This window comes from Brienomyrus brachyistius, chromosome 3 (genome assembly GCF_023856365.1).
Source record: "Brienomyrus brachyistius isolate T26 chromosome 3, BBRACH_0.4, whole genome shotgun sequence".
NCBI lineage: Eukaryota > Metazoa > Chordata > Actinopteri > Osteoglossiformes > Mormyridae > Brienomyrus > Brienomyrus brachyistius.
This window is the reverse complement of record NC_064535.1, coordinates 23396868-23456950: the sequence shown is the minus strand read 5'-3', so window position 1 is coordinate 23456950 and position 60083 is coordinate 23396868. Positions and strand designations below refer to the sequence as shown.

The window sequence follows — 60083 nt, the reverse complement described above, 5'->3', positions numbered from 1 at the left end:
CGGTTGCCTCCTGGCATTCTCTGTTCCCCTCTTTCTCTTTCCCAGTTTCATGCGCCATTTAGTGTAAATTACATAGTAATGGATTTCTACAAATTCTTGTCAAGAACCTCGGGGCAGCTCCGTTGTGAAAGACGCTATATAAAAATAAATTGGATTGAATCTTCCAGCTATGCATTCTGTGCAGAGTCGTAGGGACCTATTCAAGGCAGTGAAGAGCATAGGCTAGTGAAGAGCATAGGCTAGTTCGGAAACTGGGAATGCTCCCTGAAGCCGGGATTCCGACTCATGAACTGGAAGGAATCGGCACAACCCCAAGCTCAGAATTCAAGATGGCTGCGCCCTTTATCAACAGAAGTTAAAGCTGTGGTTTTATACAGTTTATTGGCACTTGTGTCATATTTGTGGCTCGTTAAATCGGTCATATGCACAGTACTGTAAAGTCGCTATCTGTGGACGTGTTGCTATGGTATTTTTATGTATAAAACACAGCACAGTGATATTGCTAACAACAGCTAACAATTATCCGGGCTAGATCTGCAGCTTGTTTCGGAAAGCAGGATTTCTTATTTAGATGAAGAACTTGTCAGATTTAAGTTAGTCTGGGCGAAATCTGACAAGTTATCCAGCTAAGCAAGAAATCTTGCTTTTTGAAACAGCTCCCAGGTATTGCTAAATGGCTTTCAGACTGACACACTGGTGTGTGACATCAATTCCAGCTCTGACTTCTGACCTCCGAGGTAAATGGAACACATTATAAGTAATGTGCAGGAAATCATGAGTTTGGCGCCTTTAACTAATAAAAGCTTTCTGTCAGTGCTGTGCTGTGTAATCTGAAGCACAATGGACTGCTTTTCAGCTTTAAATGGATTTTAAAAAAATGCTAAACAAAATGTATTTCTATCCTGTCAGGCTACTGGGGTTTCGATAATCTGGGCAGCCATACAAAAAGCTATTCCAGGACATCATTATTGATGTTCCCAAGACCCCGGCGGTTTTGAAACACCCCGTCTCTTCAAGCTTTCACCAAAGTAATTCCAACAGATAATTAATCTTTAGAAGGCATGTTTTTGTATTATTTAGACTTGGTAAACGATTCTGTCACTATAATTCATGAAAGTAATTGGGTTTCAAAGTTGGTCACCACACTTGGGACAAGAAAATTAGTCATCACCAGTTTGAAAATACTTACTCGGATCGATCAGCCTACTTTGCCCCGAAGCAAAATTCTCCTAAGAAAATTGTTTATTTTTAGTGATACTTGCAGAAATGCGTTATAACCCATTGTCAGATAAACGGCTTTGAGTAGCAGGAACAGAACAATTGTCACTGTTAAACCACTGTAACTTTGAATAAGGCACTGAGCCTGAAATGAGTGACGCCATTAAGGTGCATGACAACATGACATTTGTTGGATATGAATCACATGATAACCAATTTATTTTATTACTCACTGTCATCAACACATCATACAAGGGGTCTTTAAAATGGTAAAACAAACTACTCGTAGCCCTTGGTAGCCATACATGATATGTGTGCAATGATCAACATATAGATTAAACGTTTCTAGTGTCCAGTTGCTACAATGTAAATACATACATCACATCTCTTACTGATGGTAGAGTTACCCTGTAAATGCATACATCACATCTCTTACTGATGGTAGAGTTACCCTGTAAATACATACATCACATCTCTTACTGATGGTAGAGTTACCCTGTAAATGCATACATCACATCTCTTACTGATGGTAGAGTTACCCTGTAAATACATACATCACATCTCTTACTGATGGTAGAGTTACCCTGTAAATACATGCATCACATCTCTTACTGATGGTAGATGTGCCCTGTAAATACATACATCACATCTCTTACTGATGGTAGACGTGCCCTGTAAATACATTCATCACATCTCTTACTGATGGTAGACGTGCCCTGTAAATACATACATCACATCTCTTACTGATGGTAGACGTGCCCTGTAAATACATACATCACATCTCTTACTGATGGTAGACGTGCCCTGTAAATACATGCATCACATCTCTTACTGATGGTAGACGTGCCCTGTAAATACATGCATCACATCTCTTACTTATGCATCACATCTCTTACTGATGGTAGACGTGCCCTGTAAATACATGCATCACATCTCTTACTGATGGTAGAGTTACCCTGTAAATACATGCATCACATCACTTACTGATGGTAGACGTGCCCTGTAAATACATACATCACATCTCTTACTGATGGTAGACGTGCCCTGTAAATACATACATCACATCTCTTACTGATGGTAGAGTTACCCTGTAAATACATGCATCACATCTCTTACTGATGGTAGACGTGCCCTGTAAATACATACATCACATCTCTTACTGATGGTAGACGTGCCCTGTAAATACATACATCACATCTCTTACTGATGGTAGACGTGTCCTGTGGTTCCAGAGTGCACATCTATTAACAATTTTGGGCTTGCCACAAAAAACAGGATCTTATTTACTCATTTGTTCAGGGTGTATAATCCATTTGCCCGGTCAGGGTTGGCTTCCCTCTGGCTCTGAAGCTGCTCCAAGCGACACTGTGCAACAGGCCCAGCTTGAACGAGACCAGCAGAGGCACATGTGCCTGTCGAGTGAGGTGGGCCTGCACCATTAATCTCACATAATGGGACCAGCGCCCCTGCACCCATGGCGCTGCCTATTAATCTGACACGTGCACACGGGCCCCCGTGAAACACCAGACTGGGTAACAATCTGCCTGTAGTACAAGGTCAGTATTTAAGTTTCCATGTTTTGACTCCGGTCCAATTACACTGCAGCACCCACAGGTGGGGAAGTGCCGTGCATGCTGCCAAAACCATGGTGTGAACCAACGAGGTTTGATCGAACAGAACAATCTGTAGGGCATTGTGAACAAGATCTTAAAGCAAAATAACCTTAGAACGGGAGGGGGCGGGGGGTCAATTCCAAGGGCCTTTGAGTGACTGGGGCCCTATAAAATTAGGAACATAACTGAACTGGTCTGGGTTGAGGGGCCCAATATGATATGCTGTCATGGGGGCCAAAATCTCTAGCGACACTAAATTTTGAAAGGGTTGTTTTAAGTTACTAAATGAATTTTAGGGGGCTAGAAGGGGCCATCGCTGCACAGGGACGTCAGATTTCAAACAAGGCGAGTATATGGGGTGGGGTGGCTGGAGGGGTGAGGCGCCTGCGATCGGAAGGTCACTGGTTCAACATGCCCAAGGGCCCCCCCAAAGTGCCGAATAGATGGCCTGACACTGTGCTCAAACCCCAACTTCACTCTCACGGTGTTGCAAAAAAGAAGCACTGCAATGATGAATCCCTTCAAATGACAAAGAAATGAATAAAACAAATAAACATTAAACAGCAGATAATATGCTAGAGTGCAGTGTCGGATGCATGTTCTCAATGGCCATCTTATTGTCCCTCACTGATGAGGCCCTTCGAATTAAAGCACCCACCATTCTGTACTGACGGTTGAGTGTGGATGGTGGTTGGTGTGAGGCTCTGTGGGTTAGCAGCCTGTGTCCGGAAGGTTACTGGTTTGAACCCCATTCCTGGTAATCATATCACTGTTGGGCCCTTGGGCAAGGTCCTTAATCCCCCAAAAAAACAGAAGTGATATGATCTGTATTGTACTTGCTACTTGTACAATGACAACAAATACATTATATTTGCCCGGGTTTTACCAAAGGCTTTGGTAAGAATTGCAGCACTTTTCACTCAGTACTGTACTGCTGAGAAAAAAAGAAAAATCTCTGTTCTATTGAACAATTAAGTGAATATTAACTGAATGTGAGATACTTTCACCTGGAGATTGGGTGTTAAAGATGCTTTTAAGTAGTGATACTGTTTACAAATGACATATGAATGGTGATAAATAGTTTCTTTAAGAAACATGTGCAGCGCCTAGAAAGATTAACGCATTGAATATTTCAGCATGTGGCGTCAGTGGCGCTATTGGTCCGAAAGTCAGAGCAGGAAATACACCCTGATCATCTGACACGCCGTCACGAAACATCATCTGATCTCCTCCGTGCAGCAACATGGCTTCCTCCTCGAGAATCTGCGGCGGCTTCCTGGTGCTTGCTCTGCTTCTTCTGTCCTCCGTCCCCGGTGCCGAGGCGCTGGACACAGGAGACGCCGTGGCTATCCTACTGGGCATGGCGATCACGGTGGTGGGCTTCTGCGCTTGCTTAGGCTGGTACGCCCGGTCGAGGAGCGGCCGCCTGTGAGGCCTGTGGTATTTTCTGCGGCGATCTTGCGTGCTTCGGGTAGCCCGTGCGATACAGAGACTCTGGATCACATGCAGTGATCAGATGCAATGACTGAACTCTCTTCGCCCGCACATCTACGGAGATCAGAAGGGGACCCGTGGCCTCGCTCCCAAACCACACAAATCTACGATTTTTTTTCCTCCGAATTGAAAACGAAAATGCTTCTCGTCGGGGGAGACAATGGATTTTTCCTCATTTGAGCAGAAATTGACGCGGCGGCTTGGAGGGGCGTTGTGCTTCAGAAGTGAAGATGTTCATGAACTTTGCTTATATTTGTAATGACGAATGTATTGACCTGACTACACTTGATTTCTGTGCTATTTCTCGTTTCTTCTTTAGCAGGCTCCTTCTTCCTTGTTTCTGAAACACGACCATCTATGCATGTGAACTTTATTTTCCATGTAACACTTTTCTGTAAGTTGTTACCCAAGACTGGTGCTCTGCATCTTACCAAATGGTCATTTCTTGCGTGAGATGTCTTTAAGTACGCAGAAGAGCGAGCACTCGATTTTCCTGTTAAGCACATTTTTATTATAACGTGACTGAAACTTTTCAGCCCGGTCTGGACTGTGGTTTTCATTAATTTCATCAATCTGTTATAAGACCACGAGAAGTACTCGTACGAAAATGGTTTGCGTAATGTGCCTTGAATTAATTTAATAATGTGCCGATTGAGGAACCGTACGTATTGCTAGACCCTTTTATATAGTGGAAATATATGTAATAATGGCCATTTGGTGTGTAAGATTATATTCCATTACATTTATATTTAAGCGGGTGAAAACTGTAATTGTGAGTTCATGACCCAGAGATTCTGTCAATATACTCTGAATCGATCTAGGCCTACCTATTAAGTTTCAGATAATGTTATAAAGTTATCCATGTAATTTTTATGAGACTACATAATCATGTTTATGATCTTTTTTTCTTTTATGTTTCAGTGTAATTCTCTTAACCCTGCGTTTGTAGTAGCCTACGCCAGCCCTTATAACCAAGCAATGGCTTGTTTTCTAAGTTACAGACTCTGTTTTTGTTATTGTGCCTCAGCATATTTGATTAAAATCCCTTTCATCGATGGAAATGTAATCAAAAAGCATGTCACAGCTAATGGTATAAGGCAGGCTGGTTAACACTGGGTACTTTAGCTTATGTAGTTCATAATATGACAGTGTATGTGACTATTGGTCGTCATATGGCTGTAACCAAACACACATACACGTTTATGACGTTTGTGACAATCCGGCATTTAAAGATCTCATTGTGCTATATTTTTTGCTCTGTGCCTTGCCGTAAACATTCCTTAAACTGGTCTAAAGCAGGATAGCCTCTACATTTTTTAAATTATAATTTCTTAAAATGGGCCTAATAGCCGTTACTTGTTTGCGAGCCACATTATGTATGTAATATGGTCCTCTTCCAATACAGGTGATCTAAGGGAGACCGGTACTAATTATACGGTGCAAACATATTTTAAGATGGACCATCAGGCGAAAAACTATTGCATTGCATGAATGAATCAAATCGGCCAATTTCATACAGCTGAGCGCCCCCTTCATTTTGTAAGCAGCCCGACCTCATTCCTCCCCAAAAGCGCCGTGGCTTTGCATCCGCACCGTTTCGCAGCGCTCAGGATTGGATTTCAGAATTAATTGACCCCATTTGGCGCGGCGTCCACGGGAAAATGACCGGACAAGTGACACATGGCCGGGGCTGTATAATTGATGGGGAAGATGTTAGGTTGTCGTTGCCCCCGCTGAGCAGATGTTACCGGCAGAGTCCTCACTGCTGCGGCTCGGATCTCGAATAGGAGCAGTGCGCATGCGCACACCTTGCCATTTACTGTATATTCACGGTGGGAAAAAAAGACCAGGCAGCAAAAGCCAGCAATTTTTATACAGCAAAAGTGACTTCTGCATTATAGATAACCGCCAGGGAGACAAAAAGGGGGAAATCAACAGGTATGGATTTAATTAATATCCTCACCGCCGTTTTGATTCCATTGGCCTATAAATGTGGAACAAATTGCCGTCCGCGCATAGCTACCTCGTACTTAGAATGTCTTACTGCTTTGACGGATGAGGCATTTTTTTGCTACCCTGTATATATAACAACGTCTTACAGTTAGAAATCCATAATTATGTTGCATGATAAAGGAAACCAATTTTAGACATCCTGGATATAGTTTAGATTTGTGTCGTTTTTTTTATGAGCGGCAATGAATTTATATAAGGATTCGGACTGGTTTTATTGGTGAAGCTGGACTGCAATTAGAGTTTAGAAACGAAGGTCCATTAATACGTAGTGCAGCGAATTGATCATGTATGTTCATCAATATAAAATGTATTTATATATGGCTTACACAAAGCAAATATCTGAATTCAGCATTAACCGATATTTAATATTTGATATGACTTCCTTTGTCAGTTACGAGCAGCGCCTTTGTTTTCAGATATTAAAATAACAGCCTATATCCCCGATCCCTTGCTGACGCCTTTGGTCGGGGACCCCTTTATTAACGGGAGATAGTTACTCGATTCGAGAGCTAAAATCAGCATTAAAGGCAAATTGTGCGGCTGTGGCTCCAGTCGCTTCAAGGAAACGCGAAGATCGACGGCGTCCGGAAGACGCGTCTCCCAGCTAGAAACGTAAAACCTGCAGGGTCTTGGGTGTGATCAACAGCTTTCTTGCTGCATTTGTTTAAATGTTTCATGCGTCGTAGCATTAAGCTGTTTATGGGCACAGGGCAACGGGAAACAAAAGTCCGTCCCGTTGTAGCGACGTTTTGACACGGGTAAAAATAATTATTGTTCGTTATATAAGGACATACGGCGAATACCGAGCGTGTCTTTGCAAAAGGGTAAAAGAGCGTTCATTATCGTGATCAGGATTAAGCCTGGTGGTTTCTGCCGAGGTGAAGAACCAGGGTTGTCGCCGTGCATTAACTGTCTACCATTTTAAACGCGATATGCGATAGTATAAAGGAAGAAAATAAAGGAGAATGAGAAGGTTTATTCTTACGCAGCCGTGTCGTACCTAATGTACCTTGAGAAATGTACTGAATTCAGCTCAGTGTCTAAGAGAAAAATCCTGATTGGTGGATGATCTTTTTCAGGGATTTAGGTATGATGAAACAAAAGAACAAAGGATGCCTTAGAAGAGAGACTGCTTTCAAGCTTGGATTGTATTTTTAAAAAGACCACTGCTGATGGATCTATATACCCGTGCCCCTTGATCATGAAACTTGATTGAAGCTATTATCTTATAATCCCTCCATCTATGGCGAACTATAGCCATGCAGGTGACCACAACATCTTGCAGAATGTCTCTCCTCTCATCACGTTCCTCAAACTGACCTCTCTGGGTTTCATCATCGGTGTTGGTGTGGTGGGCAACCTCCTGATTGCTATCCTGCTCATCAAAGACAAAAGCTTGCAGAGAGCTCCCTACTATTTCCTGCTGGACCTCTGTGTCTCAGATGTGCTGCGGTCAGCTATCTGTTTCCCGTTTGTGTTCACCTCCGTCAAAAATGGGTCAGCGTGGACGTACGGCACGCTCACCTGCAAAGTGATCGCCTTCCTGGGCGTGCTCTCCTGCTTCCACACGGCCTTCATGCTCTTCTGTGTCAGCGTGACCCGCTACCTGGCCATCGCGCACTACCGCTTCTACACCAAGAGGCTGACCTTCTGGACCTGCTTGGCCGTCATCTGCATGGTGTGGACGCTCTCGGTGGCCATGGCCTTCCCGCCCGTGCTGGACGTGGGCACCTACTCCTTTATCCGTGAGGAAGACCAGTGCACCTTCCAGCACCGATCCTTCCGGGCCAACGACTCTCTGGGCTTCATGCTCCTCCTGGCCCTCATACTCCTGGCCACCCAGCTGGTATACCTCAAGCTCATCTTCTTTGTCCACGACCGGCGGAAGATGAAGCCCGTCCAGTTCGTGCCGGCCGTCAGCCAGAATTGGACCTTCCATGGACCCGGGGCTAGCGGGCAGGCAGCCGCCAACTGGTTGGCGGGCTTCGGGCGGGGCCCAACCCCACCCACCTTGCTGGGGATCCGGCAGAATGCAAATCCGGCAGGTCGGCGCCGCCTGCTAGTCCTGGACGAGTTCAAGACGGAGAAACGCATCAGCAGGATGTTCTACATCATGACGTTTTTCTTCCTGGCGTTGTGGGGACCCTACCTGGTGGCGTGCTACTGGAGGGTGTTCGCCAGGGCCCTGTCTGTGCCGGGGGGCTACCTGACGGCGGCTGTGTGGATGAGTTTCGCCCAGGCTGGGGTCAACCCCTTCATCTGCATTTTCTCCAATCGCGAGCTCAGGCGCTGTTTCAGCACCACGCTCCTGTACTGCAGGAAATCCCGGTTACCGAGGGAACCCTACTGTGTTATATGAGAGTTTTAGCTCCTCATGTTGATCGCTGGTTATTCTCCCTACTCAACTCTTTCTCAACTTTTCAACAGACGGAAGGGTGGACTGTCAATCGGTCACCTTAAATAAAGACATACGAGATTTAAGAACCTTTTTTGGAAAGGGCCACGAGATGTTCGCGTGTATGTACAGACAGTGGAAAGAGCTGCGTTTATGTTCTAGTAAACCGTTACTGTGGAAGGCCGTTGGATCCAACTACAGAAGAACGTCAACCCAAAAGGCTTGACCCCCCCCCCTTATGCATTGGATACTTATTGACTATTTAGTGAGTTAAAAAAAAAAAAAAAAACAAATACCTCTGAGGAATTATTGGATTTGTTTTACAACCAACCAAGTTGCACTAAGAAGACTAACGAGGATTTTTATTGCTCAGTGACGATGTACGTTGAGTTTTAGACGGAATGCGGCGTGCTTTATCACACAAAAGACGTTTCATGTGTGGTGGGAGTAGCAGAGTGTGTCCTCTGACCAACACTGCAGGAATTTACCTTCACAAGAGGAATTAAAAAAAAAAATCAATGTAAGTGTTTTTTTAATTTTTTGGGGGGTGGGGTGGGGTATTAAGGGTTACCTTTGTGTGTTGTTGAAACTGCAACTTAATTAGAATCTATTTATTGTAGTTTTAATATTCATATTTCCATTTTGACCGGCATTATTTTTCTCTACGATTTTTTATATGGAAACGAGCCGACGATGTCAGGTGAAAAATTGCTTTTGAGAACAAACCCAAATAAACAATGGAAAAAAAATTGTTAAATGTATCATAGTCGTCCATTTCCGTGCCCTGCCACAGAAATGTAGTTACAGTTTTGGTGATACAACTCTGGGTATTCTTGCCTTAATGGTCATCATTATGTTTTTTTTCCTTCTCCTTTGGTTTGAGGAAAGCTCTAGGAATAAAGATGCTCTTTTGCGACAGCTTGAAAAGCAAGACTGTTTGAAAACTTGTTGCTCCCTGGTTGGGTCATTACTGAGCTACAATACAGTAACACTGGCCTGACTTTCAAAGCAGTGACATTTCTGTCCCAGTACACCTAAAATGGGGGGGGGGCATGGGTGTTGCTATGAGCTGGACATTTGCCATGTAAAGACCAGAGCCTTAGTTTGATATCTTGCACAAACCTTGTAAAAAAAACTAATAAGGACAGAACGTTAAAAAGGTTCATGTATCAAAGGTACACTGTTCTGTTTATACTTTCCGTAGATTTGCTCTCTACTGATTATTTTAATTAACTTTTTTTTTTCTTGTGGCCATTTTGATATTTATTCTTTTTGTATTTTAAAGGTAGTTAGAGTGTAAGTGTGTTCGTCCTTTAATTTGGAGGATCCCGAATTGGGCTGCCGTTTGAAGATTGCATTTGCCAAAAGATACCTGTGTAATCTGTTGCTTACATTTTTGAAAATAAAATTTGACATTTTGAAAACCGGGTTTTCTGTCACTATGTCAATAGAGATTTCAGTTTGCCCACACGGATCTTCTGTGTTACATCTGTCAGCGGGATAATCATGATTGTCATGAAGCACGATCTGTAGCCTTCACTTTGCTGGAGAAGCTTTCATCCATCATAGTGCTGATGTTTCCCTCACACGTTCAGACAGCAAAACCAAACACGCAAGAATCTCATTTGTGTGAATTTGCGATTTTGATTGATGTTTCCTACATGCCAATTACATTATAGAATTTGACTATAGTCCCAAAGAGCAAAATGGCAACCTTCTCTCCAATGTCATGTCTTCTCATTGGTCCTCATGCCAGGACAATGATTGGTTGTGACCAATTCATTTTCCTCGAAATCAAATCTCACCAACGCTCCATATGTGCAGTAACACCCCGCATAACTCGGTATCGTCCCACCATTTGTGGGATGTGTATAGACATGAGTAATATAAAGTACTGGCCCACTTTTGGGTTTGATGACTGTCTGACTGCATCATAGAAGACATTTCATGATTTGCTGGTGGGGACACGCCGCTGTTGAGCTGCACACAAGCTTTGAAGCACTAGACAACACTACTGCTAAGGGGACCGTCTTGATCTTGTCCTACATCTGCGTTCCAGTTTAACCTAAAGATGTTTTGTTGGGTTGAGGTCAGAGTTTTGTGCTGACTGCTGCAATGTCCTGATGCTATGCTGTAAAAGTCTAAATATTTTAATATTGTCTATTTTTACCCATTCTCCTTACATCCAACGGGTGTCCTGTGACTTTTGGTCAGATGACCTTTGGTGCTTATTCACAGTTAGCTTGAGTGCCTGCCAGTTATGTGAGAAACTGAGCTTTGAGACTCGCAGCAGGAAGCACTATGGGGTTGTCGACCACTTCCTGGAACCAGTAAGGCATCTGATGTGGGATCGATCAGGCGGTGGGCTTCCCAGCATCATCTCCCTCAATACTAAAGTCGCTACCTCAGTTTTCATAATGCAGCGTCATCATTGGTCGATTCAGAATCATACCAGACACACGTGTATTTATCTGTCTCTCTTTTTTCTTCACATAAATATTCAAATAATTGAATGATGTCAGATTAATTAAGCATCCTGCGATGGGCTGGCCCCCCCTCCTGGGTTGCTCCCTGCCTCGTGCCCATAGCTTCCGGGATAGACTCCGAACCCCCTGCGACCCAGAAGGATAAGCAGGTTGGAAAATGGATGGATGGATGGATGGATGGAAGGATGGAGATTAATTAAGCAGAATGTGTAATTTAACCTGAAATAAATCTTAAAATACGAGAATTAGTAAATACACATGAAAATGGCGTCACTGACTAACCCAAGGACCTTAAAGACATAAAGATACCGGGGGCATATACAGGGGCGGGGTTGCGGGGGGGGGTGGACTGGCCCTTGCTAAAAGCTGATTGGCTCCAGGAATGCTCCTTCCCCTGTCAGTCAATAATTCAAAGCATATAACTGGCTAATGATAAGGCTGGCCTCTCTGTATAAATTGTGAATTATGTTCCCTGTAATGCCCCCACCACAAAAAAAACCTTAAAATCACCCCTGTTGGATATGTATGCATCATACCCGCATGGTAATGATGCTGATTGGCTTGTATTGGTCTGGCCACGCCTCTTCCTGGGTCACATGGCACGGAGGGTGATGCTCACAATGCATCCGTCAGAAATGCATCAGTGCCATCAGCTGGGTTTCAGGCGCTACATGCAAAGAGGAGGAGGAAGCAGGAGATGACTGTCAGGAAGAAGCGGATCGTGATGCTGCACACAGCACGACACGTCATGGGCGGCGCCAGCCGCACCACCTGGGTAGCAAGATAACGTCAGGAAAGCTTGGACGGGTGGAGATACAGGCTCCCTAAAGCTGAACTGTTGTAGGTCCTGGAGACGCGAGCCAAGCTGACTTCTCGAAGATACGCTGGGCGTCTCTGCATCCGGCTGCTGTAACACGGCCTCTCTCGTTTGCCATGAAATTTCACAAAGAGCCTTTTCCCCTGATCGGTACTGAAGCATCGGACCATCTCTCCTTGCTTGTCGCATGCCAGAGATGCAGGGCAGATGCTCCAAGCTGGCTCGTTCCCCACACCGCCATCAGAGGCACTTCCAGTGCAGAAGGCTGCCGGGATCCCTGCAGAATCCGCCTATCCGGTTCAGTTGCTCCATGGATAAACTCACACATGTTTACACTCATATATGCATGTACACTGATAATCGTCGAAGACCCAGATTCCAAATGAAACAGCCAATTCCCGGAAAAACCTGTCGACCTTGTGTTCATCCTTAATGCCTGTTGTAATATAGGCAGACAGACAGACAGACACACACACACCTATCTAAATGGAGATCTTCCATTCATTCCTATGGGAAAAACCCAAATCCCAACTATAACAACCTTAACCTACCCAGCCATAACCTTAACCATAAGTAACCAAACAAAATTCAAGACTTTTAGCATTTTTAGTTTTTTGATTGCTGTCACAGATTTTTTATAAAATTCAGTTTCCCCTTGTGAGGACCGAAAAATGGTCCCAGCAACGTCAAAATAAAGAGGTTTTTAATCACATTGTGGGAACATTTATACCTGGATCACACACACACACACACAATGTTTTTATTCCTGGACTATCCTGCCAAAAACAGGTTTATTGTTTGTTTGACAGTATTGGCTCAGCCTACAAGTTCAGCGCTGATAGGCCAGGTGTGTCAGCAGGGGGGGCGGACCTTCCCGCAGAGTTTCCACTCTACACTAGTTTGGACGAGAGATCAGTAGCTCAACATATCGAACCCCAGTCTGGCTGTTTATCGCCTGATGTGCTGACAAGTGCCGGTGCTGGGAAGCCGCTGTTCCCGCTGCTCAGGCTTCTGCAGCCTCTCGCGTCTCTTTCACGTGAACCAAACCGACGTCTTGTAATTGCATTGATTGAATATGACACGGGGGTATTGATGGAACGAAAGGTCAATGATATGCAGATTGTCAGAGTCCTTCTGGTCACTGTGCTCGATGAGGAAACGTGTGTCTAAGCAAGGAAAACCGATAACCTTCACCGACAGAACCTGAACTTCACCACCCAGAGGAAACGCTGTGGCACACATTATTATTGTTATTTACTGCTGTCATTACCGTATCCTGTGTTTATACCTTTTGTTAAGATTTCATGTATGTGGTTGTCCGTAGCAACCGCATGAAGATTGGTTTATGGTCATATTATCGCGGTATATGAAAATTTTATGTTACCCTCACTTACTTAGATATTGTGATGGTTTGGAAATAAATAAATACCATCTGGTGTTTGTAACAGGTCTGGTATTTTTTTCTGTGCTTTACACCTGTCACTCCTTCCTCAGCTGTAAACACAAGAGGGCATGAAACGGCAGACAGATAGCAGGCTATGTAATCTCTGGGGGGGGGGGGGGGGGGGGCGGGGCGGAGCTGTGGACATATCCGGGGGAGGTCATGTGACCAGTCCACTCACTCAGTTCACCTGTTTCTCATCCTCAAACATCATATAAGGGATTTCTCTTCTTTTAGCTCCAGTAAGAGCACCCAGACATTGATGGCTGCAGCTGTAGCCCTTCCGTGACCCAACAGTGGTCTGTTTTTTTGTGTACTTATCCTGTCTTTCTGTCAAAAATAGCTCTGTTTTGTTTTCTTTCCTCTACACTGCCTTTGTTGTACCCGTCTCCTCAGAACACATCCCCGTTGCCATCTCCTGCCTAAGTATCACGTCTCGCCTCCGAAACACATAGAAATGCATCAGGGGTTTTCATTTCGCTCTGGCCATGTGACCCAGGAGGAGGCGTGGCCAGACTGATACAAGCCAATCATCTCTACCGTCTGGCCACAAGGGCAAGCTTCTCGGGTCCACTGTCCCCCCTTATGCAGTGACTGTTTGTGGCCAATGGGAGCAATTGGCAGCTTCACACAAGTGTGTGGTGGTACATAACGCTGCTGGCTGCGGATATGATTACCAGTGCTCCTTTGATGAAATACCATGTACCGTGTTGGGGAGCGGTCATCGATCTGCAGGTGCTTCTGAGGCAGCTTACAAGCCTATGCGTCCACTTTCTTGTTATTGTGCGATTCTGAATGAAGGCAAAAAATGTAGCGGTCTCAGAGAAATCATCTCAGCTTGCGGTGCAGGAATAGAAAAATATTATTAGTTAAATGGAGTCACCTGTTATTTTCAGCTATTAGACAAAATCCACCTTGCTTTCATAATGACTAATTTGCTCAAATAGAAGTTCTGCCTGTTGAAGTAGGATATTTACATGCTGGAGAATGAGGCCCTATGTCCCAGTGTGGTTGTTCACTTGGGATTGTAATTCTTGCGATAACTGCAGCCTTTATTGAAATGGGCTTTAAAAATACTTTTGTAATCAGGCTACACGAAAATAAATAAATAAATAAGCAGATGTCCCCAGAGGAACTGAGTCGGTTTTATTTTTATGCATTTAAATCTTCTTCGGCCAAACGTGAAGTTGTTACATCATCTAATAGGGGTACAAAGCATGCAAAGACACAGGAAGAGGTGAAACAGAAGCTGGAGATAACCAGATGCTCTACAAGGTCCTTAGGAACAGTGTTCTTCCGTGAATCATCTGGATGGCTTGATGTCTACCACAGGGGACTTTGAAGGCAAATGATCTATCACACATTTCCAAAAATATCTAAAAGAAGATGGGGAGACGATTTCTGCAAGTAATGACCAAATACTCAGTTTAGCGGAGGCTTTGGAGGAGTAATATTGAGGCGGCTAATTGTGCATTAAGCTTCAAAGGTTTTTCGCTGAATATTTTAACGATGTTTCTCTCTAATGTAGGATTAGAAGAAAGAATCTGTGATCGTCTCCATTAGATACATCACACAGAGTTGTGGGGATTTATCAGATGTGGCTTTTTAAAGTGCCTAATTGTTGAGGCAGTGATGTGCGTTTGCATTGGTGACCACAGGGGGCGCTGTTTTGTTTTTCCGTGCCAACATTTGAAGTCTGTGGTGCATGTTAGCTCAGCGGCGCCTAAAGGAGTGATGTCATCTTGCCAGTGCTTGGGTCAGTAGCTCCAGAATTGGGTTGCTCAGGGGTGCTGTTTAAAATATTGGGCCCACATCCTAAACCAATCAAATAATGTTTCAAATTTTTTCACTCTGGGGCCCTTGGAATCATGCTAACTCCCCCCCCCCCCCAGCTTTATGTTGCCCCTGAATGGGCTGAAGCTTCTGGGTTTGTAAGTATTGTCCCCTGTAGTATTTACTTTTTACTTGGCCTGCAGGGGTCTCGTTCACTACTGTTTACCCACTGCATGAAGAGGAGGGCCGGTGCCTCCTTAAATCTTCCCAATATTCACTCAGGTAGATATCCCCCCCCCAAGAAGATAACCCGCTGGTAGATAACGGAAATCACAAGCAAACCCAGCAAATCCTGAAATAAAATCAATGGATTTAACAGCTGCTGCAGAAACCAAGGAAGATTAAAATATCAAATGGTGTGAGGGTACAGAGGACGGTCTATCTATAGTATGCCAGATTATGATCTTAGACAAAGAGAGTAGATGGGCTCTGTTTGAAAAATGTAGCTCTGAATATGTCCAGTTGGCAGAAATGAAAGAAAAGAATATTTAGGTCATATGAAAAGTGAATAGCAATCTGATTGTCTGTTGTTAATAGCTTTTTGTATCATTTGGGAGTTTCTGGATCTGCTGATAATGTGCCGATATTACACCATTGGCAGAAGAGATAGATCTACTGTGTGGAACCCACAGACACTTGCTTTAGCATTTAATACCAAACAACACAAATATGGGGAGCTTCTTTTTTTCGCTCGTGGGAGTTTTACTTACACAAAAATGTTCTTAGGGCAGAAACGAAGAATGATTGGTTCAGAGAGATAACCAATCAGATTGTAGAGGAGGCGGAGTCAAGATATCTGAATGATGGGAGGCAGAGAGTTGCCATGTTAAAGTGATACATGTTGAACAGGGGTATATAAAGAGCAGGGCCACAGTGGCACTGGGCCCAGTTGAAAGCTGAATGGCTCATGAATGCCCTCTCAGCTGCCAATTATCAATTGAAAACAAATCATTAGTTAATAATAATGTTGGCCCCTCTATATGTATTGTGGCACTTTTTGCCCCCCCACCCACACCTTTAAAAACCCCTAGAATTGGCCCCGATCTTGAAAGACTTGCTCTGGGTAAGATGGTAAAGAAAACCACATAGCTTGGGGATGAGAGGGTGGAATAGGAACTTTATCTGGAGTGAAATTCTTGTGCTGCGTACAGTTGCAGGGGAGGGGACAGGTGAAGTAGACAAAAAGCATCGCAATAACAAATGAGATGCCAGACAAAAGCGCAATACTGGGAGTAAAACAAAAATATGCAATGAATAGCAGACAGTTGACTTTCTTGAAAGGGCCATGAAAGTGTACTAACAAGGTAGTAATGGAGACATTTTGCGGTACACTGCACAGCAATAAACCTGTTAAGCTGTTTGCTATTTCCCTGGTCAGCATCCCTCTCCTCACCAATAACAAATAAGCATTTTTTTCCTGTGAAGGACAAACAGGAGAGCCTTGCTTTGACATTAGCGGGTGGCTTGAGCCGCACGCCACATGAATTATGCATGTGCTTTGTGCGCGCTAGCGTGTGGGTTTAGCGGCATGCTCGTGAAAATACTGCGCGTGTCACGCCGGTTCAGAGCCGCCTGGCTCACAGTCCGAGGCAAGGCCGAATCCATAACTGGCATTCTTCCCCTTCTGGAAATAAAAACTCCAGCGGTGGTCAAGCTGAATTTATCTGTAAGGACAAGCTGTTTACTTTTTTATATGGTACTCTGTGTTTTCCCCCCCCCCCCCCGAAGGTCTCCTGCTGTAAAGCATCCACAGAGTCAGCCAAACTGGGGAAGGCCAGGCAGATGACACTACCAGCTTCCAGCACAGGAGATAGAAGACCTGCAGATAGCGATTACGTAATAAGATTTCATAACCATAAACCTCATCCTTTATTATTCCAAATGATGGCTGTTTTCTTGCATTTGAGGGCCCCACAGGTGCGTCAAATTCAGCTATCATGCAGCTATCATCTTTTCCATCAGGACCAGTTTTGATTTTGTGGTGAGTAATAGCTTTTGTCGGAGCTGTCTGTGGGTTAATACAGCTGTGTACCTCTACTACACTGCAAATAAAACAAGAACGTACAGTTCTCCTTTTTCGACTACGTACAAGAAACTTTACCGTATTATACTGATTATGTCGTCCCTGTAAAATGTACCAAGATTCTAAAAGCATTTACGGGTCCACAGGGATGCTGTCATCAGAGATCATATGAAAAAACATAAATAAATCAATATAAAATATATTACAGGGTGCTCTGTCGGAGGTCTGAGGCAAGTGAAGTTGTATTAGGAGGATTCATTTTCAGATGAATGTGGGGTTTCTTTTTATAAAGGAGACAACTTCTGTATCATTTTTCGTATTAGACTTAATTTTGAAAAAAAATAAAGATGTCTGTAAATGTCATACACACTTGACTCTAGTCATACGTAGTGACTCTAATCATTTCTCAACTGAACTAAATGCGCCTGAGGTCCATGAAGGAATTATAGATATAAAAATCCACAAACTGAATTATAGAAAAACAAAGTATAGCAGAAGCCAAAATCTCTTCGCACATCAGCTTTTGAGGGTACACAGATGGCCAAGATCACCCCATGTAGCTGATGACATGGCGAATGCTAATCGCAAACAGAGCTGGAAAGCAGAGGTGCATTGTGGGAAATGAGCTGGCAAGCATCACACGCTTATAGGTGTTTTAAGGGACGCTACATTGCCAAACTCAAATAAAGATGGTTTAATTCTAGTTCTATTACAGCCTGGCGGACTCCGTTGTTATGCTAATGTGGTGAGCAGCCAGCCCTATCGTCCCCATCTGTTACCTCCGTGCGGACGTACCTGAGCGTGGGTTGGAAGAGGCAGGTCAGATGGAGCTAAGTGACATGGAGAGAAGCCCCGCATCATCCATGGAGGCTTGATTACTTTGTGTTCCGAAGGCTTAGGAATTACACTTCAGTCTGGACCACAGATTGCTGCTGAACAGAACATGGATCAATGTATTTCAGACTATTACCATGTCTTACACTTCTTACTCGATGTTCCAGATGTACATTTAATATTCCATCTGGTTTGATAAAGGAACTACAAAGACCACTGACATATTATACACTGGAACCTGAGTATTGGCTTATAGCTCCCACAGGAAATTAATTGTGCTTTGTTAATTATACTTGATAGACGGTCATAAATCCATTGTAACTATATGACATCCTATTTAGCATCAGTACAAAGATGGATGGTAATATAAATACGTTTCAATAGAGGGAGGTTCCGCTTCAGAAATGAATAAAAGCTATTTAGACAAGATTCAATTCTGTTTTGTCATTGTACCTGACAGCACAATGAGAATGGGTTAGGAACTCACCTAGGGTTCCAAACGGAATCACAAGATGTGGCATGAAATATGCAACAATATCTACAAAATAGCGACGGACAAGCAAAGAGACAAGAAACCCATGGATGAAAGATTAGACGATGATTAGGTGTAAGATTTGTTCCCTATTAAATAATAGGTTGGTTCTGCCACTGCCACTTGTACACGAAAATAAAAAAACCATGAAATGACAAGGACAGTCCCTTGAGGACGGAGAAGGACCTTTTAAAGACAAAACATGTCCCGCATGAACTGAATATTTCTTACGACTTTAGGGGCATCAGAAGCATTTTAATTGTGGGGGGCGGGGGGACACGTCCCCCTCAGATTTAATGGTGCCGACGCCCATGTATGACTTGCAGGCCATGGAATGTGACAAGGTGCAAACAAAGCCACTTTCTTCAAAGACCACTGATTGTGTTTGGCGTTTGGAAGGACTGGCTGTATAATGTTTATATTTGCACAATGACTTTTTCTCACCACGGTTTGAAACAAACTTTTTTTTGTCTTATTTAATTATCACAGCACTGCTAGGGCACTCCTATGGTTAGAAGACATATGGATGGAAGGATGGATGGATGTATGAATGGATGATAGACAGACAGGCGATAGATAGATCAAACATTGGGGAAGAGTATGAAAAACACATAATTTAATAAATATAATGCAGAGAAAATGGGGTTCTAGTTTTTCATGCTGCATAATGGCTCATAGAGACATATCTTTGTAATAAATATTTGTAAACTTTGCTTCCATTAGATTACAAAGAAGCTCATTTCAACCCCCCCCCCCCCCCCCCACTGCACTTTATAAAAATATGTGTTTTTGTTAAGAAATAATTTGGTCCACAGATAGCTTACATTAGTGATTTCATGTTATGAGCGGATCTTTTTTAGGAACTCAGATTTGTGGAAAAGCCATGAAGCTCCCCCACAAAAAAAAAAAAAAAAATTAAATAAAACAATTCGCTAGCTTTTAGATGGAAACGGTCAGTTCGATGGAAAAACAGAAATCGGTTTACATTGAATTTCAAACTACATGATATAAATAAAGAGAATAATATTACAGCACGTTATTATACAACGTAATCGGGCTATATTAAATCGGTGCATTTAGGAGGACACAATAATACGGACAGCAGCATTTTACAGAAACTGTCGGCTGCCAAAAGTAGACGGGCGCTCGGCAGTGCGGCTCCCAGCTCCGCGTCTGCCCCCAGTCCGCAGATTGGTTATCGCGCCGTCACTTCAGCACCATGTGCCGCGCCGAGCGAGCAATCAGCGGGCTCCGTGCCGTGCCGGTGGCGGAAGCGGCGGCGCCACGGCACCATGGACCTCGCAGGCACCGTGCTCTCTTCGGACGGAGGCACCGATCGCCAGCCGGTCCGCGGAGCCGCGCCGGCGGCCACACGCAGCGGCAAGCTGGAGCAGGAGAAGCTGTCCGGGCTGGTGAAGAGCGTCCACAGGAAGCTGCGCAGGAAATACAGGGAAGGTGAGCGAAGCAGGAACTCGCTGTCTAATGCTCGCAAGCAGGATATTTAACTAGGCCTCTAAAAATAAGATGCATTTCTTGCGGAAAACAGGGGCCCTGCTTTGTGTTGGCATCTACCGGCAAAATGTGAAATCTAACCAAATAAAGTGCGGCGCTCGTAAGGGTGTCTGGCTGCGATAAGTCAGTGTTAATTCATTATACATTTTAGACAGTTTCAGCTCTTCGTCAAGGAGGTAGATATGCACGGCTGATCAGCAGCAATTATATGAACATTATAAATGGTTTGCAATTTTGCCGAATTACGAAACGGAAATTTGGAAGATCCTAAAATACAACTCGGCATTCTGAACTGTTACGGACATTTTTAGATTCTTGCAAACCGCTTTTTGACATTTAAAGCATTTCAATATTCAGTGTAAATGACGTGTTGTCATAATAGCGTGTATTTGGCCGACTTTTATTGTATTGAGGATGGTTTACCGAAACCATGAAGATGTCATAAGTGTAGATCTGTTTGCATATCCACGACATGGTAAAGTCAGAACTGTTGCAATTTTGCACGCAGAAGAAGAAATGGTGCATATTACTTCAAATGGGGGGATATCCAGTAATTCACAATACAATGTTGTGTGTGCTTTTTTTAAGTACGTAAAACAAGTTTTTTTGGCCGCAAGTAGCTTCAGTGGAACTCGTATGGTCTTAGTTGAAAAAACAAGTGTCATGTGTTAAAGTTGCACTGTTAAGGACATTTTTTTTTAATATAACCCAACCCCGTGGTGGTTCCAAATAACACACCCAACCCTTCCTCTCCATGTATGAATTCCCGACAGCAGCTGTTAGTTTATTTGCTGCCGTGAAGTATGATAATCCTGTATTGCTTAGGAGAAGATTTGTTAGATTGCTTTATCAGACCTGAAAAAAACTGCTGATGTGTGGAAGCTTTTTTGGATCATGCTGGGATGACATTTCACTATTAATTATTTACCTGCTTTGATATAAATAACCACCTTTCCGCAATGTAAGTACATTATTACTGTTGTTGATTATGAAACATATATACTTGATTTGAGGTAGAAATTAATTTTCGGTTAGTGGTTCTTGTTTAATGATCCCACTGTGTTACAGTCACTCTGCAAACTGGCAGTAACATTTTGTGAACTATATTCATTAAAGAACTTAATTGGCCTTTGAGCTGAAGGTTTCCAAAAAGTGCCAAAAATACCTTTTGATGGTTTTGTGTAAAAAAAAAATGGGTTAGATGTCTGAATGTACACTGCAGTGGCGAGGGATGATAGTTTTGGGTTTGTGGGACATTTGCAGAGGTATGAGCTTCTCGCAGGCTGAAATCCACCTCCCACAAGTGCGTATTTGGAGGTAAGGATGTAGAGGACTGGAGAGCATGTATTCTTCTGGTGGTTACTGTTCAGTGCTGCTGGGATGGCATACTGGGAAGTGTGGACGAGATTTCTTGTGCTTGGTCAGCTACTGTGTGACATTGCCTCTGAGGCCACTTTTTATCCTTGCTGCAGGTTCTCCACGGTTGATGGCCTGCGATGGCTGGGTCAAGCTGTTTAAAACACAGTGATACTTAAGACTGTTTTGGGGAGACCTCTGTGTATCTCTGGGTTTAGCATGTGTTCTGAGAGTGGGGTCATGCTCTGTGTTCAGAGAAATAATTCAAGAATTAACATTTCGCATAAAAATTTTATTATCTAATTGATACTTGGGATCAAAATGGTTTTGCATGCGGAAGAGCGGGTCTCCATTGGTGTATGTGTCACTGCGCAGAGTCAGGTAGGTGGTGGATTGGGGATGTGTGTTTAAGAGATATCTACGGGTTTGGCACTGTGTTGCGGTCTGTCGGCGTGGGGGGGGGGTTGAGCTGCAGGTCATCCTGGGGGAGGGGAGGTGGGGCAAAAATCAGACCAGGCTGTCATTTCATGTCCCAGATTATTTACTTGTTTACCTGATGAAAATAAAAACGCGGGTTTTCCGGAGTGATTTTCCATTCGGGCCACTTCTTGGGGGTAGAGTGACACTGCAGGCCGGGGGCTGCCAGCCGGGGGAGTCGATCAGAGCGGCACCTGCTGTTTATTGGTTGGGATGCCATTGGGGAGTGTGTGTTTATGAGATGCCAACGGACTCCCGCTGCTCCATTCGGCTTGTTTATAACTCTCCTTTCCAGCACGCTTAGCGCAAGACGTGGCCATGCGGTACGGCAGACTGAACATAACGATGCAATTAAGTGTAGAATGAGCATTACAGATGGACTTCGAAGGCTTTAACATTAATATTATAATACGCAGTAGCTAAATGTCACCGTGAAAGACTGAGGCTGATTAGCAGATCTTAGGAGAAGTGGAAACCCTTCCTCAGGGTCTGGCTATGAACGGCACCCACCACCCCGACCTGGGCATCGCCGTGTCTCCAGAACCGGACCAGCTGCCAGCGCCGCTTGGATGATAAGCCAGCGGGTCCCAAGGTCCCGCATTTATCTCCCTCAGGATAAAAGCTGGTGCCTAGTTTATGCTCAGACCTTCCAGAGATAAAGTCATACGTAGGCTTCTCCTGCCGGCAGCGTAAGAAACGCTGATAAACACGTAGCAGGTCTGGCCTGGGAAACCGAGGTGGTGGATATTAGCAAGGAAGGGGAACGCCTGCGAATTGGAGCACGGCGTCTAACCTCGAGGCCCATTCCATGTTTGGAATTCTGACCTTTGGTATGATCCCGCCGTTGGTACAGTAATCAGCCGTTCAGGCATTAACCTGATGATGAAATTAGCTTTTATCGGTGTCCATATATACTGATTATTAATACTTCATCAAACCGTCATGTTATATCATCGATTGACTTTGTGCCCATTAATCAGTCATTCATGATTAGGGACAATTTTTCTGTTAAACCTCAGCCGTTGTGAAAACTGCCTTCATAACTGTGCTTTGGCATCTCGGCAAACTTCCATGTGTCAGTGAGAGATATCTGGAGCTCAGGAACTAGCGGCAGACTGACTAGCCTTCAGGTGAGCGTTGGCCTAAGGTAACTCTTCTCGCTTCCTGTCAGTTAATTTCGATATTCTGCCTCTTAAGTTGTTTCCTGTCAGTTTTCTTTTCTTTGATATCAGACGGCAACCTTTTAACAGTTCTTGTCACTTGCGACCTGCCCTTTATCGATTAGTAATTTTTGCTCTCTGTTTTCTATCGGCACGTGGATTACATATTGTCAGCGTCTGTTTGCTTTGAGTAGGTTAAGTGCTGAGTCAGGAGACACAATTAGCCTGATGAATTAGTGTCTGTGGTGAAAACATGCCTGGCAGAATCTCTGCCTCTTTTTTTTTGGGAAAAAGTAGAAACATTTAGGCCAGTTCCCTCTTTTAGGCTTCTGACCTACATTACCGTGTTTTGTCCTGTGTCCTGAAAGCAGGCCTCTCGTGTCGCGTTGTCAATAAGAAGCCTTAAGCCACAGTAAGGCCTGACTCAGGTTATCACATGCTCCAGGAAAAGCTTACGAGTCACTACGGATCTCTTCTGGGGCGATGGCTGCCTCGGGCCGTGACAGACGCGTTATCGAGCCGCTCGTTAATGTCAAACACCCACAGCAATTCGTTTTATTTTGGGTACGGCAAAGATGAATCTTCAGCTTAATAAAGTACGCTAATGAAGCTTTTTTTTAATTAAGCGGAACCAGGGTAGTGGCTGCATTTCGAATGAAGTCAAAATGAATATTCCCTCCTGTTTCTATCCACCATCTGTAATATGTCATCGATAGTGATCTTCTGTCGTAGGTCTGTCCTTTGACTGCTGATTTCTTCGTGATGTTAGAAACTGTTGATACCTGAAAAAAATCTGGTCTCTCACGCTCACTCTCGTTTAACTCACCGTTGTTTAGTACGGTCGGCCACTGGCGAGGCTGATGCCGCCCATTTTCATGTCGGCTAGTCTTGTGTATCTGGTAGAGCTCAAATTGACTGGCTGAGGCGGTATCATGGGCAGCTGTGGTCCTCGTTTTTGTAAATGTGTGTATTTGCGGAGCAGCCGTTTAAGGGGCATACATATAACAGAATGTGTCCCCTTCCCATAATGCCGCTGACCTTATTGGCATATGCAGATCGACACGGTGATTGCATTGGCAGGAAACGAGCGTGTTTTTCCGAAGCAGGAGCGCGCTGTGGGTATTCCTGCTGTGACGGGAAGTCCCACGGACGCTTTCAGAAACCACCTCAGGTGAGAGGAGTGGAGGGCGTCCCCTCTTTGTCACTTTCTGGACGGAAGCCAGCATACCCGCAGCCTGCCGTAAGGCTCGGCTCCGGATCGTTCATGGAATTACGGAAACTCGGATTTGCATGGTGGTGTTCTGCGTCCTGTTTCTGTCTTCAGCCAATATTAACACTTCTGTTTGCTCTCTGGGGGGGGCATTATGAATTTAAATGACATCTTTCATAATTAGATCTAATAGACGGGGGCCTTAGTAGTGCTCTTTAGCAGAGAACTAGATTCCAAGGGCTCCAACCCATCTGCATGGAGGTCAGAGGGTCTGTTGTCCTACTTGTTTGGCACTCAATCAGGGTGACTGGCTATTTTTTTATTTTTTTATTTAGTATATTAAGCATGTAGTCTAATTTTGAGCTGCTTTTTGCTGGCTGTCCTCCTGCCTCCAGCAGCTCCTCTGACCATTTTGATTAATGCGATTTGTAGAAGATCCCGTAGAGTGTCAGATTGATGGTGTAGCTAATGCGCTTCTCAGATACAGCGTTCTGTATGTGAGCTCGCGCATTTTTTCTGAAAGTTTAAGGAAACCTTTTTAAAACCTCGGATTTCGCTCAAGAGCCTTCGGAATGCCTGGTTCCTTTAGAACCTGTTGTTATTAGCTTGGGCTAATAATGAGTGTTTGCTTTTATGCTGAATATCAATGATGGGAAGTAATGTCGTGCTGATACCATCCATCCATCCATCCATCCATCCATCCTTCCTCTCCCAGGTAGCCCAAGTTAGGGAAACTCCCTGAATGGGAAACCATACAATCATTACGAAAGGTTTAGCATGTTAACCTCTAATAATGGCCTTAATTCATGCCAGTTGGTGGTGAATTTATTCAACATGCATGTGGGACAAGCTGTATAAATATCAGTAAGATAAGATTAGCTGGACTTAATTGATCACAAGGAAAATTTGATTTTCTCTGATGCACTGTTTCTCAACCTAGTCCATGAGGACCCCATACCAGTCCACATTTTTGCTCCCTCCCAGCTCCCATCCCACCTGTACCAGGTATTCAGTGTTCCTGATTGGCTCAGGTGCCCGAAGAGAAGCAGGCATTCTGCCCTCCCTTTCGGTCAAAGACCAATCAGATTCAGGAGAGCTGAGTGACAGCTGATATTATTATTTTTTGACTGTTTCCCACTTGTAATTTTTATTATAACTTTTCCCTTTGTAATTTAGTATTGGTGACTTTATAAGGTAAGCACCCAGTTCAGCCAGTGGCTTTATAAGGTAAGCACCCAGTTCTCCTTGCATGCAAATAATATTCCTCTCAGTGAATTTTCTACTCAGGTTTTCTGCTTGGAAACGGGGAAGCATTAGAAAAACAGCGGCTCTCCTGGGTCTTGCCGCATGTGTGATCTTGCAGATCCCTTGCGGTTGGTTTTGAACCGGGCTGCGCCGCTTTGGGCTGGATTGTGGGAGCTCGGCCAGGGCCCTGGGGGTGGGGTGTGTGCCACCCATGTGTTTCTCCCTGAGATGCGGTAAACTCCGATAGGTGGGCCGTTGCCATGGCCTTACGTCGCCTCAGTCCTCCGGCATCTCGTCACGCTCCACTCTGGCCCGTCGTTGAAGCTACTCTGAATTGACAGGCCTGGCCTCCAGCTCAGGACCTTCTAACTTCTCTGGCTGACTTAAATAAGCCATTGGCTTGTTAGCTTATGCAGGTTCTGTGTGTGACAGTGTTTCACAGTATTTCACTGCTTCTGTACGTAGATGTATGTGTGAACTCTTTGTATAACAGTAGATGTTTTTGTGGCTGGTTTTGCATACCTGTAGTGTGTGTGTGTGTGTGTGTGTGTGTGTGTGTGTGTGTGTGTGTGAGAGTCTTTCTATATGGATGTCTGCATGTATGGCGTTAAAAGCACATTCAATAATTACATTTTTTGTACGCCTGTTGACGTTACAGTTCTACCTGTTAAAATAAATTAAATTGTTAAAATAATAAAATTGAAATCAACTCTGAGAATCACACATACTGGAGCTTTTTTATACCCAGCACAACTGAATTTGACCTGCCAGTCCATTCCCACCCCCCCCCCCCCCCCCCCCCCCCCCCCGACTACCAGAGGGCTTGCTTGCTTTACGAAAACAAGACGTTGCACAGTGGCCCTTTTCAGGAAAAGCCGCGATTGGATGATAACTTAAGCATGATCTGGTCTGCTTGGCATAGCTTCACGGTATTCATGCTCCAAGACCTCGCTTGTTTGTTCTCCTCCCCGAAGCTGTTGTTGCTGCTGCTGCTGCTGCTGCTTTTGCCATCGTTGGTTTTATTTCTGAGTGTTTTCCTGTTTGCTCGTGAGATTCCTGCACTTCTTGCTGCCATTTTCATCTCTTTCTGCTCCTGCACGCCTGCTACCTGCAGAGGAATGGCACCTCGGTCTTACCCTTAGCAAAAGGACTCTGTCGTACCACGTCTGGAAGGACTTGGCGTGAGCGAGGCTCGTGGAGACTAGTGAGGGCAGATTTTGCCCACCCGTTTGTCTGTCTGTGCACCAGGAATTCTGGGTAAAGGAGTGGCGAATCTGGTTTTGAGAAGAACCTTTGTCTATGTTTGTGACTCTTCAATGCAAGTAGGTATAGAATGAACAAATACTAGTTGGCATTTGCTTTTATGGGGTGTGTGCGCTTTTCTTTTGCTTGCCGTAGGATTGCATACTCAACTCTTGACTCTTTGGGGCATGGAGTATCCTCGTCACATTTTTCGTGACCTTCGGGGAGTTAAATAAGGAGCGTGAATCAGGCTGAGCACAAGATTAGGGAGCTGAGTCGATGCAGCAGGTTCACGACCGAGTTCCCCGGTGCCGGGTGTCTGTCTGTCTAATTGGCTCTGTGTATAAGGCTCTTGGGGCAGCCCAACAACACACTCCCAGAGGGACAGAAGAACTTACACAAGTAGGACATTGTCATTTGACTTTACCCCGGTAAACTGTACTCACTTCTGGTTAAATAATTTTAAAATAAGCTTTTTCCTGAATATGATATCTTGCTATACATTTCGAAAGCATAGACGTTACTTTGCTGTATATTTCTGAGCCATTTATCTATAGTGACTTTCACACTTTGGTAAAGCTGGGTGTTTTAATGACGTGTCTGATACTAAGTACCTGACCAAAGGATAAGTAAGCACTCAGAGTCTCTGTTAGGTGCCATCCCCAAGTTTTGTAATATTATAACCCCACTACACCTGCAGCTCGCTATGGTACACTGTCTGATCAAGGCTTGAAAGATTTATTTATTTATTGCGGCTGGTTTTCTGATTTCTTCTCTGCCGTTCCCTGTACTGCAGAGCGCATTTGCATGTTGGGATTTATGTAGCTGTTGGTTCTTTTAATTCTGTCCATGTTTTGTATATCGTTAGTCTAAATGTGTGAGGTGTGGTCTAGGACTTCTTTAGTCCAAGATTATTTTAGGATTTTTCAACTTATGGACCCGCAGTGTTCTAGTGAAGTTTCTAAATGTGACAGTTTAGGTTGAATGGACCATCTGCTGGGTGTTGAGAAGTTGGGGATGGGCACTGCACCTGCTGGTGGCACTGGTGCTGCCTCGGATGTGGATGCCGTCGCTGAGGTGGTCGGTCGCACTGAGGGTTTTCATGGCAACGTCGCTCCTGCCACACGTTGCTAAGGGGTGGAGACGGTTACCACGGTTTCTGCTCGGTGGGAGGTGAAGCACGGTCCTTTCCGCTAAACGTGGTTTTGGCTTTCTGTTCCTGTAGTGGGAGACTTTGAGAAGATCTGGCGGGAGCATTGTGAGGATGAGGAGATGCTCAGTGAGTACGCCGTGGCGATGAAGAACCTGGCCGACAACCACTGGGCGCGGAGCTGCGAAGGCGAAGGCCGCATCGAGTGGTGCCGCAGGTGAGCCCGTGGTACGACTGAGAGGTCGCCATGAATATATAACAACATTCAGGCTGGCCTCCGAGGCAACGACACACCCTGGCTTTGATTGGCTGAAATCCGGGCAGTGACACATCCCGGCTCTGATTGGCTTAAATATGGGCAGCGACACACCCCGGCTTTGATTGGCTGAAATCCGGGCAGCCCTCCTCCCCGCTGCCTTTCTCGAATGATTGGACTCATTGTCCCAACAAGGTCATGATCGTCTGCTTTTAATACCCTCTGCTCCCACATGATAAATATATGTTAAGACGTATTTTCCTGCTCTTTGTATGATCTGTGTTGTATCGTGACTTTTAAAAATAAATTCTGGCTGTAGTAACTGGGTTGTTTTGTACTTTTAGAGGTGACTGCTAAGAACAAGCTTGGGTGGAGGTTTATTTTTAATTTTTGCTTATTAAAGTTAGTGGTTATAGTTTGCGGTTCGGCCTACAAGCAAAGCTGACATAGTGTAGCTGCAGGCCATCCTCGCCACCCCCATCCCCGCCCACCAAGACCAAATTAGTGGGGGGGGGGCTAATAATGTACTAATGAGCAGAAACTGCTCCGAAAGACAGATGAATTTAAATACTTCTTAGACAAATGGGAAATTTATTTCTTAGGACATAAACATTTCCTTCCCCCCCCCCCGTAAACCTTTCCACCCAAAGATTTGCAGAAGATTTCTGGCCCCTCCGAATCCTTCTGGCGGGAAACGGCTGCATTGCTGCCGTCCCACGATGCAGCTGAACTGCGTAGAACTCAAAAAAAAAAAAAAAAAAAAAAAGAAATATTAACGCTTGGGGAATAATGGCGTTATTGATCTTATGAAAATAGTGAGAGCTGCTGTTGTGTAACTGGCAGTCCTTCCCCCACCTCTGTGCCAGTCCATGGAGGAGGCGGCTTATCAGCGTAGAGCAGCCGCGTTATAAAACGGCATTAGTGAAATCTGAGGGGATTGCCCAGATTGGCTAATAAGGTCTCGTTCTCATTTGAACTTTTTAAAAGCCTTCATTTGAACGTAAACAGTCAGCGATGCCGTTAGTTTCTGATGAGGCCGCTGTCTTGCCTTATGATAAGCATGGGGTGTTGCCAGTCTTGGCGGTGTGGGCTCAGTGGTGCTTGTGTTCAGTAAGTATATCGAGATGTGACCTTTGAAATATGGAAGGACGGTGGGAACGTACAGATGTGCCGCTTCTCCTCTCTTGATAGTCACTAATTGTTAATGCCACTCCCTCACATGTCATAAAAAGTAATTTATTAAATGTCAGAAACAAAAAGCAGTGTGTGTAACCTTACACAGTTATGCTGTCCTGAGACCTCCCAAAACTGCAGACTGGGATTTGAACAAACAACCCTGGACATGTGAGGCAGTGGCGCTGCCCCCTACTGCAAATATCTAATTATTGATAGGAAATCACTGAATTGCTGCGTCACCAGAGGTGGAGATTTCAGGTCCAGAGAGTACAAATACAAACTAAGATTTTGTTTCAGTCAACCAGTTCAGTGCTTTGTAACTCTTTATACTCAACTAGTTTGTTGGAACAAAATCTTGGTCTGGATTTGTACTCTCTGGGCCTGAAATCTCCACCTCTGTGTGTCACTAAGCCCTTTAATTGCTGTCTCAGGGCATTGTAGACTCTGAGAAATAGATCCGGCTCTTTCCAAGTCAGGTCAACTCAAATCTTCTCTTCATTTCAAAATATGCTGACGTGCAGTGAGACAAAATAGGGTTTATCTGAGACATTAAAAATGGCATTACACAGAACATGGCAAGGTAGACACACTAGACAATAATGAATAAATATACAGCTTCTTCCCAGGTTACGATGGGGTCATGTTCCGATAAACCCATCGTAAGGCAGAAATATCGTAAGGTGAAAATGCATTTGCAGTACACCTAACTAACGAACAGCATAGCTTAGCCCAGCCTACCTTAAACATGCTTAGAACACTTACTTTAGCCTACAGTTGCGCAAAAACGTTAGCGCAAAGCCTATTTTATAATGCCGAATATCTCGTATAACTTATCGAATATTGTACTGAAAGTTAAAAATATTTTGCCATCTTAAAGTCGAAATATCTTGACACGGACCATTGTAACCCAGGGAGTGTCTGTATGTGCTGTTCATAGTGCAACTTTTGACTAAGGCTGTGTAGTGGGTTTAATTTGTACATTATGTCAGTTCTAGAAATGTTCATGTGCGCAGCTTACAGTGCATGTGGAAGTGTGAAGTGCGTGTCTGTGTTACATTCTGTGACACAATGCATGTGCCCTCACGCACCAGCGTCTGTCAGGAGTATTTCCAAGATGGTGGCATGAAGAAGGCTCTGGATAAGGATGCGAGGAGTGCCCGACATGCACTGGGTCTCACAGCTTCAAGTCTGGCTCGTCAGGACAGCGCCCCCTGCAGGTACCTCCAGAAAAAAAATCCAACCTGACTTCATGGTTATTTTTATAATTATTATTAATAATAATTTTATTTTAGCTCATCAAAGTAGAGGTAGTGAACTTTTTGTGGCATGAAAGGAATGAATAGTTTGAATATTTCAAAATAAAAAAATATATATATGCAGGTATGCTACTATCTTAAAGGATGCTTAAAGCTGATGTGTTCTGCCTTGGTACCTTTAAATTGAAGCGAAGCGTCAAGTTGCAGTGATGAAAGAGTGCATGTTATTTTTTTTTCAGTTCATCAAGTATTTAAAGCAGCAAGCATTAAACATATTTCCAAATTATAGTATAACTTTTGTAGCTATTGTAGTTCTTTTTTCTTCCGTCTCCAGGTTAAATCCAGAAGGAGTTTATGTCCCCCCCCCCCCCCCCCCCCCCCCATTCGTTTACCTGGGGATGGTCTGACAGTGTCGCTTCTCTTTATGCAATATTCAGACGGGATTAAAATAGATGGAGGATCTGTAGCATGTGGGTGGGTGGGGGCTTGCGGCTGGCTGTGTGCGCACATCTCTGCACACGTACACCTTTATACACACTGACGTGTGCGCACACACACACACACACACGCACACACACACACACACACACCCATGCTAACATTAGCTGCATAGCTAATGCAGGGAGAGGCTGCCCGTGTCGTGCCTGCCTGACTGAGCAAGGACCCGAATGCAAGGACCCGAATGGGCGGGTGCCGGCATTTGAGGGCCTCGCGGAGGAACGCTGGCTACGTGAGTGTGTGTAACGCTCTCTGACGGCCTGCAGGGCGGCCCGAAACGGAGCGAGTCGACAGAAGGCCTCTGTGGGATGAGCAGGGGGCGGCGAGCAGTGGGAGTCTGACCGTTACGGGCGTTAGAAGAGTAATTATGATTTGTGCGGGGAAACCGGCGACGTGCCTGGTGCATATGGTGACGCTGTGATTCAGGGACCACTGCAGTTTCCCCCCATGTCTCTAGAGGGCATGTCCACACCCCCATCACAACGCAAATAAACCAAATTGGGGCAGGGCTGCGAATTCCATTCCCAATTCATAATCGTCCACTGAAAATAAGCCATTAGTAGCCGAAGATCACGCCGGGTCTAGTGTCAATTCTTGCCAACTTATTCCAGCTGCAATGTGTTTCTGATAAATACTTTTCCTGTGATGTGAAGTGTAGCACGTGCTCCCAACGTTCTCCTAACGTTCTCCTAACGTACCCTCAAATCTTCACCCAGGGGCATATTAAATAGGACTTTACCTTCCTCTTTGTTCGGTCACGGTTGCTGATTTGCAGCCAAAGCTTTTGTGGAGGAAATTATCGGGTTGCATGACGACGGCCAATGAGAAATCTTTTTTTTTTTTCTTCCCCCCTCCTTCCTGTGAACATCAGTCATTAAATGGCCAAATGAACATTAGAGTCCTTTTCATTGGCCCTGTAATTATTGGGGGGGGGGGGGCGGGGGGTTTAGTCCTCACCTCTGTAATGATATGGCAGCGTCGAGCTTTTGAAAACGTTCTGTTCAGGCCGCCTGGGAAGAGGAGCGTTGTTTTGCCGGTGGGGGCCTGACGCCCACTCTCTGGCGAGGTCGCCGTTCAGCCGTGGGCTGACCGAGTCGCACGCGAGAGGGTCAGCTTGGAGAACAGCGGCTCCCCATTGGCTCTGCGGCGGGGGCTAGGGGGAGAAGGAGGGCGATCCGAGTGGCCCGGCTCAGTGTCGCATGTTCTCCAGCGAGCTTTAGCCCGGTGTCCGTTTAGCGAGATCCCGGGCCGCTCGCCTGTGTTTGGCACGGACGGCCGCCTCAGATGTGCTCTTCCCTTATCGTACGCGTCTCTCCCCAACGCCTCGGGTTGACTCACACTAGTGGGCGTCTGACATTTTTATCGGGGCCAGCGATGAGAAAATGAAAGCTGCTCGACGCCCCCTCCCTACACCCCCCTCCACCCCACACCGCTGACATCACTCTCAAAACTAATTATTGGTACCTATATTGTGATATTATAGTATATGAAAGATTTACTGATTCATCACCCTTGTAACACATTTAAGGGTAAATATCTCTCTTCTCTACCTTTTGAACTAATTACTTTTTTTTTTTTTGCAAATTATTGCCTTGTCTTTGCTGTTCGTCTAGCTGGTTCTTTATTAAAAAATTTTATTAAAAAAAAATAAACATTTTGGGGTAAACATTGAAGGTCTGAAAACCAGTGGGACAAAGCAGTTTCTTTTCTGAGTGAATGGATACACACCGTGAAATATCTGATTTGCTCGCTCGCTCTCTCGCTCTCCTGGTATACAGAAGCAGCCAGCTGAATAAGGCAAAGGAGCAACACTAACGGTTTAGAGAAACTGACTGAAAGCTTCTTGATGAAGGAAGACAGCAGGGCCAGAAATGATGGTGATGTAGAATGAAGAGTTTTGATACACACATGCAGATAAGAGACTCTACATGATCGCCCTAGAGAGAGAGATCCATCTCTGTGTCCGGCGCCCCTACCGGTGGGATCCATCCTCATTGGCTGCTGCAATGTATGACTCTCTGAGCCCCACCTGTTTTAAACGGTCCCCTAGAAGTTGTTAGGTGCCGAAAAGTGTCCTTTTATTCTGAGTGGAATTATGATGCTGGGCTTACTACAAGGTGTATTTCATCAAGAAATAGCTTCCCAGTCATGATTATGGTGCTCCAAGGCGTAAACCATAGTAAACCTTACAATGATGTGCAGTCCCCCATGGGGAACTCGTACGGGATTCACCGGCTATCTTTGGATTGGATTAGGGTAGGAAACCAGTGGTGAGGAGAATCCATACAGGGATCCATACAGGGAGATGCTGAGAACACTTGTCTCTCAGGCCGGCTGCAGATTCAATTCAATTGATTTTTATATAGCGCCTTTAACGATAGTCGCTTCAAGGCACTTGATGTCAGTGTATGGTAATTCTTTACTGTATTAATACAGAATAATACATGAAACAGGGAAAAGAAAGAAAGCAAGAAGATGATAGAGGAGAGGAATCAAAAACTCCCAAGTAGGGAGAAAAACCTCCAGGGGTCCAAGGTCAACTGTTCATCCCACACATGGGTACGACATCCTGCTGGGTGCCGTTTATTTTAACTAAGCATGGCATCCCTCGCCTTTTGGCCAAGGACCGGGAGTCAAGAACGTGCTTTTAGGTTCTTCATACAGATGTGAACAGCAGCCAGGATGAGATGGCTCCAGCAGCAGGGAACAGAGGCGCGTCCTCACTGCCTTTCTGGGCCTTGAAGCCCTCTCCCCATGTTGACCTTGGCTCACCTCATGGGCTTTCAGTGTCCAGTAACCGTCCAGACTGTTTACAAAGTGATATGTAGCCTTTATTTTTTATTTACCACAGTTCACCTTCCTGACATCAATCCTATCTGTTTTTATTGACCGGCTGCTGATGGTACTGCTGTAACGTTTGATGTAGTGTGAGGATCCTGTCATCGCCGCTGTTTTCCAAACCCGCCGACGAATCCAAACTATGGGCCGTCCTCGCTGGTATTGAGGCGTTAAGACGACGGCCTTCCAGCTCAGGCTGCTCGTGTTTCTCTCTGGCTTCGGCAGAGATGTTTCTTACGCTGAAGACGTCCTCCTTCCCGTGCAGGTAACCCGCTGACTGGGCATTTAGTAGATGTGCGGGTTAGGGTGGATATCCTGGACTTTAGGTGATGAATCCATTCTGCCGTCTGTGCTTTATACCAAAAATATAAGCTGTTCTGTCTGCCAGCCCCAGATCACACATCCAGACGTCGCTGTAACCTCATTTCCTGTTTTCTGCTAACCTGGTGTGTTTCCCCTTGTGCTAAATCCAAAATTATTTTTTTTAATTTTTTTTTTCTTTCACCCCCCTCCCCCATCTTGTTAAACCCAGGTGAAGTGCCTCATTCCATCCTCCGCTCCTTACCTTGCTCGGTTTTCCGTCCCACCGTGAGCAAGTCTCGTGATGCCGCAGTTTACGTTCAGGCGTACACACACGTCCCGCCTACTGCCCGTTTATCATACACGCGGCATTAGCGTTTTAAAAAAAGCCGTAATCCGGCTCCCCCTTTTTTAAGTAACCCGATCTCGGGCCTTGTCTGTTTTTCCAGCAGCACTGATCCTGTTCTGCTCGCCCACGCCGTGTTTACTGCCTACGCACATCCCCCCCCCCCCCCCCCCCAAAAGACACTGAATCGCTATCGGCTTCCAATGACATTTCTCATCCCGCAAAGCACGAATGACTAAAAACACGCTTAATCATGCAGCATTTTAAAAGCTATTGTGCTTATGGTGCAGTGAAGGTTGTCATGGTGACAGTTCATCTCATTTCCTCATTTTGGTCTAATTACCCTGAGTGCTTTGAGCTGACTGGGAGATTTTTCCATCCATCCATCCATCCAACTTCTACCTCACTTTCCTGGTTAGGGTCACTGGGGGCCAGGAGCCTTTCCCAGGCTGCACTGAGCACAAGGCTGCGCTAAACCCTGGAGGTGAGGACCTGGAACATTTGTTTGAGTGCAACACCGATACCTGCTTGCAGATCTTTGGAGGCAAACAAGTTAGTTGGTGATTTTGGTGACAGACAGAGTGCTTTCAAACCAGCTGGGTTTCTCAGATGCGTGTGGTAGTTAGTTAGGTCTCTGAGTGGTCATACCTTTTGTCACTAGGCGGAGACTTTAACCGCCACATTGATACGGATGGAAACACCCCCCCCCCCCAGCACCAAAACTTAATGGTTTATTCCTCAGGGAGGCTTCTAGTGAATATGCACGGGGGGGCAGGATTCCTGTTTACTTCTTACTTTTCGATGTGGCTCTTGTTTAACAGGGGAATTTATCAGTGACAAGGTCTTTCCATTTTTCCCCTTTACCCTCATCTTTTTTTACATGTTTAAAGCACGGGCATGAGCCTGACTGTTACCGTCAAAGGCGATCTTTATAAATTAGGGTTCTCTGTTTTGTTCAGCTAATCTTTTTTGCTTCACATCCTCAATGATGGTGGCAAACTCATTTTTAATTTTGATGGCATGAAATGAAGATTAAACACAATAGCAGGACCAATGAAAGGTTGATGTAATACCAGGAAACTGGTGCAGCCTAAAAATCCATCGATCCGCACAAGCGGAGAGATCACAGCACCGGTCAGAGCGAATCGCATCATTTCTGGGGTGCTGGAAATGGATGTCCATTGGTCCAGACCTGAACTGAAGCCCCTCCCCTGACAGGATCTGACCTCTCATGAGTCTGGCTGTGTCCGCAGGGCGGGGCTTCTGTTTGCTGTTGGCTTCAGACGGCCTCCAGCCTCCGTAAGAATCTCCTTCACAGTGTCTAACTGAGGTGTCTCTGCTTTTCGCTGCCTCTTTCTCCAAGGTTGGACCAGCAGTCGGGGAAGATCCGCTTGCTGGACGTGGGAAGTTGCTTCAACCCATTCCTGAAGTTTGACGAGTTCCTCACCGTTGGCATCGACATCGTGCCGGCAGTGGAAGTACGAGCCTTCCACAAGCACTCATGTCTCCCTCCCCTATCTCCTTCCTTCACTTTTTCGAGTAACCGAAGTGTCATATTCCGTTCAATCTGCACATTTATAATTGAAGATTAATTGTTACATACCATTACATCACCCACTGCCATTATTCCTAAGAGGGGAAGTATTAGTATTTGAAAGGTTGTATCTGGCTGCTGTTATATGTAGAGTTGGTACATGTGAATATAACTCTGCGGGGGGGTGTATTATGAGACGGCCTGCTGATTAATGTTGATGGAAGATCATGTGAGGCGTTTTGGCTGGGAAACACTCCAGCAGATGCTAACTGATGTTAGGAAGTCAAACCTGGAAGGGGGGTAGCTTTGACTGATCCAGGATCAGTTTCATATGTAGTCTACTGATGCATGTGTAAGTTACTGGCTGATACATGCTCATAGCTTCCAGATTAGGCTCCGAACCCCTGCGACCCCCGCATAGGACAAGCAGGGATGGATGGATGGACGGATACCCTTTGAGTTCTTGGCTGAACATCATATAGCCAGCATCAATCAGACCTCGCACCTCCTGAGGTGTAACTTTGCTAAACGTCCCTGTAGATAAAGCCCATTTCAGGCCTGTCATCCCGCCCGCTGAGTGATCAGAGCACAAGCTCAGGTGAATTATTTCGCCACGGCCATCGACCCAATAAGTGGACTTTCGCAGTGAAGCACCACACCTGGTGTTCTGCAGTTGAGCAGTGTCCAGCTGCTGGCGGAAAGCTGGTGATGGATGCAGGAAGATGGAATAAGGTCACCTGCTCAAGTTACCCTGGATTGTAGTAGCCAGACAACATCCGTAGCTTTTATTTATGTCTCATAAAAGCAGAGAGAGGCCCCAGGCTTCACCTTGACCTTGTGCCGTATAAGCAGGAGTGGGTGCAGTTAGAGACCCAGATGTATCTCCTGCTCATACAGTAGCATTCACTGAAATCCGTCACTCAGGCTTGTACATTTCCGCTGGCGAATTCTCAAATCTGATTGGTCGGAAGGGTGTTGGTTAATTTTCCATGACTGCACACAAAGTGCTGGTCGGGTGAATCACTGCAGTAAATCGGTGCGCGATTATAATCTATAATTCTGACTAACAGTACTTCAAATTCTACGCGAAGAACACAATTTAAAATGAACAGAAATGCTTAATCGTTGACGGAAGAGAGTAGTTCTGCAAATAGTTTTTGGGGTCATGAACGTGAAAATAATGTGTTGGTATACCAAATATGTGGTGATAAATAGGTTAATGCATTCCAATGCATTATATTATTTAAAGGCATTCCGCCATTAGCTTGGTAGAAAAAAAATATATATATAACATAATATAGAAGTTCTGCCTTGTGCCCATAGCCTCTGGGATCCGTTCCGGACCCCCCATGACCCTGAATAGGACAAGCGATTTCAGAAAATGGACGGATGCATGGAATATGAAAGTTAATTATTAGTAATTGGTATAATACAGAAGGAGGACCTTTGGGTTAATGCTATAAAAAGTGGCCCAAACTGGTGTGAAATTATTTGCTTTTGTTTACATCCATTTTGGTTGTTTTCATTGCTTAGCTGAGAGTTCAGTTCTGAATAACTGCATCTCCGGGCCACGCCTCGACGTTCCGGATTGCTCCGTCTGAGCTTCGAGCTCCGTGTGCTTGGTGAGGCGTGACTGCTCGCCTATTCCTGGCCTCCTCGTCTGGAGGATCCTGCTGTCTGTTTAAAACACCCATTAAGTTCCTTTAAATCCCCTCCACAAGCTCCTTCAATGAGCTGTGAATGGGAGTTATTTTTAAACTTTTCGGTGTGTGGGGGGGGGGGGGTGCTCCATTAATGGCCTGGCCCAAACAAATTGGGACATTCACCGCGCCCAATGGTCCCAGGCGATTTGGGAGCTGCAGACTTTGTAGGCAGCGGCTGAGTTTAAAACCCGTGGTTTAATGTGGGACTGAGACCGTCAGACCAGAGAGGGCGCTCTGTGTGTGTGCATGCGTGCATTTGTGTGTGTGTTTCTGTGTGGTTCTGGTATACATTACATCATGGGGAACAAGTGACCCCACAGAGGGATAAAAACTTATTTTGACGTAGTTGGATAATTTTTAATATCCCCCACAAAGAGAAATTCAATTTTATAAAAATCTGTGACTGTAATCAAGAACCTAAAAACCAAAAGGCTTTTGTATTTTGTTTGGTTAAGCTTAGGGCTGGGTAGGGGTTAGGGTTAGGGCTGGGTAGGGGTTAGGGTTAGGGCTGGGTAGGGGTTAGGGTTGTCACTTTTGGGGTTGGGGTTTTGCCCATAGAAATGAATGGAAAGTCCCCACAAAGATTTCGGTACAGGTCTGTGTGTGCGGGTTTGCATAAATCACATTTGAGGACCAAATTGTCCCCATAGTGCCGTAAAACCTGAAACTTCCTTACTTTTGGGGACACTTCTTCAGGTCCCTATTTGCATAACCTCAGTTTTATAAAAATCTGTGAATGCAATCAAAAAAGTTAAAATGCCAAAAGTCTTGTATTCTGGTTGGTTACTTTATGGTTAAGGTTAGGGCTGGGTGAGGGTTAAGGGTGTCGTGATTGGGATTAGGGTTTTTCCCCATAGAAATGAATGGACAGTCTCCATTTAGATGTGTGTGTGTGTATGTGTGTGTGCGCGCGCGCACCATTGACTGCAGAAACTTTAATAAAAGCCTGAATTAAATCAGTGTTTTTTTTAAAACCCCCCCATGTCCCCCCACTTCTTGCTCAGATGTGTCCCACGGTGTGTGGCGTGCGCTCATGACACACTTGGTCTCCTTACATTCTGCGTGTGCCTGTTCGTGAGCCAGCTCGCCTGCTGTCGTTTCCGCGTGTGGGCGGCTCGTTCCCCCTGTGACTCCACACCGCACCGGCCCCCCCTCCTGGCTGTCGTCAGCGCCGCGCCACAGAGCTTGGGGTATCTGACACTCGGCTTTGATGTGCTCCATGTGCTAATTAGCGATGCGCACATAAGCCGACAAGAAGCTGTGACGCCACTCAGATTAGCCCATCCTGCCCCCCCCCCCCCCACCTGAGAACCTCCGATCTCTATCCAGCCTGAGATTGGAAGGGTGCGCAGGCCAATCCGAGCAGTACCAGTCACCACGTGGTCACAAGTCAAAGATGGGCAATGCTGTTGTACCCTCAAACATCAGTAATCAAAGTTTGAGGTCATTGGTTCAGCGATGCAGAAGTCATTTGGCGCGGCTCTGTGGGTTAGGACTGTTTGTGATCAGAAGGTCGCCATTTCAAATCCTATTGTTAGCAGAGTGATGTCACTATTGGGCTCTTGAGCCAGGCTTTTAACCCCCAGTTGATTCCTGGGAGTGGCGGACCCTGCTCTCTCACATATATGTCAATTTATACCAGGGGTGGGCAATCTAATCCACAAAGGGCCACAGTGTACAGGTATGCTGGTTTTCCCCATCAACTCCCTAATAACATTACAAAGTAGGGGACTGATTGGCTGAAGAGTCCTCACACCTGGCTTTGAACAGCTGACCTAAAGGTTAACTCAAAACCTGCATACACACCGGCCCTTTGCGGATAAGATTGGTCACCCCTGCCTTAGACAAAAGCATGTATTGCATAAATAAATGTTATTTGCTGTCTTCTTCTGTATTTTAACTAAGTCAATAATTAATCAATTAAGTAATTCCCTGTATACCCACCCCCATGTGTCCCCGCAGAGCGTGCACAAATGCGACTTCCTGAATATGCAGCTGCAGCCGCCCCTGCAGCTGGCACCAGACGCAGTGGATGCCTTTCTGCAGCAGCTGCGCAGCCCCATCGACGCGCTGCCTGCGCAGCTGTTCCACGTGGTGGTCTTCTCGCTGTTGCTGTCCTACTTCCCGTCGCCCTACCAGCGATGGATCTGCTGCAAGAAGGCCCACGAGCTGCTGGCTCTGCACGGGCTGCTGCTGGTGATCACACCAGACTCCTCGCAGCCCAACCGGCATGCGCTCATGATGCGCAGCTGGCGCGTGGCCGTCGAGTCGCTGGGCTTCAAGCGCTGCAAGTACGTCAAGTTCTCGCACATGCACCTGATGGCCTTCCGCAAGGTGTCGGCCGAGACCACCAGCGATCTGGTCAGCCAGAACTACCCCGAGATGCTGTACATCCCCCAGGACTTCAACAACGCCGAGGAGGAGGAGGGCGGCTTCTCGGACATGCCCACGCCCGGCCGCTCCGACTTCGAGGACGACCAGTTGGCGCGTGGTTTTCATGAGCTCCCCGACGCGCCCTATGACTCAGACTCTGGGGAGAGCCAGACAAGCTCCGCCCCCTTCCACGAGCTGGACGACCCCATCCTTCTGCACAGTTAGGGCCCTGCGAGGGGCTGGGGGCATACCTCAGCCACTCGTAGCCGGCCGCTTTGCCAAATTAACCTGCTGCGTGTCCCACATTCTGTCTTTTAGAAAGTGATGCAGATTGTACCAAGAGATGTTTACAGGAGTGGCTTAATCATCCCCCTCTTCTTCCTGCAGACTCAAATAAACATACAAGCAGATGGATAAAAGTGCTTTTTAAAAGGAAGGTGGATTGCTTTACATCTATGTAATTAGTCCGCTCCCCTGTGTTACTATCTTCCTTTCAATTTCAGGAAGAAAAAGAGAAAAAGCCTTGTATGAACTTTGCGAAAGTTAGTGATGTGGAAAATGTACGTGTGACCTGGATTGCTGACGGGTGTCTGCTGCCTAAAAGCCAAAAAACTAAAGCCACCCCCCCCCCCACACACCTTTTTCTCATGAGCCCCCAAGGCGGGGATCTGACGTAGGAAGGCAGCAGTGACCCAGGGAGGGGTGGTCCCCCACTCCTCAGCGAAGTCGCGCTTGTTGCCTCTCGCTCTGTTGAATTTTTCTTCACAGACGCCGTCGGGCTGTTCGCTTCTGAACAAAATGGTGTTGGCCGTTTTATAGGCGACAATACCCTTTTTTAAAAAATGTGATACCTTTTAGCCGCAGGACAGTTTTCAGAAACGGTGATTTTGTTTTTTGTTGTTTCTTTAATGATTTGGACTTTTTTTCCGTAGTGACTTGGCAAGGCACAGAAGAATCGAAGCATTCCAATTTTGATCAACTGCTTTTTTTCCAGGCTGTTTCACTGGATGAATCAAATGTGTAGCTTTAGGTAACAAAGAAATCTTTAAAATGAAGTTAGCTATTAACTATGATCATTTCTTGACGTCTTTTGCCTGTTTTTCGAAAGAGTCATATCAGTTTGTCATATCTCAGAATACTGTAGCTCTTGACTGTAGTGTAGTGATGGTATCCATATCAACATTCAATGCTTTTTTTCTTGCCTCGACGGCATTTGAAAATCTTTAACTGCATTTTCATGCAAGATGACTTATCAACCAAAATGTTTATTTCCCCCCCCCCCAACCTGAATGCTTTTCTGCGGACGGCGCTGTGTCATGGCGTCAGTGTCTCGTACTTCTTTGAAATACTTTTTACCTCAGTGAGGTTTTGCACTAATACTCAGTCTGGTCTCAGTGATAGCTAATTTTGTTTTGAAGTGCATTTCAGCGAAAGCTTGTTGTTAAAGAAGTACAGTACTGCGAAGTTGTAGGTTAGTTTTGTTCTTAATGACACTAGCTAAGTTGTTGTTAACGTGTTTTGCACTTGTTCCGATATTACCACAGAACTCTGAAGCTTTGTGTGCGTGTGTGAACTGGTCTGTGATATTTAGCCTTCTCCCCCCCCCTTTGTAGGGATTGAAAAATATGACACGAGTGTAATAAGAGGAAATGGCCTGATGTGATCGGAAAAGTCACTTGTGACGGTTGCCTAAGATTTGACGTTAACGATCAGGCCATTCTGTAACGTGCCTTTCAAGCCTGCAGTGTTTCTCTGGATTAATCCGAGTTTCCCCTGTATGGTTTCTGGTGGTCTTCTCGAACCGGACAGTTTACTCACGCAAATGTAACCATTTAAGTGATTTCTTTCATCTGGGGCCCATCTGTTGGACTTTGGGTCACTTGTGGATGGATGTTGTCTTTTTGAGTGATGAGGACATTTCACGATGTAATGCCTTCTGTTTCCTGGGGGTGGGGCCGTCTAGACTGGGAGTGGTTTTATAGCGATGCTCGCGGAAGGGTTTCATTCACACATTACTTTGTATTAAGGTTCCTGTTTGGTTTCACTATGTGCATGAACTCCATGCGTAAGAGACTGTGATTACCGCAGGGCACTGATGTGCTTGTAGTATTCAGTGTTTCTTCTTTTTATAAATGACTGTGAATGCATGATACTGTGTGGTTTATTGTCTTTGATAAAAACAATGAACAATGTTTAATAGAGAGCATCTGCATTGTAGACACACATCATGGGGTGTGGGGGGCGTGAGGGTGTTTATGATGGGATGTAATGAAGTGGCCAGGGATCGTTCACATCCCAGGAGGGCCCCTCTTGTAATAGCGTACAGTATTGACATACAAACCTTACATTGCACTGGGAAAGTCTCCAGCTCCATCAACAAACACTTCAACAATTACAATTATTTTTTTCTTTAAGTACACCATATTTAAAACTCTAACCTTTACTTCCCTTTTAGGATAAGCCAATCCTTTCTGAGAAACAGTAATTCAAACGCCATAAATGAAGTGTTCAGGAACATGAATAGACTACTCACTAATGATTCAAATTTCCTAAGTCTCAGTTAAAATATTGACAGGAGAATCGTCCACCTAAAAGCGGTGAATTTATAACACAGTAGAGATGTACAGACGCTCCTCTACTTACTACAGATACGTTCTGAATGGCCGTTCGTAACTTGAAATGTTCGTACGTCGTTATTCAGCATCATTTTAAAGGTATCCGCAAGTACAAAGAACTAGGCTGCTGGGAGTACGTACGCTACGCTGCTGCGCGGTGGGAGTAGCGGTCAGGAACTAAGCGGAATTGGCGCGCAAGAAAAAAAAATGATTTTGCGATCAGGAAACGGGAGCCTAATGAACACAATTTGGATTTACAGTCCTCTTCGTTCGTATATCTGAAAGTTATTAAGTTGAAAGTTCGCAAGTAGAGGAGCGTCTGTATTACAGATTTCGCGCTGCAAGCGTACATGTTTGGCAAACGCGTTTATCGCAATGCTTTATTTGTCCGTCCCAGCCACCGTAGCTCGCCTGACGAAGACATGGCGGATGACGAGGAAAGAAAGTTTTCCAACTGAAAAAGTATGGAATTCCCCTGAAAAACTTTAATATGCTCCGTTCTGGGTAAATTAAACAAACGTGTCCGACAGCATATTTATATGAGGGTTTATCCTTTAAGCATGTCGAATAAAACTAGAGAAACTGGCTGCAAAAAAACCGTCTTATTCGCAATGGGCGTTAAACTGCTGGGTTACATTCCCAACGGCAACTAAGGAATGAGCTCGAAATTATCGAAACATTTCATATATCAGTTTAAAACGGTACACAGTCCCTCTGTCGCTACACTTCAGCACATGAAAGATGTTTTGTGAATTTATGTTTGTTGAAAGGACCAGGAAGTAAAACAATACGCAATACGGAGAAACCGGTTTCGATGAAAGTCTGCCGTATCATAAACTTCTGCTAGTTACTTCGGTGACCAAAACGCCTGAAGTCTGGGATTAATAACTAATACCCTGGCATATAAAAGTACGCCGCCACATAACCAAGTCAATGTTGAAGTTTATATCTGAACTTATGTTTCATAGTAGAACAGTGCGGGAGAAACCTCTGCGGCTGTTCGCTAACCAAACGGCTCTCCGGATGCATGTTGACTCGGTGTCAGCGCCGCTTCGCAACCTGAGCTTTATATATGTATTGTTTCGGGGGGAGTGATTGCCCTCCGTAACATTTGTCCACTTTTTTATTGTTGTGAATTTTGGGTGATCAAAAGGAGCCCTCGATAAGATTTGCCCCGGGGGGTCCCCACTAGGTAAATTTTGCAGTGGGCACGCCTGCCTCCTCCGCTATTGACTGGTTCATTAATATCCCTGGCCGTCATTTCTGAGTCACTCTGATCGGTTTCTCTGTCTCCCCCCTAGCTCCCTAAGGTCACATACTTGACAATTGCCTCGCCATACCCTGGATGAGCCTCTAGGGGATGCTTTCCGGATGTGACGAGTCACCCACCCTCGAATGTTAATGTGTAGGTCATTCCGCTACTGCGTCAGCCACTGTCTCTATGCAGCGATGACGAAGCTGGAGGAGCTGAACCGTGACGTCGGCACCAGTTCTTCGGTGCGGTGTCTTGGCTATCTGTCCAGCCTTAGCCTCTTGGTGGCAATATGCCTAGGCCTTTACGTGCGCTGGGAGAAGACGGCGGAAGTCACGATCCTGGTCATCTTCATCCTGGGCCTGTTCGTCCTGGGCATCGCCAGCATCCTCTACTACTACTTCAGCATGGAGACGGCCAGCATGAGCCTGTTCCACCTCTGGTTCGGCTTTCTGCTGGGCCTGCTCTGCTTCTTGAGCAGCCCGTCCCTAGCGACTGATGTAAAGGAGCAGGTGACAAACTACCTGCTACTAAGCAGCCTGCTGCTGAGGACGCTGTGGGCACTGGTGGAGCGGGTATGCGGCTGCACGCGCTTCCGGCCTGCCCTGCTCACGTCTGCCGAGTTCCTGGAGCTGGTGGGCTTCGCCGTGGCCAGCACCACACTGCTGCTTAACAAGTCGGCCAGCATCATCCTCCTGGCGGTGGCGCTAGCCGTGCTCATCGTCAGCCTGCGGATGAAGTCCTTCTTCGCCATCCCCAACCTGGCATGCTTCGTGTGGGTTGCCGCCGTGCTCTTCACCTCGCTGGAGCTCTCTCCGAACCTCTACGGCCTGATCTGCTACCTGGGCCAGCTGGTGTGCCAGCCCCTTCTGGACTTGTACTTCAGCGGCCTGTCGGTCACCGAACGCTGGCTGCCGCTGCTGACCTGCGGCCGGTTGTGGCGCCGCCTCTCAGTCTTACCGCTGACGCTGTTGGAGCTGGTGTTCCTCACTCTGGCCGGGTTCAAGCTAGGCAGCCTGGGCCAATGGTACCTGGTGATCCCGGGCTTTTTCATCTCTGGTGCCTTCTGGCTCGTCTGTCATGTGGTCTTTGTGATCAGCCTCTGGGGGTTCCACACCAAGCTCAACGACTGCCAGAGGGTCTTTTTTTCTCAGCGCTCCGACACACGAAGCCTGGACAGGGTAATGGCATCTAGGGGAATGCGCCACTTCTGCCTGATCTCCCAGCGCCTTGTGTTCTTCAGCATGATCTCCACAATTATCCTGGCTGCGGTCAGCTGGCAGGTAAGCCTGCAGTCTTATTTATGTCCAATGCAGGGCTAGAGGACAAGCCTGCCTGTTTCCGTGTGGGCATAGCGAGGTTGAAAACCGTCTGTATAACTACAAGCAGTCTGGTAAATGATTTATCATCAAATTACTAGGAAAAAATATATAATCCAAAGTCAGAGTTAGAAATCCTCACCTGAGATGTGTCTAGATCTGGATGGGGCTGTTCTTTCCTTTTCCAAGGCTGGGCCTCTAAGTACTGGTCTGACTGGATTTATGGTTCTGTTTGAAGCATGGAGCATCAAGCTGAAAGTGCTTCGGTCAGGACTGCGAGTCCTGAACAGAGACGCTCAGATTTCATTCATCCATCTTCCATAATGATTTATAGTGAGCCTGAAGCCCCCCCCCCCAACACAAATAGAGCACAAAGCAGGGGATGACGGCGTTTATCCGAGCACTCACACACACTGTTGTTTTTAAACGTAAGCCTTCATTTTACGTTTGTTTATGACAGATAAATCCACTCGCAGTTTCATGCATATTTTTAAAATGTTTGACCTCTTTTTTATGCATATTTACCGATTTTAATGAAATACTAAGTAACTTCCCCAGCGCTTCATCTCTGGGGATGGACCCTTTGTCGTATCACTGAATCATTCAGTAGAATATAAGGGCTTTAAAAATGTGTTCACCTTTGTCAGGACAGATGATATCACAGTCTATAGGTCTGTGCTGAGTGCAAATTTAGCACCATGCTAGAACTCTGAGGGGCTTATTAAGCATAAAACATGTCACGTAGCCCTTGTCGTGTTGCCTACAGAACCCCTGTTGTTTTTTTTATAATATACGCTCCCCCCTCCCTCCCCCAGTCCACCAATGGAATCTTCATGAGTGTGTTCCTCATCGTTCTCCCCCTGGAGACCCTGGCCCACAGCCTTTTCCACGAGTTCGGAAACTGCCTGGGGGGCACGTGTGTGGGCTACGCTGTTGTCATCCCCACCAATTACTGCAGGTACGTGGCGTCCGGCCCCAGGAGCTACCGCCCACGTCCCCCAGCCTGGAGACCTCTGAGCCTGCTTGAGCTTGCCGTTTCCCCCCTTCCCTTTCAGGCCAGCTCACAGTGTTTGTCATGGAAAGCTGACTTCTTTATTACCGCTAGATGCCCTATTTTCAATTTCACTATTTGACTCCCTGAAAATAGTCCGGATCCAGTTTATTTAGGTCAGCGGGCAAACCAAGGATACTTAGACAGCACATATTTAAGGGGGCTCTTTCAGTATGGAAGACTGTTCTCTGTCAGGTCTGCTCATTTTCACACGTCATCGTTGCCAAGTACTGCCGCCATCCCTGTCACCTGATCACCCCGTTCTGTCAGCTTGGGGATTAGCAGAAACTCGTCAGGGTGAGCGAGCCAGCCCGGTCCAGTCCCATGGCGATGGGTTCTCCAGGCTGGATGATCTCAGATTGGGGGGGGGGGGGGGTCACCGTGCCCCGTTACCACGGCCTCCTTCAGGGGGCGCTCCTCTGTGTAATGAGACCTTCAGCCGTGACGATTCTGCAGTGGCTGCAGGATTCCCCCCCCCCCCGCTCGTTTTCACCTTCAGCGTCTGTGCCTTTGATCTCCGTGCCGCTGCTTGATCTGCCCGGATCGCGGTCTGCGGAAGCTGTTATCCGTGCAGGCTGACATTGGCACGAGTCACTCCGCGAGGTTCCTCACGCCAGGGTGTCCTAAGCTTGACAACACTCACTCAGGGGGCGTTACTGAGCAGCTCATTCATGATTATATATATGGCTGCTCTAAACTGTTAATATTCTTTTTTTCTAATATTCTCCATATATTTTTTACACCCCTTTTCTTACTCTAACTGTCTCTATCCTCTTTATACCTATATACCTGCTGCTGGACCAAACGAATTTCCCAAAGGTGATCAATAAATTCAAGTCTAAGGCATATGACGCTGCTGATGATGTCATTGCACTGCCCCTACCCCTCCCCCCAGCCTCGACGGACAGCCGACGCTGCTGCCCCCGGACCTGGTCCAGGAGCTGAACCTGCGCTCCACGGGCATGCTGAACAACATCCAGCGCTTCTTCTCGCACCACATGATCGAGACGTATGGCTGCGACTACTCGGCGGGTGGCATGGTAGCCGACGCGCTACAGACCAAGCTGCGCGGCTTCATGGAACAGCGCACAGCCGATGGCCCGCGCCACGACACCTACGTCATCTACTACAGTGGCCACTCGCTGCGCTCCGGCGAATGGGCCCTGGCCGGTAAGGGTGCAGTAATTCATACAGAGGGGCCAACCGTGTCGTTAGCCAGCAATATGTTTTCATTTGCTGAGTGACAGGGGAGGCGGCCAATCAGCCTTCAGCTGTGCCCTGTGGTCCCCGCCCCTTTCAGCATCATAACTGGTCATTAATGAATGACTGAAAGTCTTCTTTCATGTTATTGCATATAACCAATGATTCTCATTACTTTAATGTTTACTTTAATGATTAATAATTATCAATGCTCAGCATCAGTGAGGCAGGAGGAGCTGTAGCCTTACATATAAAGGGTTGAGGGTTTAGCTCTCGGTCCCGGCTCTGTGTGTGAGGATCTTGCGTGTTCTCCCCATGTTTGCATACTCTGGCTTCTTCCTGCCGAGGAAAGACACACGGTTTACAGGCTTGGGTATCTTCAGATTGCCTTGGATCTCATGGGAAAGGCTGAATGGTCGCCGCAGCTCTGCTCAAGTTGAGCACGCAAATTGAAATAATGTAAAACAGACGGGTGGTTTGATGGAAGCTGTGTTTGCAGTTTAGATGCAGGTCTCGTCCTGCATAGCATTTGTGTTTTCTGGGTGTTGTTATTAATAGGGCACCTGCATGAATTAAACATTAGAATATAATCACAGGCAGTAAATGGCTTTTATGATGTATTTCCTGTCAATTTGTCGGTCTGCACACCGAACGAGTCCGCATGGCGTGCTGTGAGGACACCCGGGTTGCGCTCTGTGGGTTGGCCCTGCTCTTCTACCACCGTGGGAAGTTGTTAACATGAAGGGAGTCAGTGAAATTTGCAGAGAGAGCAGACAGACATGTTAAATGTTTAAATAGATGAGAGACGGGACGGTGAAAATTCCGCCATGCATGTGAAGCGGATGGAACAGAGAAGGGATTTGTGTGCTTTTAAAGTGTTAGTGATGCAGCCCGCTACGGAGGCAATGGGAAGAGGCTTGGGGAGGAGAGAGGGGGAGGTGTGGGGGGGGGGGACATCAGGGGAGGCTGACGCGATGTCTGGTCCTGCCAGGTGGCGACACACTCCGTCTGGAACAGCTGCTGGAGTGGTGGAAGGAGAAGAATGCAGGCTTCTGCTCGCGCCTCATCGTGGTCTTGGATGACGAGAACGCCGGGCCGTGGGTGCGGGAGGTGCGGAAGGTGGACGAGCTGTACGTGGCAGTGCAGGGGGCGGAGCTCACGAGGCTGAGGGACGTGGAGGAGGCGGAGCTGCCGCAGCTCGGTGACTTCACCGCCCGATGGGTGGAGTATAACTGCAATCCCGAGAGCGACATCTGCTGGTCGGAGGGCAGCGACGGCGTGTTGGCCATCTATGGTGTGTCCATGCGGTGGGGCGACTACACCCTGCACCTGCCCACGGGCAGCGACGTCACCAAGCATTGGAAGACCTACTTCCCCCGTGCCACCTTCCCGCTGGTCCACCTGGCCAACTGGTGTGGAGGCCTGAACCTCTTCTGGGTCTGCAACGTCTGCCTGCGCTGCTTCCGCAGGCTCAAGCTGTCCTGGTTCCCCCCGTCCGTGCTGGACACAGGCCAGGGCTTCAAGCTTGTCAAGTCATAGTGGAGCCCCCCAGAGCCTTTCAGTCAAATTACACTTTGTTACCCACTCGCTCATTTTTAGGATGAGACAGTTCCTCAGTCAGGGCATGCTGCCTGAAGGTCATCGGACATTTGCATTGCTGTTTGGTGCATACATCGGTGGTGCTGAGGAGGAGGAGCCCCAAGCTGCCAGTCATCTGTGACGGTAGCAGCTGATTCGCTGTGACACAGCTGGGGGAGGGGCTAAGGAGTATCATGCCCCTCACACACATGTCCACCTCTACAGCGAGCGAGTCTGCCTCTCAGGGCCCGCATTCTCACTATGTAATTTGTCCCACCCTTTTAATTACATTTTGTTTGATCACTTGTCAGGGGGATAGGGCTGAAAGGCTACCCCCCCCCACTCTAGATGACTAATCTGAAGGTGGCTATATATATATATATGTGTGTGTGTGTGTGTGTGTATGTATACACACTGTATATACAGTCAACACATACAGCTGATGTATATATATATTATAATTTATTGGAACTGAACTTCTGAATTCATTCCAGTTATGGTTTTTACTGGTGTTCACCAAATGAAGCTTCATGAACCAGTTTCTGTATTTTTTGACCCCACTAGATGGTGCCCTTTTTTGAATAGAGAGCACCTACCATCTAGTGGGGCCAGAAAATACAGCAAGTGGTTCATGAAGCGTCGTTTGGCCAACACTAGTTTTTGCCCCAAGGTTTTTCGAGGTAGATTATGGCTCAGTCTGCTTAATGGAAAAGCTGAGAAAGTCAACAGGCTCCCCATCGCCGTGTCGCTCTTTTGCCTGGCCCCATCTTCGGTGGAAGCTGACGGATGCTGGCATCTTCCCTCTGTGTCTCGGTGTCAAGTACAGCTGGTCCCAGAACCTGTCCTTTAACCTCACACTGACTAAACCCCTGAGTCAGACTCGCATTTTCCGGTTATAAAAAGCTGACAAGGGCTTCACGGAGAACTGATGTTGCGTGCGGACACTTTTGACCCCATGATACCATCTGCGTGAAGGCAAGATGACTGGTCTTCCCTGAGGAACGAATGCTAAGCAACAGGGCATGTCTCCATCTCGCCCCGGCCTTGGTCTTATTCTCATCTTATTCATCCAATTAGATTTAATTCTTTGTGTTAAGCAAACTTCACAGTGGTTTGCTGCTCCTCCTCCACCAATGACAGGTCACTATGAGTAAGCACTGGGGAAGACAAGGGCTCTTACATGCATGAAACAGTCTGAATATGCAGATCAGCCAAAGTGTATTCCTATATATGCAAATACGTGTAACTGCAAGCACTGTCCGCCCGGTTTGTGTTTGTTATGTTTTGGTTTCTTTGACAATGCCTTAACTTCTGTTTTTCTTTTTTTCTTTTGTTTTTTTTTTTTTTGAAAGGAAAAAATATAGCCAATATGCAAAGTGTCCATCTTGGTGGTTTGTGGCCCAGCCACTCGGCTGACAGCTCTGCCAGGGCCTCCTCTCATTCACACCCCCTTGTCATTCACACTCCGCAGAGTCTGCTGCTGTTGCTGCACATTATGTGTGGAAAATGCCCTGTTATCTCTGGCTGAGGCTGATCCCCCCCCCTCTGACACCTGCCTGGCCACCCACCCCCTCTGATGCAGAAACCTTCCTGAAGTGCATTGCGACACAGTAATGAGATCGCCCAACCCACCCACCCGACATATTAACCCCAAGAGTTTTACCAGTGTAAGGATTTTTTTTCATTTTATTTGTCCATCGTCCCTTTTCCAATGCTGCTTTCTTGGGCAACAGACTAGGACATTAAATCCCCAACATTAAATCTTCTCCCTTATGTGGGTTCGACACTCATGCGGGGTTTATTGGGGCTGGAAGTGAAGTTGCAGGGTTAGGTGTCCATAGGCTTTTTTACCCATCAGTCGTCATTAAACACAAGGATTATCCGGAATCTGGTACCAAACCCAAAACTGCTTGCATCGGCACATTTCAGCCCAGAGGAAGTTGCCTCAGCATGACTGTACGTCTGTGGGTGCTGCTATGCACAGAGGTTTACTGTAATGTGGGTATCAGGTTTCGGGGTATTCATTTGCCGACCTGTGAGCACTTTGAAGTCAGTATGTGGTAAAGAAGGAGGGGCTCGATCCTCCCGGTTTAAGGCCTTTTTATTTACCAGTCGGCATCAGATTTCTCTCACTCCTCTGGGAACTCTGTGATTCAGCGCTCATTCCAGTTTCCTGACTATAGATAGTGAAAGATCTTTTTCAGCTGATGAAAATAAAGCAAGACCGATGGTTTTTAGAATTCGGAAAGATTTGCGTATGATTTTGCCGCAGTACGTGGACCTCTGCTGCAAGTCAGTTTTTTTTCCCCCTTCCCATCTTGGCCAGACTGAATCCTGGCCATAGCAGTGAAGATTATAAAGCGTATTAGGTTACTGGCCAGATTCCTTGTCCTAAACTGGATTAGGTAATAAAACTGTCTCACAAACGCTCGGCAGAACGCTGAGTCAGACCATTCCCCGGCTCAGGCGGGAGGGCTAGAGAGACAGCTACTTCTCGCAGCCTGTTCTCACCTGCCTGCCTTTCTTTTCATCACCGATCAGCTCCGTGTACCGAAGTTAAGCATGGAGATGATGGACGAAGGAATAATGAGGGAATTACATTAGGGGACCAAGGAGGAGCAATTCTAGGATTTTAGGCCTCCAGTAGGGTTGATACTTTCAATCTAAGGAAAACCTGCGATCCTCCCCTAGCGAGTTCTTAACTGTGAAATTTACATGTTGGTGGGAGATTTAGAAAAAGAAATTCTGGGGGCTGGAAGGGTCCAAGACGTGCCGAAGGGCACATGAAGATGACTGACCATTGCGTTAACATGTAAGCAGAGGGTAAGCAGATGAGAAGATAATGTGTGAGGGTGATATTGTGGTGTGAGGTGGAAATGCATTAGCGAATGTTTGGGGATAGGATGGTTGACCCGCATGCAAAGAAAGCAACGTGGTAGACATACACGTGTCTAAGTCACAGGGTGTGTGTCAGAGATAACTGTGATGTTTTCCACTGCAAAAAGGTCACTGCTTGCTCGTGTGTGGCGTTAAGCGTCCAGCTGGTTCTGCGTGTTCCAGAGAAGCTGTGAGCTGCTGGAATGGGACCGCCTCCAGTGTCACGGAGAGTTGGCACGCGGACAGCCTTTTGTAAGCATTTTGAGATCCAAAGACACTGTTTGAAGGGGAAATGAATGTTCCTGTCAGCAGTGAATCTAGTCCTGCTATAGTATGTGTGTCCCCCCGCACCTCCGCCTATGTGTGGTTTATTGCCACCAAATGGCAAACGAAGCTTCATTTTAAGTGCCGACTTTACCAGCACGAAAGGTTTCCAGCTGGTGCTCTCGAGTTTGACCGGAAAGACTCCTTCTGTTAAAAATTTCTAAAATACTCGGACCCAGGCAGGTGTTTGAGGATGAAGCCGGCGGTAAGCGGATTATGGAGAACGTCTCCCATCGATGTGCCGCACACCGATGGTGACACGTTTCCTGCTGAAGATGGCCGCATCCCACAGCGTGCCTCCCCTGGTCAACAAGTGTCCTCCTGACACAACGATGCCTCTCAGGAAGCTGCCGGATCCAGATTAGCCAGAGACGGAGGCAGAGGGGGACGTGGTGGAGAACATCTTGTCTTCCCCCCCACTGGCATGTTCCAGTCTTCTCTCATTCTGTGCATTAGGTTGGACTGGCAGCCCGGATGAGAGTGTTATTTTTATCTGAGCTGAGGCAAAGATTAAACCGCTCTTTTAGAAAGAAAAAAGAAACACAGACACATTAAACATACTTTATGCTCCGCAAGTTCCATTAACGTCAAGTGTGCAGGGCCACGGGAGAATCCTCTTCCAAGGGTATGTGGACCAGGCGGCCATAACAAATACAGGCAATGCAGCAGGAAAAAAATGCTGTTTGGTAGATTATCTCGAATGGCTTTGGTGGTGCTGGCTTAAAGAAAAGAACTTTACGTGGATCTAATGATTTGACGCAAAAAACGAGAAGTCTGCCTTACATCGCACAGTATGATCCTAAATATCTACATCAGCAGAGCCCCGCAATGGCTGAGTTGTATTATCTTTTATAATGGCCCACAGACCAAAGTCACAATTCAGAATATAAATGGGAACTAGAGGCAGCCTCCTTTATTTTGAAGATTTCCCCTACCTCAGTATACAATGCCCTCTCCGGATTTAGCAGCTTGGGTTAAATCCTGTTTTATATACTGTGATGTAACCCACTCTTTCTTAATCTGCAGAACGTAATCATGTGGACTCCAACGCTTCATCCATATTTACTTGTGTTAATCCAGTCTAGCACAGGCCTGCTATCAGTCAGACTGAAGTGGGAATGTAAGTCCGCTATGACAGATCTGTCTGGTTCTCTAGGGCGTTGGATGTTTCACTCGTGTCATCATTCGGCTATAAATCTCACTGCCCGGTGTTTTGGCTGCAGAGCGGTCATACATTGATAGAAGAGAATATGATACGAACGAGCGTTTAGGAGCTGTTTCGAGTGCCGAATCTAAGATAGGAGATGACGGAAAGCGGGATGATGTGGTTGACAGCATATTTTTCTTATAATGTCTAGTATGAACCCACGTCATAGTGAGGTCCTGTAACGACTGAACAGATCGGGAAGTGCACATTGTCAAACGTGAAGGATGTTACTGCGTGGAGCATTGAACTGCAAAGAAATGTAACCATCCCATAATGAAATTTCAAGGCAAAAACACTGCTGTCATGGCAGTTTTTCAAGATACGTGATTTTTTTTCCTCATTGAAAATATCCTCCCCACTATTTTAAACACCTTTTGTTCTCTGTGTGAGAGTTTGAGTGGTTAATGCCTTTAAGACCTTTCTACCCCGTAACATTTTGGATATTCTGTGTTACTTTTTTTCCACAGTATGGTATGACGCATGGACATTGGATACAGTTGTACCTTCTTTTCATTAAAGCTTAAATAATGAGCAGCACCAAAATGTGATCACTTAATTAGGATGATTTTAGACTAATCTGTAATTTAATCAGATTTATTCAGTGCTCGCTATGTAATGTTTTTTAATAAGGGATTGTTTCTGCTTGCCAGTATTAGCTGGAGTCCCACTTTTCCCCTGACCTGTGTCCTCCATGTCACTCTACCCGTGTGGTTACCGCGGCACCCCTGTTGCTAAGCAGCCATCCTATCTTTCAACCATGTTAATGGTCTTTCTTACTTTATATACTGTGCGTTTATATACTCCGCCTGGGTCACATGTGTGCGGAGTTTGCATGTTCTCCCTGTGTCGTCGTGGGGTTTCCTCCGGGTACTCCGGTTTCCCCCCACAGTCCAAAGACATGCCGAGGCTAATTGGAGTTACTAAATTGCCCGTGTGAGTGAATGGTGTGTGAGTGTGCCCTGTGATGGGCTGGCCCCCTGTCCTGGGTTGTTCCCTGCCTCATGCCCATAGCTTCCAGGATAGGCTCTGGACCCCCCGTGACCCAAAAGGATAAGCAGTTTGGAAGATGGATGGATGGATGGAAGCATGCATTCACCTTTTAAAGCGATACACGTGGCAATTGATTGTTGTAACGTTTACATATTTTATGTGCCTTTGCACTTATATGACAAGAAATTACTGTGTATTCTATACCACAAATGAAGTACAAATTACCATATCAGTCTAACAAGGTTAAAATGCACGATTGTTTCTTGCCATAAAATACATACACATTTGTGCTGTTACAACAATTGCTTGCCGCACGTATCACTTTTAGAGGTGACTTGTGTACCAGTTATGCGCATCCCTGTGCATAGAGCTGGACTGTGTATGTACTTTGCTGATCCTGTGTTCTGCGTGTGGCTAATGCTAATTGCTCAGTAAAGGGTCACGAGGAGCCCAAAGGGAAACACCTCTTTGCTGGTGATTACTGGGTCCTCCCTCTTACATCGCTATTAATGGCAATGCTCAGCAGGACAAGTGTTGACACAGCATGCAGAAGCAGTACAGTTAGATAATGGAAATGTGCCCGGTGAGGGGGATGTGTACCTTTCTATACTTTCAGGACAGTGGTGGAGGGGTCACATCTAAACAAACTGCGGCACGGGTGAGGACTTCCCAACTTCAGAGGACAGTCCGGCTGAGGGCCGCATGAGTTTGCCGCGTGCTGGGGGTGTGAATCGAGCGACGTGGCTTACAAACCTGGGGCTTTTTCCTGAGTCACATTTCCAGCTGAGGATCGCCATCTGGCGATTTGGCCCAGACCGCAGCAGTCATGTGCGGCAAATTTACGCTTGACACTCAGACAGACAAAAACACTCATGTAACGCTACCCCCATGTAGAAAAGCGATGGAGTATATGTGTATTTTCCCTCATTATGGATGAATGGGTTGCAGTAGATCAGTGCATGGTTGGGAAGTGAATGCATTCGCCTCGACTGGAGTCCCAGCTGACTCGAAAAAGCCTCGTTCAGATGTTCCCACTCCAGAAGCTCTCAGACACACCGCAATACTCCTCGACGGAGCAGACGGAGCAGCTTGGGGGCTCTCCAAGCGGCCCCCACATCCCCCAGCAGGCTCGCGGTGCCGTGACTCACGGCTGGTTCCCACAACAGCAGCTCTCTTGATTGTAGGTTAGGGTTTAAGTTGAATTGAGGTCAAACGTAAGCTGTTTCTTCACATTTCCGTACTCTGGACTGTGAGCCTCACTACTAGGTTCTGTCTGCTCGTCCCACCGGTCGGGTAACGGGGAAATGCTGGAACGACTGACACGTCATTCGATCTTCCTCGCAAACCCTGGTGGTCGTTAGCCGACTGATGCGGTGATGGCTTGAGTCATTTTTTGAGTCTTGGCAGATTGGTTTTCGTGCAAGTTGCTCTTAACTTACGCAAAACTGACTTAAATCCGGACTTACGTACAAAAATATCTGAGTGTACGAAAGTGATAACACAAAACGTTGTCGTGTGATGCATAACCTATTGCCACCTCATCATCACCATCATCATCATCACCACCAGCTATTAATTAATGCCATGGCATTAAACAACAAGAAGAGTAGCCCCCCCATGTCCCAGAATGATACTAGGATTAAGGGAAGTACAGTAAAGCATACCGTACAGAATCTTTAAAAGTAGAGCCTGGCGGAGATTCCAGGCCTAGAGGTGTGAGGCGACAGCACTAACCCCTGCCATTCTTTAGTATGTATTACTGGTATATTTTTTGGCTTATGTGGTATTTTGCTATAAGGTGTCTTGAATAGTAGGGTGGATAAATCTGGCTTGTGTAAAATGTAATGCAGTTTGTGGACGGTAGGTAGGTGGAGACCTACCTGTATTTCTGTCCACTGTATTGACTGACCCAATGGATTATGGGATCCATGTCTGTCAGGCCACTTGTGTTTAGTGATGTGCTCACCACGGCTGGGACGGTCTTCCTTTCTTCTCTGATTTTCAGTTCGGGGATTTAAATTGAAAGCTGCTTCTAGCACTGACACTCATGCCAAATATGTCAGATGTAATCTGTTCAGTTATTCAAGATTATTCCAGTTGTGGAGTGTTTTTTGGTGTCAGTATTTTCGCCTTAATTTGAAACATCCATTTGTAGAAATTGTTTTTAGATGCAGAGAAGACAAGGAAAGTAACCCAGGAAATTCACAGGGACATTTTGGACAGACAATGAAAGGAAAGCTATTTTAATGATGAAAATCAGGGTCTGTCACAAACGTAAGGCTGGTTATGAACGAGGGCCACTAACGGAGACGGTGACTATGGGATTCTTTTGCGGAAGCAGGTGATGAAATGTATTTCATGGCTTAGTTTTATTTTCATTATTTTTTATGTTTTAAACCAGGGACATTTGAAATGAGTGGATTTCTGCCCCTAATGTGTCAGCGCTGGTCTCAGAAAGCGTATCTCCCACTGGCGATTTGTGGTCGGCCTTATGATTTGTGGGTCTGAACGGAATGTGATTCGGCTCAGTGCCTGTTTATAAGTGGGACAGCATCTCTAACTTAAGACAAGAATCTTCCTTTTCCTGAAAAAAAGGCTTTCTCACACTAGAGGTTTGACCGTAAAAAACATCGGTTGCTAGCGCTATTGTTGTGACCCAAAAAAAGTCGACTCTCCGTACCAGCAGTCCGGCCCTATAAATTTCTGCTTCCCACACTGGTGGCTCATCCCCACAAACGGCAGGTTTATTTTCCGTGGCGGGGCAGCCCACCTCCTGGGGAATGCCGACGTCCTTGGTCTTCAGAAGGAGGTCTGTTGACCGTTGCTAACGATCGAACAGATTCATTTCAATGAGGCGCACTGGGATTTCTGCGAACAGGAATGTTCATCTAAAATAACAAGTAGTGGAAAAATGCTACCGAACGCGTTAATCCACATAAACCGCCGTGCCCTGGATTGTTCTACAGCCTCAAGTGGAGCACATTCACGCTGTGAGAAAATGCGCCTGCAAACACGCTTAGCTGTGGGCGAGTGACTCTTATAGATAAAGTCAAACAGATACAGATGACTCACCATGTGAGTCACATGACCCTGGCCTCTCTCTGCTCATTGGTCGCCTCCACAAGCTTAGCAGAATACCAGTCGTTCCTCTTCATCGCCGCCCTGGTGACTCTATTCACCATTCACTCATCATCATCTCGGGGTCAAGTGCACACACACACACTCTTGAAGGGACCAGTGAGAGGTCAGCAGTGGCATTCTGGGAAAAGGAGGGAGGCTGATTGTCTATCCACAGCCCCAGGAGACTAAATTGCAGTTTCATCTGAAATTCTTGTAGCCACACATATTTATATTTAGGCAAACAAAGCAGTGGGCGCCCCTGAGACACTCGGTGCATTTCTGCTGTCAATGACCAAAAAACCAAAGATCACTGGGGAGCAGATCTGGGGTCAGATGTCACCTCTATCTCTCCAGAACTGCCGCACTTCAGTTCTGTAGTGATTCACAAGGTCACATCCTCATATCTGTGGTGATTCTAATCAAGACATAAAACCACAAACAGAGACAGCGGAACCGGGGGGGGGGCATCAATAAGCAGTGATGAACGATATCACAGGAAAATGCAAACCAATAAAAACTTTATTAATAAAAGCCTGAATTACAGTTCTGTGTTTTTTTTTTTTTTTTATAAAAACAAAAGGTTATATATGAGTTTTTCAAAAGCAGACAGGTGGCCGTGACGACACGCCCTCTGGTTTATATGCATTCTGTTGTACATGACGACCATTAATAAAGGTGAATATTTCAGCATTTGTGGAAATACAGTTTTAAAAACGTCACTTGAAATAGTTTGGGCAAAAGGGCAGGTGCCCGCCCTCACTCCCATGTCTGGTTCATACAGCAGAATGTAATGTGCATGCTGGATTGTTTGACTGCATTCCCTTGAATAGGCCTTATCAGCTGTCCTCGCTGTTCCAAGCTGATTGGCTGTGAATGGAAATGGGGCGGGGAGAAGGATGGCTTCATACTTAAGTGGAAAGTCCCTTGTAATGTATTAGGAAGCAATGAGGTTTTCAGGTGATGTCAGGGCTGGTTGGATCGCACCAATTTCTGTGGCGTGGGGGTGTTCTGTGTTAATGTAGTCACCCTCGAAACAGGGGGCAGGTCAGGTGTTAGAGCTAACTCCCCCCGCCACTCCTCACAATGCCCTATTTTCAGTGCATGACCTTGAAATGGGCTTAATTTAGGACAAGTGCAGTGGTCAATTGCTTAAAGACCTAACGATGGCCTAATGTTATGGATGAAAAGATGGTATAGCCATTCGGTATTATCCCGGGGTTCTGGAAAATACATTAATCTGGTAGTGAAGAGAATTATGAGTTAACCAGCCAGTAACGAAAGTAATGTACACTAATGTATTAATTTGGGATTATATTTAGTACTGAAGTATCAGCATATATATTTTGTTACACTGAAAAGAAACATCAGATTCAAAACCCTGGTTAATAACTAGTACAATAAAATACAAGGTTTCCAGATAGTGTTGTGAGTCAGTGTAAACCATGCTGCAGGAGTATGTCGTGGGATATTAAGGGGTAAATGTGCCCGTCCTCAGTGACCCATTATCCCTGAAATGTGTGTGTGTGTGTGTGTGTGTGTGTGGCGGGGTGGGGGGAGGGGGCTGTGGGCCATTCACTGCGAATGAATAGAATTGAGGTTGGTTCACTGACACATGACAATATGTACACAGGGCAGAGGCTACAGTCAGGACAGGAAGTCATTGCCAGATTTTCCATTTTGATCCTTGTCACTTGCATTTAAGTGGCATTTCCTTCATGAAATGCCCAGATGCTATAGTACATTGGGAAAAAAAAGATTCTAAGCCAGCGGGCAAACCTGCTCTACAGGCCTCAGATTTATTTGTTCCTGAGGGCGTGGACAGTTAAGGCTGTGTTCCTGTCATTCTTCTGAGGAAGAGCACTGGTTTACAGTAAGAAGGCCACCTGGTGGACTGTGAGGCATTGTGGGATATGCTGGCATGATGGATTAGCTCCCCGTGACTGTCCAGAGGATGAGGGAGAGTCTGCATCTGGCCCCGTTCGGCTCCCTAAGCAGCGCGCCAAGTCCGTTCGGCGTCGGCCCTCTGTAACGGATTAGAGGGCGATGAGCCTCCCTGAAACACAGATTAATTAGGAGGCATCAGTGACTATGAGCTGTGCAGAGGTTAATAGATCTTCTTTTATGATTCAGGGAGAAACACTGCTTCCATTTCATTACAGACTGCGTGTCTTTTTAAGTAGAATATTCCAGGTGAATTGAGGTGACTGTTTTACACATTT

The 60083-nt window shown here is 46.0% G+C and overlaps 4 protein-coding genes across 11 annotated transcripts; all 4 read left to right on the top strand.

Moving 5' to 3' along the window:
* The first annotated feature begins 4022 nt into the window (after positions 1–4022).
* On the top strand, positions 4023–5380 carry LOC125739129 (small integral membrane protein 30-like). The gene has a single exon (XM_049008931.1). The coding sequence runs from the start codon at positions 4075–4077 to the stop codon at positions 4261–4263; it is 189 nt and encodes a 62-aa protein (XP_048864888.1). The 5' UTR covers positions 4023–4074; the 3' UTR covers positions 4264–5380.
* A 138-nt stretch (positions 5381–5518) lies between these two features.
* LOC125739127 (probable G protein-coupled receptor 85) lies at positions 5519–17058 on the top strand. 3 transcript variants are annotated; one of them, XR_007397064.1, is made up of 3 exons: positions 5519–6263; positions 7418–9253; positions 17039–17058. XR_007397064.1 is itself a non-coding variant. In XM_049008929.1 (2 exons), exon 2 carries the CDS (start codon positions 7582–7584, stop codon positions 8695–8697), a length of 1116 nt encoding a protein of 371 aa, XP_048864886.1. In that variant the 5' UTR covers positions 5519–6263; positions 7418–7581; the 3' UTR covers positions 8698–10157. The 3 variants fall into 3 exon arrangements, 2 of the variants coding, with proteins under 2 accessions (XP_048864886.1, XP_048864887.1); XM_049008929.1 differs by lacking the exon at positions 17039–17058 and having other exon boundaries at positions 7418–10157; XM_049008930.1 differs by lacking the exons at positions 5519–6263; positions 17039–17058 and adding an exon at positions 6278–7096 and having other exon boundaries at positions 7418–10157.
* A 2781-nt stretch (positions 17059–19839) lies between these two features.
* On the top strand, positions 19840–42478 carry bmt2 (base methyltransferase of 25S rRNA 2 homolog). 4 transcript variants are annotated; one of them, XM_049008614.1, is made up of 5 exons: positions 19840–20154; positions 28127–28268; positions 30575–30700; positions 36085–36199; positions 39921–42478. In XM_049008614.1, the coding sequence occupies exons 1-5, from the start codon at positions 19992–19994 to the stop codon at positions 40554–40556; spliced, it is 1182 nt and encodes a 393-aa protein (XP_048864571.1). In that variant the 5' UTR covers positions 19840–19991; the 3' UTR covers positions 40557–42478. The 4 variants fall into 4 exon arrangements, with proteins under 4 accessions (XP_048864571.1, XP_048864574.1, XP_048864572.1 ...); XM_049008617.1 differs by lacking the exon at positions 19840–20154 and adding an exon at positions 20177–21172; XM_049008615.1 differs by lacking the exon at positions 19840–20154 and adding an exon at positions 22093–22874.
* Positions 42479–43265: 787 nt separating this feature from the next.
* On the top strand, positions 43266–58402 carry tmem168b (transmembrane protein 168b). Of its 3 annotated transcripts, none has more exons than XM_049008660.1 (5): positions 43266–43408; positions 44248–45481; positions 46333–46475; positions 47464–47738; positions 48760–58402. In XM_049008660.1, the coding sequence occupies exons 2-5, from the start codon at positions 44342–44344 to the stop codon at positions 49305–49307; spliced, it is 2106 nt and encodes a 701-aa protein (XP_048864617.1). In that variant the 5' UTR covers positions 43266–43408; positions 44248–44341; the 3' UTR covers positions 49308–58402. The 3 variants fall into 3 exon arrangements, with proteins under 3 accessions (XP_048864617.1, XP_048864618.1, XP_048864619.1); XM_049008661.1 differs by having other exon boundaries at positions 43337–43450; XM_049008662.1 differs by lacking the exon at positions 43266–43408 and adding an exon at positions 43458–44138.
* Positions 58403–60083: the final 1681 nt, after the last annotated feature.

What these genes read in the sequence shown, in the direction of transcription:
- LOC125739129 (XM_049008931.1), top strand. Translation starts at nt 4,075, where the DNA reads ATGGCTTCCTCCTCGAGAATCTGCGGCGGCTTCCTGGTGCTTGCTCTG.
- LOC125739127 (XM_049008929.1), top strand. Translation starts at nt 7,582, where the DNA reads ATGGCGAACTATAGCCATGCAGGTGACCACAACATCTTGCAGAATGTC.
- bmt2 (XM_049008614.1), top strand. Translation starts at nt 19,992, where the DNA reads ATGGACCTCGCAGGCACCGTGCTCTCTTCGGACGGAGGCACCGATCGC. An exon ending in CGCATCGAGTGGTGCCGCAG is followed by an intron (nt 28,269 to 30,574) that starts GTGAGCCCGTGG and finishes CTCACGCACCAG; the next exon opens with CGTCTGTCAGGAGTATTTCC. An exon ending in ACATCGTGCCGGCAGTGGAA is followed by an intron (nt 36,200 to 39,920) that starts GTACGAGCCTTC and finishes GTGTCCCCGCAG; the next exon opens with AGCGTGCACAAATGCGACTT.
- tmem168b (XM_049008660.1), top strand. Translation starts at nt 44,342, where the DNA reads ATGTTAATGTGTAGGTCATTCCGCTACTGCGTCAGCCACTGTCTCTAT. An exon ending in ATCCCCACCAATTACTGCAG is followed by an intron (nt 46,476 to 47,463) that starts GTACGTGGCGTC and finishes CCCTCCCCCCAG; the next exon opens with CCTCGACGGACAGCCGACGC. An exon ending in CGGCGAATGGGCCCTGGCCG is followed by an intron (nt 47,739 to 48,759) that starts GTAAGGGTGCAG and finishes TGGTCCTGCCAG; the next exon opens with GTGGCGACACACTCCGTCTG.